At 34.4% G+C, this 71,067-nt stretch overlaps 8 protein-coding genes and 1 pseudogene across 10 annotated transcripts; 5 read left to right on the forward strand and 4 right to left on the reverse strand.

Annotated features, from left to right (window-relative positions):
• The first annotated feature begins 3,737 nt into the window (after positions 1 to 3,737).
• On the forward strand, positions 3,738 to 7,036 carry LOC110668745 (phosphatidylinositol/phosphatidylcholine transfer protein SFH14-like; annotated as a pseudogene).
• A 2,245-nt stretch (positions 7,037 to 9,281) lies between these two features.
• On the forward strand, positions 9,282 to 13,834 carry LOC110668744 (vesicle-associated protein 1-2). Its single transcript, XM_058137802.1, has 8 exons — positions 9,282 to 9,617; positions 9,709 to 9,779; positions 10,055 to 10,136; positions 10,228 to 10,343; positions 10,434 to 10,598; positions 10,699 to 10,749; positions 11,706 to 11,783; positions 13,381 to 13,834. Exons 1-8 carry the CDS (start codon positions 9,566 to 9,568, stop codon positions 13,489 to 13,491), a joined length of 726 nt encoding a protein of 241 aa, XP_057993785.1. The 5' UTR covers positions 9,282 to 9,565; the 3' UTR covers positions 13,492 to 13,834.
• A 468-nt stretch (positions 13,835 to 14,302) lies between these two features.
• Positions 14,303 to 36,668, forward strand: LOC110668706 (uncharacterized). The gene is made up of 2 exons (XM_021830025.2): positions 14,303 to 14,368; positions 35,976 to 36,668. Exons 1-2 carry the CDS (start codon positions 14,303 to 14,305, stop codon positions 36,666 to 36,668), a joined length of 759 nt encoding a protein of 252 aa, XP_021685717.2.
• A 2,048-nt stretch (positions 36,669 to 38,716) lies between these two features.
• On the forward strand, positions 38,717 to 39,723 carry LOC110668705 (24.1 kDa heat shock protein, mitochondrial-like). Its single transcript, XM_021830024.2, has 2 exons — positions 38,717 to 38,965; positions 39,077 to 39,723. The coding sequence occupies exons 1-2, from the start codon at positions 38,854 to 38,856 to the stop codon at positions 39,454 to 39,456; spliced, it is 492 nt and encodes a 163-aa protein (XP_021685716.2). The 5' UTR covers positions 38,717 to 38,853; the 3' UTR covers positions 39,457 to 39,723.
• A 907-nt stretch (positions 39,724 to 40,630) lies between these two features.
• LOC131174456 (uncharacterized) lies at positions 40,631 to 42,134 on the reverse strand. Its single transcript, XM_058137841.1, has 4 exons — positions 41,897 to 42,134; positions 41,662 to 41,743; positions 41,146 to 41,330; positions 40,631 to 41,043 (listed from the first exon to the last, which is right to left on the reverse strand). The coding sequence occupies exons 1-3, from the start codon at positions 41,951 to 41,953 to the stop codon at positions 41,146 to 41,148; spliced, it is 324 nt and encodes a 107-aa protein (XP_057993824.1). The 5' UTR covers positions 41,954 to 42,134; the 3' UTR covers positions 40,631 to 41,043.
• Positions 42,135 to 44,088: 1,954 nt separating this feature from the next.
• Positions 44,089 to 49,617, reverse strand: LOC110668749 (uncharacterized). Of its 3 annotated transcripts, XR_009144757.1 has the most exons (16): positions 49,392 to 49,617; positions 49,043 to 49,235; positions 48,865 to 48,916; positions 48,724 to 48,763; positions 48,313 to 48,360; positions 47,933 to 48,045; positions 47,780 to 47,845; positions 47,550 to 47,692; positions 47,108 to 47,168; positions 46,960 to 47,018; positions 46,613 to 46,717; positions 45,936 to 46,011; positions 45,178 to 45,290; positions 44,877 to 44,936; positions 44,621 to 44,787; positions 44,089 to 44,427 (listed from the first exon to the last, which is right to left on the reverse strand). XR_009144757.1 is itself a non-coding variant. In XM_058137840.1 (15 exons), exons 1-15 carry the CDS (start codon positions 49,477 to 49,479, stop codon positions 44,682 to 44,684), a joined length of 1,323 nt encoding a protein of 440 aa, XP_057993823.1. In that variant the 5' UTR covers positions 49,480 to 49,617; the 3' UTR covers positions 44,457 to 44,681. The 3 variants fall into 3 exon arrangements, 1 of the variants encoding a protein (XP_057993823.1); XR_009144758.1 differs by lacking the exon at positions 48,313 to 48,360; XM_058137840.1 differs by lacking the exon at positions 44,089 to 44,427 and having other exon boundaries at positions 44,457 to 44,787.
• A 2,104-nt stretch (positions 49,618 to 51,721) lies between these two features.
• Positions 51,722 to 53,971, forward strand: LOC110668704 (uncharacterized). The gene is made up of 3 exons (XM_058138478.1): positions 51,722 to 52,994; positions 53,060 to 53,483; positions 53,581 to 53,971. Exons 1-3 carry the CDS (start codon positions 51,722 to 51,724, stop codon positions 53,969 to 53,971), a joined length of 2,088 nt encoding a protein of 695 aa, XP_057994461.1.
• A 1,021-nt stretch (positions 53,972 to 54,992) lies between these two features.
• Positions 54,993 to 55,512, reverse strand: LOC110668748 (uncharacterized). Its single transcript, XM_021830117.2, has one exon. The coding sequence runs from the start codon at positions 55,338 to 55,340 to the stop codon at positions 55,167 to 55,169; it is 174 nt and encodes a 57-aa protein (XP_021685809.1). The 5' UTR covers positions 55,341 to 55,512; the 3' UTR covers positions 54,993 to 55,166.
• An 11,233-nt stretch (positions 55,513 to 66,745) lies between these two features.
• On the reverse strand, positions 66,746 to 70,050 carry LOC110668742 (scarecrow-like protein 27). Its single transcript, XM_021830103.2, has one exon. The coding sequence runs from the start codon at positions 69,422 to 69,424 to the stop codon at positions 67,082 to 67,084; it is 2,343 nt and encodes a 780-aa protein (XP_021685795.2). The 5' UTR covers positions 69,425 to 70,050; the 3' UTR covers positions 66,746 to 67,081.
• Positions 70,051 to 71,067: the final 1,017 nt, after the last annotated feature.

Consider the following 71,067-nt stretch of genomic DNA (forward strand, 5'->3'; position numbering starts at 1 on the left):
TTCATAAAATTTTAAAAAAATTTATATTATATTTTTAAATTAAAAAATCATATGGTTATAATTATATAAATTAATTAAAATTTATTTTTTTTATTTATAAATAAATTCATAGATATTTTTCCTTAAATAGTAGTCATAAATTAAATAGGCTGGGTGGCCATAGATTTTTTGGAATAGGGTAATTTTTATGATCAGTGAGATTTTTTTTTCTCTTTCCCATTGTCAAAAGGGTAACGATATTTATTTCTATTTAAAAATTGACGAATGAATTGGTCAGATTCATTAAATTGAGAATAAAAAATATTTTAATTTATTTTATCTCAAATAATAAAAAAAATTAAATTTTTTATTTTTATTTTTCAATATCAAATTTATTTATTTATTTAAAGTATTAAATTTAAATTTTAATTAAAGTTAATTATATATGAATAATTACTTTTTAAGGAAACTCAATTCAACTTATTTGTTTGGTTATTTAAAAAAAAATAAAAATAAAAATATCCTCGTGTCAAAATCCAGCTGAGCTGGCTGTGGATAAACTCGGAGATATAGCTGTCCACCACCAGCACTGAAATGTGAAGCGTGCTTTCTCGGTTTGCTCCCCTCCTAAACTCTACAATATTACTCTCCAAGTATTTTTTTTTTTTTTAATCATCATAAATTAAATAGAAACAAAACATTTTGCAAGCAGTCATCGACAATACAAATTAAGCTAAATATTTTAATTTTGCAGGAGACTCCTTATTAATAAAAAAAAGAAAGAGGAATTTGCTGCCGGACAATAAATAATATTAACTCCGTTGGCCGTAGAGGTGGAGGTGGAGGTGTTCTTTGAATCATGGACTTGGGGCTAAGTATTCTGGTCGACTAGCTCAGCATCATCATCGTGTGGGACCCCGATGTACACGCATCGAAATACGACAAAACGCCGCCAATAGCCTTTTTTTTTTTGTTTTGGTTTTTGTTTTGTTCAATTCCTGATAATGACGTAAGATGTATTCTCGAATTCCTAAGTGGTGAGAGGTAAAGAGGTGGGTGTCGCTGCGAGTCTGGACACAGCTGGCTCCCCCTGTCTCTATTCTGTGGACTTAAATCATTGATTATCCTTTTAGTTGTGATTAAATTGGAGTGGGAGATGGGTCGCCTTCAAAATGATTAATATGCCTAATTAACCATATGAAAGGATGAAGGATACATTTGAATTAAATTTAATAATTATTAAATTAAATAATCATATAAAAATGGATGGACGGCTTTTTTTTTTTTTAATAAGGCAGAAACTTGAATTACCAAAAAAAAAAAAAAAACTAGTTTTGTCGTCTTTGTTTTATGGCAACTTGGCAACTCATCAGAAAAGACTTGTTTTCAGAGTTGGAGGAAGTTCAAATATTTGACCACGTTTTGCCCAAATACAGACAAATGGGTCACCTCCTTTTTCGCTTAATTTTTAGCCACATTTTGATTTTTATAAAAAAAAAAAAAAATCTATGATGAACTCAAAGCCTAAATTTTTATATGTATTTTGCATTGTTGCTTTCAAAAACTATTAATTTCTTTAAAAAAAAAATACAATTTTTATTTATATATAATTAAACAATTTTTATAGTAATTTTTATTTTTTAAATTTAAAATATTAAAATAAAAATATTTTCTTATATCACTAACAAATATAATTTGAAGTTAACATTGCAATTATGGCATTGTTATTATGATAAAAAGATTTTGAATGATTTCTTTATCATATTCAAAAAGGTTGAAATACTGCATTGCGTTCATTGAAATCATGGTATGAGGCTTCACTAACCAGATTGGAATTAATTGATGTACATCATAGTTGCTTCTGTTGCGCTCCATAAACCATTTTCATCATTAAATTCCAGTCATCTTTAATTTATAGCCACCATTGATCGATCTTTCTTGAATTGGCATAATTGAAAAATCACTATTTTCACAATCCTGTCTACCAAATGTAAGCAAAATTGATATGAAAGTGGAGTTGACAACTAACCATGTTGCCACAAACTTGCATAATGAAATCTTGTACAAGTAAAGATTTTGTAGCACCATTACTAAATTTGCATCCCCTGTATGCATTAATAACAGTTATAAATGACAGATTGATGAGTGAAATTTACCCATTAATAAGTGTTTCATTTATAGTAATAATTATCATTCTTTCCAAAAGATTAAAGTGATGAATTAGCAAAAAATTTGTGTAAAATTGCAGTGAATACTCCCTGATTATAATTAAAAGAGATTAAAAAAAGGGTCATCTATTTTAAATCCTTTTATGGGCCGTAGCGTTTGCATAATCTGACCCGCTTAATTTTTAGACTTTTCAAATAATTTTTAAAAAAAAAAAATATTATTCTTGCTTTTAAAATACTTTTCTCTAACCAATTGATTTTTTTTTATTCAAAATTCATAAAACAAAACTAATTAAATGGAACATTGAAAATTTTGATAAATTATTAGATATATAATGAAATGTATGTATGCGTACTTTCATTTGTAAAATAGTGGGGTTTCATTTTCTTATTTTTAAGATATAACTGCTTTTAGATAAATATGCAATGCATTATTTTTTAATAGACTTAATATAATTTATAATTTAATTTAAAAAATAAATGCAGATTAATTATTCAGAATTTAAACAGTATATTTAAATTTATTATAAAATTATTTAAATTATATTTTATTAAAAAAATTACAAAAATGGAATCAAAGTTGCAAACGGATGATGAAGAAATTGATTATGCGTAACTATTTAACAGTTTATCCTTTCACTTTTGATTAATTATTATGCGGTCACTAATTTTATGAGTGTTTTCATAAAATTTATTAAATTTTAAATTTTTTTATAAAATTTATTGAATTTTAATTTAATTTTATAAAAGTTGTAGTGACCAGAAATAAAAAATTTTTGAATCAATCTTTTGATTTGTCAATTAGTTTATAAATAATATTATCTAATTAGTGGTTACTTATGGAGAAGAAATGGAAAAAGAAATGGAAAAGGAGGAGAGATTTGACGGCAAGAAAGATAATTTAATGTATTTTATATATCTTATTTTTTCTTTTTTTTTTCTTAAAAAATAATAAAAAATAATTTTATTTGTAAAATAATTGATAATTCAGTAAATTAATTTGAAAAATTTTAATTTTCTATTATAGTAATTTTTATAAAATTAAATTAAAAATTATTAAATTTTATAAAAGAAATTAAAATTTAGTGATTTTTATGAAAACATAAGATTGAGGGGCAATGTATAATATTTACCTTCACTTTTTGAAAACCTAACGGTTTAACTGGAGAATGGGATTGGGCACCATATCCCATCATCTTCCTCCATGGTCCATTGATTCGTGAAAAATGCGTGCGTTTGGTCACCTTGGGAGTTTCCTTAGCAAACAATATATTCCAAAGGAAAACCTTGGAATTCCCATTTCCGGACGACAAAGCATTACATTCGATTCCTTCTTATTCTCCATCTTTTCATTCATATACATATTCTTGCTAAATCTCTATACGTGTTTCCTTTCAGTTTTCCACGCAATTTGGATTCATCTCAGATTAATTTCCTGTCTCTTTATGCTCTAAGAAATTTCTCTTTTCTCATATGGGGTTCCATTCACCCGCACTTTTACTTATTCTATTGCGTATTTTCTGCTCCATAATGATCTAAATTCAATCGGGTTAAATTCCTTCGCTGTTTTCTTGACTTTTGTCCGGCTGCTGACATCAAAATACTCATGAATAATTTTGTAGAATTTGCGAGCGAGCGTAATATATATATTCTCAAATCTACTTTTTTTTTTCTTCTTTCTTCCATTGGTTGATTTGATGATTTATACCAAATGAATTTGATTGAATAATTAACTTGAAGAAAACCATGAAATTTGGATCACTTTGCTTTTCATAAGCTATAAAACTGAGTAGGATCAGATTCCTGAAAGCTGAAAAGGGGTTTTGTCAGGATATTATTGAGTTGAGCTGAGTGCGTATGTTTAAATCGAAGGACACTTACCGGGAGATTGTGATATCAAGAGGAGGTGGAGAAGGTGAGGAATCTTCCATCTCGAAGATATCTCAGTCCGCTACTAGAAGGACCAAGTCCATCCTTCCACTCATTGAATCCTATTGGTTTCTTCACTCTGCAGGAGAAGACAAGCCTTCTTCATCTTCTAATTCAGTCATCAAATCAATGTTAACTTGTCCACTTAAGATTCGGGACTTGCTGAAGAAACGTAGCCAAAGCTTGCAGATAGTCCTGGAAGGAGCTCGTGATCCGAAAGATGAACAGGTGGTTGAGTCTTTTCGTGAACTTCTGTTTCTCGAGGGCCTCTTACTAGGGAAGCACAATGATTATCACACTCTTTTAAGGAAAGTTTAAATTGGTGCATCGAGTTTAGACTTTGTTCCACAAAACCTTCCCGGTTAGGTTGCTTTATCAGGACAAAATGGTGTTTAATTTTCTGTAATGTTAGATTTCTGCGAATGAGGAACTTCGATCTTTCAAAAGCTAAAGACATGTTTGTAAATTATCTCAAGTGGTGAGAGGATTATAGGGTTGGTGCAATTCCAAAGGTGAATTCCAAACTATTTCTTTCCAAAACTTCAACTGCTTTAATATTGAATTTGTCCATAACGTCTGCAAGGAATAAAGTCCGCAAGGAATTTCATTTGTCTGAAATATGCACGAATTTAAGTTTGAGGAGTATGCAGAAGTCAAGAAATGTTATCCTCATGGATATCATGGGGTTGATAGATATGGCAGGCCAATATAAATTAAAATGATTGGGATGGTAGACCTTAATACATTACTCCAAGTAACTACCATTGAAAAATTTGTCGAGTATCATGTATCCGAACCAGAGAAGACATTGAAATTGAGAATCCCTGCATGTTCAATTGCAGCTAGGAGGCATATTGCATCCGCAATAAGTATTTTGGATGTGAAGGGAGTGGTGAGCATCATGCCCTAGCTTGTGTAGTCTACTTGACTTGAGCCAGTTAAAATTGTCTGTTTGGCGCATGAATCTTGAAGATTCTTTTTTTCTTTTTTTTTAGTCTAAATACAGGACTGCTTGTGATCCTGTATGGATGCAACTCTCTACTTGTTTTTGTAGCTAATTTGCACTAGTCTATGCTCTTTTATCAAACTTATGTTGGGGGAAATGAATTAATTACTCGCTGCTTATATGGTATTCTTAGCCTTTCTGTTGTAGATTCTGAAATAGTTTGCATATTGATTTTCTTAGGGAATGTCCAATTTCTCAAAGCCTGCCAGATATCTCTTTATGGAAATTCAGAAGATTGACAGCAATTACTATCCGGAGGTACAAGAATATTACTTTTACAATAGAAAAAACTGGTGCTATTTTCTGTAGGTGTAGAGCTCAGTGCATTCAACGCAATCAAATATCATTGGAAGGTTTGGCAATTGAAATTTTCAGAGACTAAAATCAGCTCTTTACAGTCAATACATATAGTCGATCCCAAATTTTTTGGATAAAAACTTAATTGAGTTGAGTTGAGTATAGTCAATGCTGGATCTGAGTTCAGGATGCTGTGGAAAGCACTCAGGGCTTTTCTCGATGCACGCACATCAGCAAAGATTCATGTAAGAATTTCTCTCCTCGGCACATATGCAATAGCTTTAATTGATGCATTTGTTCAATTTCAACCTTATTAGTGTTGTCTTAAAAGTCTGCATTTTCATTTTCAGGTGCTGCGATACAACTAGCAAAATAACCTGCTTGAAGCTATAGATGCAAGGTGGCCTGCCTATGCATATTCTATGTGCATATGTATTATCAAATTACTTTGGCAAGCATGTTTGTGCTTCTGATAATGCAAGGATTTTTAAAGCTCATATATATGTTGCCAGTTGCCACCAATAAGTTCTGCTATTTAATTTCACAGTAATTTGCCAAGTTTTCTGGGAGGGAACTGTACATGTTCTGAATACGGAGGTTGCTTATTTAGTGATAAAGGACCCTGGAACAACCCAGAAATTATAGAAATTCTTCAGGTAAATTCGTATATGCCAAAGACTTCTTTGATTGTTTTTCAGTGACCCTTTTTTTTTTTTTAAGTTTTAAATTTTCCTTCGCATGCATCTGAAAGACAGATAATATCATTTGTTTCTTATAGGCAGCATCCGCGACTAAAGAAGTATACAATAATGGGGAAAACAGTGGTCTGGATTCAGATGAGGCACAGGTAAGCAATATTATGTTTTACCTCGTTTCCTACACATTGTTGATAGATTGATTATCACAGGAATTGTTGAATATTTTCCTCATCATCAAGGCTTGCTAATTTATAATAGCATTGGCTTTCTACCTGAGAAAATTTGCGCACAATATGTTGCCTCAAGGACTACAAGTCCTAAAACAGATACCTTGTAGACCTTATCTGACACCTGAACAAGGATTGATTGAAAAATTGCTGTTACTGCAGAAAATTCACTAATTTTATGCTTCGCTAAAGTTTCTTGCCTATTAGGCATTGCAGGACAATGGCCAAAATAAAGGGGCCAATGCCACCTCCGCAACAGAAGAAGATTTAGAGTACAAGGAAACGACATTCGTTGAGAAGCGTCAGGCTCAGAAAATCCAGGCACTGGAAGCAGCACTTGCAAACGCCAGCCTTGTAAGAAAAGTTCACACGTCATATGTTTTAAATCCCCTGCAAAATTCTGATGCTTGATGATCTTCGCATACCAGAAACTCAAATCATTGGAAACAGTTCTTGAGGACACCAAGAAGGCGAGTCTAAAATCGTTTCTGGATTGTGTTGCTGGCAATTAAAATCAAACCAAACCAACTTTTGTTAGTTAGCCTGGTAAGTGATGCCATTATCTTTCTTATACAGGTATTGAAAGAACTTGAGCAACACATAGAAGCACTGAGAATTTAACATAACAAGAGAAGTTACCATACCAGCTGGAACAATGAGGCGCGTTGATCCTAAGTATGTTTGTTCAGGTGTACCCTGTGAAAACTGATCAGAGGCAGAGCTATGTTGGGACCAGAGCGAATCCATGTCCGAATCCATGTGAAAACTGTTTGTTCAGGTGTACCCTGTGAAAACTGATCCTAAGCGAATCCATGTCCGAATGGTTCTCTCAAATGGTTTTGCTTTTTATTCTTTTTTTAAGAATTTTTTTTATTTATAAATGAATACTCAACTCAACTCAACTAAACCTTTACTCAAAAAATTTGGGGTCGGGTATATGGATTCGCTTTCTACACTCTAAATGATTTTGAGTTAAATCATCAGAAATGTGTAATGCTTATATTGTGAATATTTATTCAAATTATTAATAATATTAATTAGTTCTGCAGGTTTTCTCAATAAAATAAATAAATAAATAATTATATCTATAAAAAAAATAAAAATTGACTTCCATTCATTATTTTTATATTTTAAATTTTTTTCTTATTAATTGATGATTATATATATATATTTTTAATTCTGATGAATTAAATGTAAAATTATAAATATATTGCATTTTGTAATTTTTAATTTAAATCCCTTAAAATTTGATGCTTAGACCTAGGAGAATACATGAGTTGATTTATCGAATTCAACGCATTTATTCAAATCAAATCGATTTGGAAAGTATTGAAATAGAAATCAACAAAATAAATTATAAAATTAATATTTTTAATTTTTATAATAAAATAAGTCAAGTTTGAGTTAAGTTTAGTTTGATAATTTAAGTTATGTTTTTTTTTTTAATTTCTTTAAATTCATGCAACACTTTTCAAGATCTTTGTAACTTAACCTTTACTCATGCATAAATTAAATTAAATAATTAAAATTATTGTCATTTATAATTAAAAAAAATTAATGCATTCAATTTTAATTTAGACTTATTAGGAGAAAGGAGACTAGTTGAAGCTGCTGATTCCAAGTTTGTACTTAAATGAATTTTCTTACCAGTGAATTGTATTTTTGATGCTAAAGTCAATTAACTTGTGCTAGTAAAGGAATGGCACCAGAAAATGAAAAAAATACAAATTATTGTGAATTTAACAAAAGATCCTAATAATAGCACAAGGATTTTTAAATGTTTTGCTGTTCATGCATTGAAAGCATTTACTATGCAATGATTCATCTTCTACGTGAATGTAGTGCTTGTAAATGTGATGTGATTCTCCTCACTATCATTTCACTGGGAAGACATTGCCTCCCCACATTGGACAGGATATGGCTTTTAGCATAAGGCAATTATGTGATTCTACTGTGTCAATGAATTGGGTATTATCATGATCATTATATTGGTAACACTACTCTCTATTCTTTATTTTTGGACCCATTGAATTGTTTAGTTACTTGAGATTAAATTTTATATATAATTAATATTATAATTTATTTAAATTAAAAAATATATTATTACTTAAGCAAGAAGCAAGCTCATTAGACAGGTAGTCAAAGTTTCATTCCACCTGTAATGTCTCATGAGCTTTATTACTGGACGAACAATTTTTTTTTCATTAATTAATATTTTAATTAAATCGTATTATTTTATATAATCAACTTTTAATATTTTTAAAGCTACTCATTATTAATGCGTGGCATTAAAATACTATAATTTTTAAAAAAATCAAGACCTAATTGAAAATTAAAATTTGTATTAAAATTATTAAATAAATAATCATATTATTTTCCTATGACATTGTCAGTTTTATGTATAATTTATAAATAAAAATTATAAAAAATTTATATGAAAAAGAAGATATATATGCATCAATTTTTTAATAAAAGAGTCATTTAAAACCTCATTAAACGGGACAGATTTAACAATTTGATCACAAATTCTGTTTATTGTATGGAAAATATTTTTTAAAAAATATATATTTTTTTATTTTTTTAGTGATACTCTAAAAAATAAATATATGAATAATATTTTCATAATAAAAAATTTATTATTTTTTTAAAAAATAAATTTTTATCTCTCAAAAAGTAAATTATTTTTTTATTTTTAAAATTTTAATAATCTTATTAAATTATGTGAATATTTATATATCCATTAGATAAATATAAATCACTAATTTAATATTATAAAAAAATATTTTTATAAAAAATATATTTCATATATATATATATAAAAGTTATTTTTTTAAAATAAATGAAGTGTAAAGGTGCTTTAATTATATTTAATGATTTTTTTAAAAAATTTTAAAATAAAAAAAAATCCCATAAAGGATATCTCGAAGGGCTTTTCCATTTGTTTACAAGAGAAGTGATTTTATTAAGTGGAAAAGAAATTAAAAAAAAAAAGAAGTTGGTTTTGGGAGAGAGAGAGCTTCTGTTGCTATTATAAACAAGGAGAGAAAATCCAAAGTGAAAACGAAAAAAGACGCCATAATAAATTCCGCAAACGCTCTCTCTCTCGATCTGTCCGCCTCTCTATCGTTTTCTGTTCTCTGAAAACACTTTTCAAAAACAGATTCCACATATATTTCCGGATCTTCTTCAAATCTCCTTTCGAAAAATAACTTTTAATTTTTTTTTGTTTTCTTTTTTTTGGAATTCCCCATTTCTTTCGAGATGAACACGGGAGAGCTTCTCAGCATAGAACCTCTAGAGCTCAAATTTCCATGTAAGTTTTTAATGGATCTGTTTTCTTTTCTACGATTTTCTTTCATTTCTAACTCTTCTCTTTTTTTTTTTTTTTGTTTCATTCTGATTAGTTGAATTGAAGAAGCAGATCTCTTGTTCTCTTCAATTGTCCAATAAAACTGATAGTTATGTTGCTTTCAAGGTATTTCCTTTCGATTTCTCTCTGAATGTATTGTTTTTCTTCTCTTCCTATGGATCCAAGTATTCTTTTCTTGGCATGAGGTTATTTTCCGTTTGGTTGTTGGGATAGGGCCAGAGAAAAGGGGAATAAGTATTCTCACCCTAAAAATTTTCAGTTTTAGAGAACAGAGAAACTGAGATAAATAATAAATACTAAACAAAAATCTGGTGTTGCTGTTAAAATGAGAGTGCAGATTTGGATTTTGCTTGCATGCTCTAATAATGGTTGTTGTTTAGGTCAAGACTACGAATCCAAAGAAGTATTGTGTTCGACCGAATGCTGGGATCGTGTTGCCTCGGTCCGCATGCGATGTTATAGGTGCCCATGTGGTGGATTTTTGTGGTTTTACTTCGTAGTTATGATCCGCGATGTAAATGTAATGAATTTTTAAACTTTGTCATTCACTCAGTTACAATGCAAGCACAAAAGGAGTCTCCTCCTGAGATGCAATGCAAGGACAAGTTTTTACTTCAGAGTGTCAAAACACATGACGGTGTAACTGCAAAGGATATCAATGCTGAAATGGTAATTTCATTCAATGACTTTATTTTTTCATGTGAATTTTGAAGGTGATAGTTTTGGAGGTTATTGCTTATGAGTATTTGGGTTGTCTAGTTCAATAAGGAGGCGGGGCATCATGTTGAAGAGTGCAAATTGAGAGTGCTGTATGTTTCTCCGCCTGAGCCCCCTTCTCCTGTTCCGGAAGGATCTGAGGAAGGGTCTTCCCCAAGAGGTTCTGTATCGGATAATGGAAATGCAAACGGTACTGACTTTTCTAATGTAAGTACTTGAAGTGACCTTTCTGTTAATACTATCTTCAAATGTATTAACTTTTTAGGCCTCAAGTTATTGGTGACGTTCCTTTTGTTGGTGAATACAGGCTTCGAGAGCATTTGTTGAGCAGTTTGAACCTCAAGACAAATCTTCAGAGGTAAAATTCATTTAGATTTGTTTGTGTGGTCAATTTGCATGCTATGGTGGAAAGCTTTCATTCCCATTACATTTTATTGGGTTTTTACAATTTTGACCATTCATGTCTCCACCTTAATTATACTTTTCCTCTGCTTTCTCAATGACAAGCAATGGCCCTATATAGTTCCATGGACAAGATTAAGCATTGGGCAACTTTCTTAAGCTATAGACTAGACAGTAGACGGTAGACAGTATCTAATATACACCTCACCTACAAGATCATTTGGTTTAACTTTGCTATGATTGTCCTATGGTAGATGGCCTGTGCAATTTGAAATGTTCTTTTCAAATTTATAGCCTTAAATAAGGTGGTGCCCTAGCATGATTTTGTTATCCATAGATGGTAATGAATTTGCTTACCAACTGTGAATGGAAACTTTAGTGTTGTCTTCAAAGTTTATGTATTTTCTTTTATGAGTCATTTATTTTGTGTATTATAATTATTTGCATGCTAAGACTTTCTACGGCTGTATTAAGATTGTATTTTTTTTTTTCACTTACTTTTTTTTACAAGGAAAAGTTCATCACTTTGTATGGTGGAATCATCATCCAGCATTAGCTTCACTCTACTTGTTTGCACATTCTGATAGTTTCTCTTTTGAGTTTTAGATGTTTGTTTCCTTTTCACTGATGTAATGCTACTTAGGTGATATGAATTCTTTTTCTCTCCTCCTTCTGTAGATAAGAATCATTTGGAATGTCTCTTGAAATCAAATATTGAATGTCTGCAGTGGAAGACTCAGCATACACCATTGTAAAAATATATGTAGCCCACTTTTTATTATTCTTCATTCTCTGTCTTCCCATCTCTTCACTTCTCAGCCACACTTGTTATTTGTGCTATAGTTGCATTTTCATTGTGTCTTGATCATGTATATGATCTAATTACTGTTAATAAATCTTGGTAAATTTTAGGCAAAAGCTCTTATTTCAAAGCTGACTGAGGAAAAAAATAGTGCAATTCAACAAAATACCAAGCTTCGTCAAGAATTGGTAAGCCCGTTAATCCATGACTTCATTTGTGTGGAATGTTAATCATCTATTCTCTTACAGGATCCAATTTTCCGAATTTTCAATTTGCTTTACATGAATTTTGACCTGTGACACCAGTCGTTGAGAACAAAAGAGGTGAAATTTCTGAGTCCAGCCCATTGAAAGGAATAACTAATCAGATTTGAGGCCTGCGGCCTCAGTTATGTAAATATTAGTGGCTGTGTTGTGGCTGAATTCAGCAAATACTTTCTTGGATTTTTGGCCTGAATGTGGAGGAAAGAACAGGGGGAAACAATAGGTAGCATCAAATGTTGGATTCCTTAGAAATTTCACTTAGTAAAAGTAGGCAATCATGTTTTCAGAAGAGCTCAGAGGCTACAGAATGTTTGGCTTGCTACTACAGCCCATTCCAGATCTGTTAACTCCAAAATATCTATAAACTAATGATAAAAAAGGACCAGTAGGAATATAAACCAAAAGAAACTTTAAATAAGTGCTGTTTGTGCCAGAAGTCATCATCTAAGTTCCCATATCTTTGCTAGATATTTTAGAAGCTCCAAATCAAAGCTCTAGCCCTAGAACCAGCTTGTCCCCACCTTTATAATTTTGGGCAGCCAGTTCCCACACATAGCACACCAATATCTGCATTGCTACTTTTTATTATATATCTGATTTATTTATTATATCACAAGTCACAAGCAGAATTAAGGGACACACTGTCAGATACGAGAGGAAACTAATGTGTGGTGTTCAAAAGTTTCTTGGTTTTTCAATTCACTTGTTAAATAATTTACATTTTCTGTAGATACATAAAAGTTATGCCTTGTTTGAGTATGCATTGGCAGACTCATAAACAAGAGAATCTATGATCTGTGCTCACTGACCTGTAGTTTTGCATTCCACATTGACATTGGAAAAGCCTTTAGTGTGGTCGTAGGATTACTTTTCTTCCATGCTTCTTTATGGTGCTTGTTTTAAAATAACCTGTATTTGAAACTTTCTTGATGTATTCTCTTTTGGAAAACTTTAATGCATTGAATAACTATTTTCTTACCTGGTTTCGGCTATTGCGTCAAGGTTAAATTATAACAGTGCAGAGTGTATGATTGTGTTGCTTTTTCATATCCAGTAGTGAATAAAAAAAGAAAAGAAACTTAAAGGTGGGTTACATGGTATTTGTTGGGCACATGGCTTTACTTTGCATTCTGGCCCTGTTTCCACAACAGTTGTTTTTGTATTCATTTGTTTCTCTCTAGCTCATCTTCCTGAATTCTTTCTGTCCATCATATTGTTATTTTGTTCATGTTGAATTTAAAGCAGCCTTTACCCCTTTGGGCAGTTCTTTCCTGATTTCCCTAGTTTCAAGTTTGTCCAAAAGTATTGCTTATTTAGCAGAGGGTTGATTAATATGTTTACTTTGGAACTGTGTCTTATTTGGTTCTCAAGGCGTCTGAATTAGAAAATGCATGTTTACTGTGAAATTTCAAGCTGGTGTTCTATGTGTGAAAAATAATCATATGGTTTGACATGCCTGTTTTCCATTCGTATGATCTTTGATTAATGGGAATAGCTCATTTTATGAGATTACTACATGCAGGAACTCCTGAAACGTCAAGGCAACAAAAACCGCGCTGGTGTCTCATTTATGTTTGTCATCTTTGTTGGCATGCTTGGCATAATTTTGGGGTATCTCATGAAGAAGTCGTAGACAACCATCAATCATTGATCCTTGGCTATAATTTTTCTCTCATTTCCTTTCTGTTACCAATCAAAGAATGATGACAAAAGGGAAAGAAGCTAATGAGAGAAGCATGTTGCATTTTTAGTTAGCTTTATGGAATTAGTGGACTTGTTTAGATCAGGTCATGTGTTTGTAGTGGAGGAGCATTCCAATGACTCCTTTTATTGAAAATTTGACATGCATTCATTTTGTAACTTAATATCTTCTCGCTCTCTGTTTCTCATTTTTTTTTCTTCACCTTGACTTTGGTATTGGTGATACCAAAGACTTAATAATCTACTCGACTCCACTATGCTGGAAATTAGTTTGACGCAAAGTTTTTTGGTTGTATGATTTTTCTTTGGATGGAAAGTCCTTGTCTTTTCTCTTGCACGTCTTTGAACGAGTAGTTTATGGCTTTTGGGAGAAACTGTGCGTGTTCTACGCGAACTCTTTAACTTTCGTTGGCTTATTAAATTTCGAAGGAGTGTCAAGTTTAAAAAGTTATAATAAAAGTTGATATTAATTTCAATAAAATTGACAATATAAATCTTTTTCTTTTTTTAAAAAACTAAAGGATAGGGAGAACCGTAATTATAGACCATAATTATCGTTTATGAAGGGTTGTCACTTCCAAATTCTAGAACCGAACTCACAGCTCTGGGACTTTCTGTCCCCTTCTCCGCACCTATCTACTTATGGATCTGTGCCTTCTATAAAACATCCAAAACTTCGCCTCCTTAAACGCAACAGGGTGTGCGACATCCCAACAATTAAGTCACACTGGATGACCGAAAAGATGGCGTTACCGACTGCTTTAAGGAGAGCCACTGCTTCTGGTTTCTTCTCCAAGCTGATCAAGCCTGTCCGCTCTGCCTGTGGCTCCTTCTGTTTCTCGCTCCTTCAGCACTGAAAGAGGTGATGATCGCCGTACTACTAGTTTTTTCCAAGTATTTGCTATTTAACAGGAGTCTCATGTCGGTTGTTATATTATCAAAGTCACATTAAAAACTCAAAATGAAGGTTAATTATCAAAAAAATCATGAAGTTTACTATTTTTTGCAGTTATACCCTATTTGCATAATTACTAGTATTGATTAATATTTTAAATTAATATAATTGTCAATAAATTATTAATATATTTTAATAAATAAGAAATTAAAAATAAAATTTTGTTATATTTTTGTCTTTATCAACACTTTAACTTTACTCTGCAAATCATTAATTAGTGTCACGACCCAAATTATGGGTCAGACCGACACTAAGACTTGAGTCGGTATAAGGCCCCCAAAGTCCGTAGTAAGCCTAGCTAAACTCTAACCCATCAGTAAGCCCATATTGAGCCCAATTTCAAGAAATCAACCGGATAAAATTCAGCCATAAAATGGACAATCCAACGGGGAATTATTAACTCACCCGACCTATAATCTCAATAAAAATACATTTGGAGAGCGCAGCTCACCCATCAATCATCTATAATCCAAAATAAAATCAATGGGAGCTCAGCTACCTCATCCATCATAAATATCCAACCACACAATTACATATACCTAAAGTTTATAGATTATAATCCCAAATTGATAAATATTACAGTCCTAAACTAAATGATATGTTTCTACACATGCGGAGATCTAAAATTTTTATATTTGACAGTACAAAACATAAAAATAATAGCAAGTAGATCTGCGAAGAATGAAAGCAGGTTAATCACAACGAAAAAGCTCTCATGTAACCTGAAAAAATAGTAAACAGGAGTGAGTATTTGACTCAAAGAGTAAATATTTATTTTACATATAATTTTTATAACTATTTAGTTCTAATGCATCCTTAGAAATGAAATGCATCATCTTCATACAAGTCATATAAATCATATTAAGTCACATTAAAGATAATCTGGAGCACTCAATCACTTGTGTCAAATCCATACTCACACACATATATATGGGGAGTTGAATCCCCTACTCAGCTCTCTTAATCTAAGGCCTGCCAGCAAGATTAACTCGAGTTAGACTTTCGCTTAATAATCCATATGCGGGGGTCAGCAAGATCAACTCAAAGCCGTACTCACCCCGACTTCCTTAAAAAGGACTGGGCCCCAAGTGAGACTAGTTCAAGCCGATTTACTCATCCTACCCATATCCATCACACCACACCACACGCACGCTGACACACACATACACACACAGAGCTCCAGATTATCAAAACACAGCAACTAAAGCAGTATTCATCAAATACAAATGCAATAAAGGGCATACCTAATATTTAACTACATATATATATATATATATATATATATATATATATATATATATATATATATATATATATATATATATAAGTGATGCATGAGCATGCCAGAAGTATAATAATATTGAAATTATAAATAAAATAAATATCTACTCACAGAGAGGATGACCCGACTACAGCTAGTCCGACTGGATAAAAGAAGATTGGCCAGCATTGTTCACCTATACATATACATTAACCTCTATCAATTAACTGACAGAATTAACTAATTAATTTAATATATAAAAGCAAGAATAAATCCTAAAGTATTGCCGAAATTTCAATAGAGTTTTCCTCATAAGTAGACCTAATCCCCTACATGAAAATTCAACAAAACGCAACACACAAGGCCTCGGGTCCATAATAGCTTCTTTTCTTCTTGGGCCTAGAATAAATAATAGACTACTACAAAAATAAATAATTTATTAAAACATGCGTTACATTCTTTTCTTTCTTTTTCTAAAAAAATCGTCCTCGAATTTTGTACAAGATAAAATAATAATAAAAAAACTACATATTAAATAAATAAGGGTACTTATTGTGCATACCCCGCTCTGACTCCCAAGTGCATTTCTCTATAGATTGACTCTTCCACAGAACTTTAACTATGAGGATCTATTTTGATCGAGAATTCCTCAGCTGATAGTCCACTATAGCTACTAGCTGCTCCTTAAAAGTCAAATTTTCATCTAACTCCACTGTGTCTAGTTGTAGCACATGAGAAGGGTCGGGAACATATTTCTTAAGCATGGAAATATGGAATACTGGGTAAACATGAGAAAGGCTTGATGGCAACTCTAACCGATAAGCAATTGCTCCCACTTTGTCCGTGATCTCAAAAGGTCCTATGTAACGGGGTGCCAACTTGCCTTTCTTTTCAAATCTCATAATCTCTTTCATAGGAAGGACCTTTAAGAACACATAATCACCCACTACAAATTCTACATCTTTCCTCCTTGGATCTGCATAACTCTTTTATCTATTAAAAGCTATCTTTAAACGTTCCCTGATCAAAAGAACTATTTCTGAAGTGTATTGCACCTGATCTAAGTCATGTACTCTTGCCTCTCTAACTTCTATCCAACACAGAGGGGACCTACACTTCCTGTCATATAGTGCCTCATAAGGTGCTATTCCAAAATTGGAATGATAATTTTATTGTACGCAAACTCCACTAATGGCAACTGATCATCCCACTAACCTCCAAAATCTAGGACACACATGCAAAGTATGTCTTCCATTGTCTAAATGGTTCTTTCAGACTACCTGTCTGTCTGAGAGTGGAAGGTTATACTAAAATTTAACTGTGTGCTAAGTGCCTTCTATAGCTTCTTCTAGAACCGAGAAGTGAACTCGGGCCCCTTGTCAGATATTATGAATGCAGAATCTCCATGTAATCTGACTATTTCACGAATATAGAGCCCAGTGTATTAGGCAATAGAATTGGTGATCCACACAGGTAAGAAGTGAGCCAACTTAGTTAGACGATCCACAATTACCCATATAGAATCATGTTCTCGTGTGGTACAAGGCAACCCAATCTCGAAGTCCACAGTAATCATTTCCCACTTTCACTCAGAAATGGGAATTTCCAGCAACTTCTCTGATGGCCTCTGATATTCAAACTTCACCTCCTGACAAGTCAAACACTTGGAGATAAAATCTATTATGTCTCTCTTAATGTCATTCTACCAGTACCTTTTTTTCACATCATGATACATCTTGGTGGATCCTGAGTGAACACTGTAGGGTATGTAGTGTGCCTCTTGTATGATCTCATTCCTAAGGTTGTCCACATCTGGCACACATATCTTGAAGCCTTGTATAAGGGCATCATCTACATCAAATCCAAATTCACAATTTTTCCTTGCTGTACTCTTTCTATAATCCACATCAATTGTGGGTCTCTGGGCTGAGAAACCCTGATCTTGTCTTGTAGATTCGGCCTTACTCTAAAATGTGCCAAAAGTGCACCCGAATCTATTATGGCCAAGATCAAACCCTGATCCATAAACTCATGCAACTCTCAAATCAACGATCTCCTTGCCGCTAATATATGTGTCTAACTGTCAGAAAATTTCCTTCTCAAGGCATCTGCCACTACAGTCACCTTATTGGGGTGGTACTGAATGATACAGTCATAATCTTTCAGAAGCTCCATCCATCTCCTCTACCTTAAATTTAAGTCTCTCAATTAGAAAATGTTGTTTAAGCTTTTATGGCCGGTGAATATCTCGCACACCTCACCATACAGATAGTGTCTCTAGATCTTTAATACAAAAACTACAACTGCTATTTCCAAATCATGAGTAGGGTAGTTTTGCTTATGCCTCTTTAATTGCCTTGAAGCAGCCACTACTTTACTGTGCTATATTAAAACACACCCCAACCCAACTCCAGAAGTATCATAATACATTGTATACCCTTTTCCACTTACCATAAGGTCAACACTGGAGTTGTAGTTAAACATTCCTTAAACTTTTGAAAGTTCTCCTCACATTCGTCTGACCAGACTAATGGGACATGCTTTCGAGTCAACAAGGTCAGAGGAGCTACTATTCTGGAAAAATTTTGCACAAAACGCCTATAGTAGCCTATTATGCTTAGAAAACTCTGTACCTTAGTGATTGTGTTAGACCTAAGCCAATCAATTACTGCTTTAATTATCTTGGGATCCACCTGAATATCGTAACTAGAGGCCATATGTCCCAAGAATGAAATACTCTCTAGCCAGAACTCACACTTTAAAAACTTAGCATACAGCTAATGCTCTGTCAAATTCTGCATAGAGGATTGATAACACTTTACTTGTATCTGCCCTTGCTGTAGCACACTAAATACCATCCAATTGTCAAACATTCTTTACACCATCTATAGACATTAGAAAGTGAACTGGGTCTGTCTCTTGACTTGACAAAAGTTTAAGTATTCTCAAGCCACCCAGTCAACACCACTTATCGTATCCTACTCCTTTCCTGAAAAAGGAGTTTCTTGAATTCTGCTTAAAACTTCTTACTATCTGACTTACTTTCTGACACACTGGCACTTGAATCAAGTTTCCACCGCTTCATCAACCTGCCAATTTACCATAACTCATTCTAAATGTCCCTTAGTGTTCCTCTCATACCATTCCTTGTGTCTTTCCTCACCTTATGCCTTTTCCTTTGAAGATATTCATCCCATCAATGTTAACTTTAACCTTTTTATTGATTCTTAATTCTAGCTTGATTTGTTAATTCCATTACTTCTAAAATTCTAATCTTACGATTGACTTTTACCAGCACATCCTTCACATTATGTATCACTCATAATTGACCATAGAAAATTCTCCTTATATTTCCTTTTCCAACTTGACCATCAGAACATTATCATTCCCTACTATCCTTCATAGGAATTGCTCATCAAAGTTAGATAGCAGCCCTAGAAACTATGAGTTTCATCTGAACTAACATGGCTATAGAAAATATGTGCTATGCCTTAATTCTAAACAAGATACTTTACATGTTCATTCTCCTTAATATAAACACATATACTGCCATAACTCTTATCCTTGTATTTCTCAGTAACTTGTGACTACCACTCATACGTATCTCTTCCTGCTCTTATCTCCTACCATCGTTTTGTCACTTATTTTCATTTATGTTTCCTTACAAAGTGATCCTAGTGGTTATACTGAAAATGCTTACCTAACCCTTGATCACAGATCCCATGACTGCTATTCTGCCATCTCTACTTATAACCTAAGCCTATATGCCATTTTCCGCTATCCCTTTTTGATGTGAACCCTCAAGTAATTGGTAACTTGAAAACCCACACTCAAGAATTAAAGGAATAATATGGAAAGCACCAAATCAAGATGTATAAATTTAATTCTTTGAACCAGCACAATCAGATTGCTGTGTAATTCAAAGAAAATATCAAAAATGGGATTCTTGACCTAGTTCATATAGAGAATGAATAAACCAAGAATATTATGCATATTAAAATTTGCAAGATAGAAATCTCGGTAAGTTAATGAGCTTCACAATAACAAAAGTAACAGTCAATTTACTCACTAATGAAGCAGAAACAATCTTTCATTAATATTCAAAGTGTGTCCTCCACCTCTCTCATTACACTTGTATTTATAGCCTCTTGGCCCCAAAGCTAAAGAAAAAAATATCCCTACTTTAGTAACAGCTGCAAAGAGTTTTAAGTCCAAATAAAAATTAATCAACAAAAAGACTAAAAAGTCCCAAAAAAAAGCAAACTTAATACAGCAGCAATAAGGGCATTTAAGTCCAAAAGAGTGGTAGTTATAATAACAAGAAATATTCCTTCAAAAAGGTGCCAGCAGCATGTTTCACTCTTCATGTGCGTGGAACAGATGCATGTACATGGGTTGGATCTAGTGCATGCATGTCCACAGGTTATTCTATGTAACCTAATGCTCCACATGACACCTGATCACTTCGAAGCTTAATTTTCACCAAATTTAATCCTTTACAATTTTCTTCATGCCATTCCAGCTTATAATCCTTGCTCCATAATACTTTACAAATTAAATTCTGAAGTGATTTAGCTCTAGCTCTAGTAATTGGACCTTGGATGAAATTCTTTGGCGTGGATGTAGCTTGATTCTCATCATTCCCCTCCTCTTCAAAAGGATTCGTCCTCGAATCTGTTCTTGCATCAACACAAGGAGATAAATCAGTAACATTAAAGGTGGCACTAACATTATACTCACTGGGCAAGTTTATTTTGTAGGCGTTATCATTAATTTTGGTCAGCACTTAGAAAGGTCCATCACATCTTGGTTGTAATTTTGATTTTCTTCGAGAGAGAAACCTCTCTTTGTGCAAGTGAAGTCATACCCAATCTCCAGGTTGAAATGTAACTTTCTTCCTTCCTTTGTTGGCTTGACTAGCATATTTTCATTTTTCTTTTCAATTTGAAGCTTGGCTTGTTCATGGATTTTCTTCACCAATTTTTCTTTTCTTTTTCCATCTAAACTAGCAAGCCCGTTCACAGGCAAAGGTAAAAGATCCAAAGGAGTTAAAGGATTGAAACCATACACAGTTTCAAATAGAGAATAACTAGTAGAAGAATAACCAGTAGAAGAATGCACATTTCTATTGTATGCAAATTCAACAAGTGGAATGCAATCTTCCCATGACTTCAAATTTTGCTTAACCACAGTACGCAAAAGAGTAGTTAGTGTTCTATTTATTACTTCAGTTTGACCCTCAGTTTGTGGGTGATTAGTGGTGAAAAATAACAATTTAGTGCCCAATTTTCCCCTCAAAACCTTCCAAAAATGACTAAGGAATTTAACATCCCTATCACTAACTAAACTCTTAGGTATGCCATGCAACCTAACAATATCTCTAAAGAATAAATTTGCAACATTTATAGCATCATCAGTTTTATGGCATGGAATAAAATGTGCCATTTTTGAAAACCTGTCAACAATAACAAAAATTGAATCATGGCCTTATTTAGACCTAGGTAATCCTAACACAAAATCCATAGACAAATGAACCCAAAGATCAATAGGGGTAGGTAAAGGTGTATACAAACCTTGTGGTAAAACTCTAGATTTAGCCTTAGCACACACAACACACCTAACACATACTCTTTCAATATCTCTTTTCATATTCAGCCAATAAAAATGTTCTTTTAACACATCTAAAGTTTTGGCAGCACCAAAATGACCCATTAATCCATCAGCATGAGACTCATTCACAAATAATTCATGCATGGAACTCTTAGGCACACACAATCTATTTTCTCTAAACAAATATCCATCATGCCTATAAAACTTTTCAAAAGCATTCTTTTCACAAGTAGCATACACTCTAGCAAAGTCATCATCTTCAACATATAATTCTTTCACATATTCGAATCCCAATAACTTTGCATCAAGAAGGGCAAGAAGGTTATACCTTCAAGATAAGGCATCAACAACCACATTTTCTGTAACGATCGGGCTCCAACCACTAGAGGAATTGTCCGCTTTGGCCATAAGCCTCACGGTTTTGTCCCATAGGTAGAATGGAGAACTTCCCAGGAGGTCACCCATCCTAGGATTTCTTTCAAGCGAGCACGCTTAACCCTAGAGTTCTTCCAACTCTCTAGGCCATTCCACCAAAAGACGTCTCTAGTGATTAGTTCCCCCATCTTATATATCATTACTTTTTGAATCCAAGACCATCTCCGTGCTTTGTCGATGTGGGATTTGCCTAAGGGACCTTTCCCCCCCCCCCCCCCTTTCGGGACTCAGCGTCCTCGCTGAGGTTTGTCCCACCATCGCCCAAGAGGACACACGAGCAGCTCTGATACTCAGGTACATCCGATAAAATTGGAATTAATTTTGAAAAAGTTTCTAGTGGTTAGAGCCCAATCGTTACATTTTCTTTCCCATGTTTATATTGAATCACATATGGGAAGGTCTCAAGGAATTCAACTCATTTTACATGATGCCTACTTAACTTACTCTGCCCCTTGATATGCTTCAATGACTCATGATCTGTGTGGATAATAAATTGCTTTGGCCAAAGGTAATGTTGCCACGTTTCTAAGGCACGTACTAATGCATACAACTCTTTGTTATATGTAGAATAGTTCAAAGCTACTCCATTAAGCTTCTCACTAAAGTATGCTATTGGTCTCTTATCTTGCATTAAAACAACTCCAATACTTATTCCTGATGCATCACACTAAAGTCATCAAAGACCATCACTCACCATGAGTACCAAAAATTCACTCCCCTCATAACTCACCAATTTCTTTTAGTTTCTTAACAATTTCACTTCATTTTAACCTTACTCAAGGATTAATAAAGGAAGAAGGAAGATTAGGCACTAACCTCTTGTGACCCAACTTCAAACTTCAACTTTTCTTCTTCTTATGGGTATCTAAAGCTTCCTTATGGAGTGGCCTAAATTTTTAATGAAGAGAGGTTAAGGTTTTGGTGAGGAGAACATCCATGGCAGCCAACTCCAAGGAGAGAGAGAAGAGGGAGGAAGAAGATGGTTGGTGGCTCTTGTCATCTTGTGTCTATATATATATTTTTTTATTTTATATCATAAGTCTTTTTCATTTTCTTTTCTTTTCTTTTCTTTTCTCATTTTCCAATTCATTTCATAAATTTTTAATTTATGTTAATTATTTTATTCTCTCAATTTTTAATTTGACATTCAGGTCAAAATTCACCTCTGGGGGGTGAAATGACCAAAATGCCCTTCTGGGTACATATTAGGTTATTTTTATTATTTTTTTGTATCAATTAATAAATTCTCTAAATTTTATTTTATTTTCTCTAAATTTTCTTTAACCTTTTTAATGTCATTTTTACCTAAATAAACCTTAAAATTAGGGCCCAAAATTATTTCCTATATTTATTAAATTTTCTTTATATTTATTTCATTAATTTAGGTCTCTTCACTATAGTTTAAGTGTAGTTTCAAACATTCTAACTATCCGAACAGACATTAGTCGTCGGAACAGTAAAATGTACGGACTACCTACAGTGAGGGCATTACAATTCTTCCCCTCTAAATAGAAATTTCGTCCTCGAAATTTACCTGATGTGAAGAGCTGAGGGAACTGTTGTCTCATCGTCTCCTCACTCTCCCATGTTGCTTCTTTTGTGTTATGGTGTGTCCACAAGACTTTCACTAATGGGATTCTCTTGTTTCTAAGTTCTTTCAATTCCCGTGCCAAGATTCTGATTGGTTCTTCTTCATATGTCAAATCAGATTGTATAATTATCTCCTCTACTAAAATGACATGTGAAGGATCTGATCTATATCTCTTGAGCATCAACACATGGAATGCATTGTGAATCTTGTCCAGCTCAGGTAGTAAAACTATCCTGTAGGCTACTGGACCCACACGTTCAATGACATCGTATGGACCAACAAACCTAGGGCTTAACTTACCATTCTTACCAAATCTTAGCACTTTCTTCTAAGGTGATACCTTGAGAAACACCTTATCGCCAATCTCATACTCTATATCCTTTCTTTTTAGATCGGCATATGACTTCTGTCTGTTTGAGGCAGTTTTCAAATTCTCTCTTATGAGTTTCACTTTTTCTTCTGTCTATCTCACCAGGTCTGGTCCCACTATTTTCTCTTCTCCCATTTCTGTCCAACATAAGGGAGTCCTGCATCTCCTCCCATACAATACTTCGTATGGAGCCATTTTTATGCTGGTTTGGTAGCTATTGTTGTAAGCAAACTCTACCAAAGGCAGATATTTCTCCCAATTCCCTTCACAATCGATGACACATCTTCTTAACATTTTTTCCAATACCTATCATATAATTCATGTCATATCATTTCTATCATGTCTTTAACATCTATAACAATTTAATAAGTTCTAAGGGTTACCTATATCACCATTTTGGATTGTCCATCTATCTGGAGATGAAAAGCCGTACTGAAGTGTAGTTGAGTGCCCAATGATCCCTATAACTTCTGTCGAAGTAAATCTCAGGTCTCGGTTAGTTATGAGCAATATTGACACTCCATTTAGCCGTACTATCTCAGCTATGTAGATCTCTACTAATCCTTAGTCTGTCTTACTAAATCTAGCTCTATAATCTTATCCCTGTCTCTATTTACTATCGGAAATACATAGCTCTACACAATAGTCCCAAGTTGATACTTTAATCTGCAGCTTACAGCATAAACATGAAGAGCATTGCATAGTTACCACGGTATATCCCAATAGACTAACTCTTTTTTTTTTACCCTCAACCAGTTCTGTACTCATCTTCTTTCATCTCATATACAGCCTCCTTCTCATTTTCATCTATTATCTTTGATACGATCCTTTTCGGTTGGTAATCTACCATAATCTTATGGTTCAAAGCATTGGTGAGAAGCATGTCATCTTCTAACCCATCTCTCTGTATCCTCTTTTAATAGGAGGTACAATGTATATATAGGGGTGAACATAATTAGGGTCTATTAATACATATTTAAAGGCATTATAATTAGAAAATGTACCTTTGACAATGTCTACCAGGTCTGGCTCCTCTTGAGCCATAGTGTACATGCGGGGTGCTACTTCAACCTCGGGTTGTTCTATAGTCTCAGAAGCTCTCTGTGATGTACTAGCTATCTTTGGTCTCATCGGTCTTCTACCCCTCTGTACTATCGAGGCAGACCTATGAGTCTATGGTGGAGCTGTGGGAGCACTCCTTCTTGGCCAATCTCTCAAAAAATGCTTTATGGACTCACATTTGAAACATTCACTCGCTAGCAATCTACACTTTCCTCTGTGGTTCTTCCCACAATGTGTACAAACTGGCATCAGGGTTGATCTCCGTGCTATAGGACCCGTAGAATTGCCAACTGATACACCCGTCTGACCTCCTCTCCTCGGGGCAAATCGGAACCTCTACCTCTGTTCTCTGCTCTGAATCTGACCCTGAGACCCCCTAGGTCTCTTCCTCCCTGTAGCAGCTGAACTGGACTGGCCAGGTGCAGACCCTCTCTTGCACTGCCTGTCCCTCCTGAACTGCTCATCATTTCTAGCTCTTTTTACTGGGGTCCTATATATTGGTTGGGGAGGTGGTGGCATAGCTCCGGTGACCTGACGGAGCAATTGAGTCATTTACTCTAGGAAGGCTTGATGTGTCCTTACTAAAGTACCCAATGATGGTTCTGTTCTACTACTACTGCGCCCCTGACTAGACACAGGTGCAGGTGCATGACTCTTTACCTCTTTCTCTATCGGTTTTGGAGACCAGTGCTCTGACGGATCGGACACCATCGATCCTATAAAACAGATAAAAAAAAATAGATCTGCATTAGTGTCACCTTGATTCTATCTAAAGGCCCATGCATGTGATGCAACTATTTCTTTCTATCTATCTAGGTCTAGGACCGCCTAAACCTCTGCTCTGATACCACTAAATGTGACGCCCCTCACCCGTCTACAGTGTAGCCGAGTGAGGAGTGCAATATTCGGTGCCGGAGCACCCTATCTTGTTTTATCATATCTATTATAAAATTTTAATGTCATTTAAAACATGTATTCTATGTGTATAATTTTTTTTTTTATATCTTATTTATGTGGAGACCTGGATAGAGCCTCCTCTGTTTTATTAGCATCTAGTGGGTTTCCACTAATCACCTGTTAATACGTCCATATCATATTCTCTTTTATCATATTATTCATAACTATTTATGAGATCTCAAAATGAAGTATCATCTATTGCATTCATATGAAAATTCAAAGAGAACTCTGTCCGAACACTATTATGGTGTTTGTTGCTGTGGCGGTTGCTGATTTTCAGTACCTACGCGATGAAAAACCAACGTGCTAAGCATAATGCTTAGTGGTGCATAATTTATAATAACAATAATTAAACAATTGAATTTATATGTAAATCATAATTTCTAGGTCTTTTACATTTTTATTGCTCTTTGGAAACAATTAATATTATCGGGATCTTTTATGATTACTTATTGTATTTTAAGTCTTAATTAATTTTTATCAGTGCCCAAGAAACCTATAACAAATTATAAAAGCTGGATGCATGGGTGTATACTGGTTAGACAGCCATATGTCTGTCCAATATACATCTATCAGGCACAAGGCCAGCTGTCGAGCACAAGACCCGCTCTCAGGCTTGTAAAGCCAGAAATAAAGTTAGGCACAATAGCTAATAAGTAGGCATATAGCCTGTAGAACAATCATATTAGACATATATTGTCAGTTCATGCTTACTCTGTAAGTAGTGCTGCTATTTGTGGTCCCTAATTGGTATACCAATCGATCCAACTATATACATATAAGCCTAGGCATACTTTGGGCAAATTAGTACTATTAAGCACTTATAGTTTTATTATTTCATGCTATGTACTATTAAGGGTTCATAACATATTTTTATTTCACTTCATGTACTACCCATGCTTTATACCATTTCCATGTTATTGTAATGGGAACATAGGTCCCAAGCACTTATTCGTATAACTTATGTATTTATCACTCTCATTATTTTATGTCATGTGCTATACATATTTATAGTATTATTATTTCATGTATGATGGAAACATAGTTTCCAAGTATATTTTCCTATGACTTATGTATTTAGCAAACCATTTAGGTAAATTTATATTTTATGTATCAACTAATTTCACGTCACCTTGTAGTGGGAAAGTAGGTCCCACATACCTATTTAATGTAATTTAGCATGTAGAGACTTAGTAGGGATAAGTCCTTACTAAAAACAATTTAATTCAAGAACTTTTCTTTAGGTTCAGTTTCACTATTTTGACTTTACATATCACGTTGAGCAATTACACATTATTACTTATTTCTTTGAAATGTATATATCCCTTTATAGTGGGAAAATAGGTCCCACATACCCTTTTATGTGGTTTAGTGTTTAATGGCTTGTTAGGATTAAATTCCTACCATAAGATAATTTATCTCATGGACCTTTCTTTGGTTTCAGTTTTTGTGTCTTACTTTTACCTATCCATATGATCAATTTGTAGCCACTGTTTGGCCACAATTCTTCATGGAAGTTGTTCCTCTATGTCTTATCTTTATTTTCCCTTTTGAATCATGTCAACTTGATTTTTAGAACTCAAGTTATGGTCGAATGACCATAACTGACTCATTCCTAGATTCTAGTTCCTTAACTAGGTAGCTTTTGGACTTAAATTTTACCTAATTAATGGAATAGTTTGCAGTCACTTTTAGGCATGGTGATCTTCATAAAAATTATTTCCCTATGTCTTATGATCATTGAAAAATTTTTATCACAAATTTTCAAATTTTGTAGAATTATTTATGGCCAATTAACTAACCTGGGTTCATGTACCCAGTGCCAACAGGGGCTCAGTTCAAGACAGTGACTGCAAATCACTTTTTGAGATTCTTAAATTCATAATTTGAGGAAGGTTCCTGAAACAAAATTGTAGCCCTATTTCTTAGGTTTCTAGAAAGGTATGGCTCATCTCAATTGGATTTTTCTAGTGGGAGTTATGACTAAAAGGCTGTTCTGGGGTCAAGTGAAGTTTGGTCAGATTCCAGGTTTTGATGCAGTAACTTGTTCTAACTATTTGACCTAGTTCTCTTGATTTCTGGGTTTTGGTCAAAGTAACAATTTTGTAGGTATGTGTCTTGTGGACATTTTGCCACTGGTTTCACTACATTTGAGTTCTTGTAGACCAAGTTATGGCTATTTTTCCAAAAATGGTCGGGTAAGTTCATGTCCAGAAATTTCTGGGCAACACAGGTCTGGACAGTTTTGTAACCCAACTTAGGCCAGCAATTTGGCTTGGTTCTTGGAATTTCTAGATTCTATGGTCTTCATGAAAATTGTAACCCTATATCTAAGCTTTCCAATGGTATCAAATTCAGGTCATTTGGACTAGTATAGAAAGAGTTATGACTAAATGAATATGTATTATTCATTTGGTCAATTTCTGGGTTTTGTGCAGGGTCATCCGGATCTGGGCAGTGTTTAGGTTAAGTTTTGGACAGAATTTCGACATGGTTTCTTCATGGAAAATGGGCTATTTTGGGTCTAGTTTCACCTCCAATTGGCCTCATATCAATTGGAGCAACACACAATCAGTTATGGTTCATCAAACACACTGGATTCATTGAGTCCCAAACTTGCAGAAAATGGCACTCCCAATATTCAATCTCCTCCAACTTCCTTACTTCAATTTGACATTCAAGGCACTTCTAAATATCATATACACATCTCAACAATCCCAATTGCAAGGTATAATACAAAAGTACCCAAGTTAGGTTAAACCCTAACTCACAATTTCAACCTCATGAAACTTTAATATAAATTAACTTCTAATACTTATATATGGATCAATCAACATCACTTAATCACTTTATATACGCTAAAGTCATCAAAGACCATCACTCACCATGGGTACCAAAAATTCACTCCCCTCATAACTCACCAATTTCTTTTAGTTTCTTACCAATTTCACTTCATTTTAACCTTAACTCAAGGATTAATAAAGGAAGAAAGGAAGATTAGGCACTAACCTCTTGTGACCCAACTTCAAATTTCAACTTTTCTTCTTCTTATAGGTATCTAAAGCTTCCTTATGGAGTGGGCTAAATTTTTAATGAAGAGAGGTTGAGGAGAAAAAGAAAAAAAAAAGCTTAAAGGAAAAAAAAAAAGGGAAGGAACATCCATATAGACCAACTCCAAGGTGGTAAGGGAGAGGAGGAAGAAAAAAAAAAAGCTTTAAGGAAAACAAAAAAGGTGGAAGGGAACATCCATAGCAGCCAACTCCAAGGAGAGAGAGAAGAGGGAGGAAGAAGATGGTTGGTGGCTCTTGTCATCTTGTGTCTATATATATTGTACTTTATTTTTATTTCATATCATAAGTCTTTTTCATTTTCTTTTCTTTTCTTTTCTTTTCTTCTTTTCTTTCCTCATTTTCCAATTCATTTCATAAATTTTTAATTTATGTTAATTATTTTATTCTCTCAATTTTTAATTTGACATTTAGGTCAAAATTCACCTCTGGGGGGTGAAATGACCAAAATACCCTTCTGGGTGCATATTGGGTTATTTTTATTATTTTTATACCAATTAATAAATTCTTTAAATTTTCTTTAACATTTTTAATGTCATTTTTACCTAAATAAATCTTAAAATTGGGTCCCAAAATTATTTCCCATATTTATTAAATTTTCTTTACATTTATTTCATTAATTTAGGTCTCTTCATTATAGTTTAAGTGTAGTTTCAAATATTCTGACTTTCCGAACAAACATTCATCGTCGGAACAGTAAAATGTTCGGACTACCTACAGTGAGGGCGTTACAAAACCTCACTCACTCCCTTACGTGTTTACACTCAACAGGGGACACTCCACTCGTGTTTAACTCAACAAGGTTTTTTCCATCATATGAACTCACCACTCTGTGCCTTTTACCTCTCTTGGCTATGTCCATAAGTTCTTATCAAACTCAAGTAACTCAAACCAAGACAACAACTCACAAAAATTTAACACACAATAAAATTTTTGCACATTACGTATCAAAACGAGTAATCAATAAAGCAATAATGTGACTCAAGAAGTCAAGAAAAGAAAAGCTCAAGTATGGAAATGTAATGCAATAAGGCATCAAGAAAGAAGACACCAAAATAAAAGAGTAGTAAGCTGGAAAAAAGACAACCTAAATAAGTGATATTAAGCTTAAATATCCAAACTTACCACCAATTTATCACAACTACCAGTAGTTCACACAATACACTAAGAATTGCATCAATTTAGGATCACCAAGCAAACGAGTGTATTTTGATCTGAAATTGAATAGCCAAATGAAACCCAATACTGACTAATTGCTGTTAGAATTTCAGGCTTTTCTTAGCAGGTTTACTATATAAACTAAATTTAATCGGGTCTATCGCAAAATTTTGGTTGCCCATACAAACGGTTAAATTTTGAGCTGAGATTTAATTTAAGAATAGCTCAAATGTGGCACAAACACCCTATAAATTTTCAAGATTTTCTGGGTTGATTTTCTATGTGAATTTAATTTGATTGGGTCTGCTGTAAAATTTTGGTTCCCCACACAAACGATTGAATTTTAAGCTGAAATTTAATTTGGGAACTATTGAAATGGGTTATAAACACTTTGTAAATTTTTAGGAATTTCTGGGTCTATTTGCTATGTGAACATAATTTGATCGAGTTTGTTACAAAATTTTGGTTCCCCATACAAACGGTTGAATTTTAAGCTGAGATTTAATTTGGAAACTAATAAAATGGGGTATAAACATTTTGTAAATTGTTAGGAATTTCTGGATCTATTTGCTATGTGAACTTAATTTGATCGGGTTTGCCATAAAATTTTGGTTCAGCAAGCAAACAATATCAAACAACCCCCAAAATTGACACTCAACATCTTAAACACACTCAAATAATGCTGGTAGAGTTTCAGGCCAAATGGGTAAGTCAAACTTAATGACCCAAACAATCTCTCATGCTTGATATCAAAATGAAGGAAGCAAAAGACATAGCTAGAATAATAGCTTTAGCTTGATTAATCCCAAACCCTAAGACAAACTCAACAAAACAAATTTTTTAAACAAACAGATCATACTAAACCCCAGGAGCCAATTTTGATCAAGCATACAATGAACAAAATGTGAATAACAGAAACACAATAAGAAGCAAAATAAGGTTTAGCAAGAAAGAACCAGGTGCAAGATAAAGAAGAAGAAGCAAATATGGAACTAGAGCCAAACAGCAAATATGAAAAAGGTAACAAACACAAAGTAAGCACAAAGAAGAAGAAGCACATAGAGAATTTACCTTGTTTGGACGTCCCTTTGCTCTGATACCAAAAACTTATGTGAACCCTCAAGTAATTGGTAACTTGAAAACCCACATTCAAGAATTAAAGGAATAATATGGAGAGCACCAAATCAAGATGTATGAACATGATTCTTTGAACCAGCACAATCAGATTGCTGTGTAATTCAAAGAAAATATTAGAAATGGGATTCTTGACCTAATTCATATGGAGAATGAATAAACCAAGAATATTATACACATTAAACTTTGCAAGATAGAAATCTCAGTAAGTTAATGAGCTTCAAAAGAATAAAGGCAACAACCAATTTACTCACTAATGGAGCAGAAATAATTTTTCATTAATATTCAAAGTGTGTCCTCCACCTCTCTCATTACACTTATATTTATAGCCTCTTGGCCCCAAAGTTAAAGACAAAAATATCCCTACTTTAATAACAGCTGCAAGGAGTTTTCAGTCCAAATAAAAATTAATCTACCAAAAGACTAAAAAGTCTCGACAAAAAGCAAACTTAATAAAGCAGCAATAAGGGCATTTAAGTCCAAAAGAGAGGTAGTTATAACAGCAAGGAATATTCCTTCAAAAAGGTGCCAGCAGCATATTTCACTCTTCATGTGCGTGGAATAGATGCATGTACATGGATTGGATCTGGTGCATGCATGTCCACAGGTTTTTCCATGTAACCTAATGCTCCACATAACACCTGGTCACTTTCAAGCTTAATTTTTACCAAATTTAATCCTTTATAATTTTCTTCATGCCATTCCAACTTATAATCCTTCCTCCTTAAGACTTCAAAAATTAAATTCTGAAGTGCTTTAGCTCTAGCTCTAGTAATTGGACCTTGGATGAAATCCTTTAGCATGGATTTAGCTTAATTCTCATCACTTTTGTTCGTCATGCCTATTTGAACCATTAGGTTTAACTTTATTTAACTTATTACTTATTAATTCACTACTTTGCCTAATAAGACAGTTTAAGACGCTGTTGCACATCCTATAACTTTTACTTGCTCTGGTTGTATTCCTCAACTAACTTTCTTTACACTGTTAGAAGTTTAAATGGATCTCATTCTAATGCCACCAACTCCATCTTAGGAACAAGAATGGATGGAGTTTGATCCATATCCCGCAACTCTAAACTCCATGTTTTGGCCCCTAACATTGCCCGAACTATGACCTGCTCCAAGTCCTACACCTCTGGATCCCATATCTTGATAATTATCCGCACTCATGTAATCTAGTTCTGGGATTTCTAATATTGCTTTTTAGTTCATCCTATTTATCTTGCAGTCATTGTGCTTTCCTCTGCTTAGCTACAAACTACTCTCTAATACCTCAAGGAGGGAATCTACAGGATCCCCTTTTTCCCTTACTATTCCAAAGCTCTACATCCATCATGATCTGATCTCTTATGATCCTTACAACGAAAATTGTACTCTCCCTAAAGGGGGTTACCTGAGGCACTATTTTTTTATTAACTACAATCCCATTTAGGACATCATTTCATAGATCATTATATTAGTGGTAGTCTTCTGTCTCTCTTAAGAAGACATTATCATACTCTGTAGCATAACTAACTGCAAGAAAGGTATTACCTCTACCGCATTACCATAACTATACAAGGATATCTGCTCTCTTATTATAATGTAAACTTTTCTAGAATGTCACTTCGCATGCTACAAATATTATTCATAATCTCCAGCCTCCTTTAGGGAGTAGAGCCGTACTTATGCTCCATTGTCACACAAAGAAGGTGCTATCTTCATTAAACTTTAGGCAATATGTCCACCGCAACACCAATACTGCCAACGAACTCATATCGGAGACCAGATGATCCCACTAAATAGGTGTCATCATTACACTGTAACTATACTAAAAACCTCTAGTCTCGTGCCACTTATGCTATAACTCTACGCTCAAGCTAAGATAACTGAGTCATTGACTCTAGTTATCACTTAAATGCGACATTTGATATTCTATCTCTAGGGTCTTAAACTGCTAACTAGAAGTCCCAAACTCTTTTGTAGAAATAGAATTCTGTTTTGGCATAACTATACCAAAACAAAAGCTGTCTGCAAACACCCTCATCATGGTGCACCACAGGGAAGCACGCAGCTCTATATAATAATCCCATGTCAATACTATAATTTGCAACTTATAGTGCAAACATCGAGAACATAGTATAGTTACTGCGGTACATTCCCAACAGATAAGTTTTCTCAATCTTTTATCTCTCTAGTCAACTGATATCATATACTTACTCTGACTGGGCTATCCACTGATAACTGCTAGCAGTGGTACCCTCACTCCCATCTAGGGCAGCTATACTATCATAACTCACCTTTAAATACTAGTACCTTGCACTAGATAGGCATATCGTTAACCCTATACTGACAAAAACACAACAGCCTTTGGAGTACATACTCCCATGGGAGACCTCAATATGTTTGCTAACTCTATTTCATATCTCTATGTACTCAACAAAAAATCAAGATACTAACTGAAACACTCTTATATTACCCAGAGTATAACACAAAAGCTAGAAACAAGGAGTTACAGAAGAAGATGAAATAGAATCCTATACTCCACATGTGACCTCCTAATAATACCCTACACTCCCAATTATACTCTTTCCCATGAATCTGGAGCCTAAGCTCTGATACCATTATTGTTATGACCCAAATTATGGGCTGGACCGACACTAGGAATTGGGTCAGCATAAGGCCCCCAAAGCCCATAGTAAGCCTAGCTAAACTCTAACCCATCAGTAAGCCCATATTGAGCCCAATTTCAAGAAATCAACCAGATAGAATCCGACCATAAAATGGACTATTCAACGGAAAATAATTAACTCACTCAATCTGTAATCTCAATAAAAATACATTTGGAGAGCTCAGCTCACCCATTAATTATCCATAATCCAAAATACAATCAATGGCAGCTCAGCTCCCTAATCCATCATAAGTATCCAATCACATAATTACACATACCTAAAGTTTATAGATTATAATCCCAAATTGATAAATATTACAGTATCAAACTAAATGATACGTTTTTACACATATGGAGATCTAGAATTTTTATATTTGACAGTACAAAACATAAAAATAATAGCAAGTAGACTTGCGACAAATAAAAGCAGGTTAATCACAAGGAAAAAGCTATCTTGTAACTTGGAAAAATAGTGAACAGAAGTGAGCGTTCGACTCAGAGAGTAGATATTTATTTTACATACAATTTCTATAACTATCTAGTTCTAATGCATCCTTAGAAATAAAATGCATCATCTTCATACAAGTCATACAAATCATATTAAGTCACATAAAAGATAATCTGGAGCAGTCAATCTCCCATGTCAAATCCATACTCACACATACATATATGGGGAGCTAATTCCCCTACTCAGCTCTCTTAATCCAAGGCCTACCAACGAGATTAACTCGAGTCGGATTTTCGCTTAATAATCCATATGCAGGGGTCAGCGAGATCAACTCAAAGCCGTACTTACCCTGACTTTCTCAAAAAGGATAGGGCCCCAAGTGAGACTAGCTCAAGTCGATTTGTCCGTCCTACCCATATCCATCACACCACACCACACGCACGCTAACACACACACACACAGAGCTCCAGATTATCAAAACATAGCAACTAAAGCAGTATTCATCAAATACAAATGCAATACGAGGCATACATAATATTTAACTACATATATATATCTATAAGTGATGCATGAGCATGCCAGAAGTATAATAATATTGAAATTGTAAATAAAATAAATATCTACTCACAAAGAGGATGACCCAACTACAGCTAGTCTGACTGGATAGAAGAAGATTGGTCGACATTATTCACCTATACATATACATTGACTTCTATCAATTAATTGATAGAATTAACTAATTAATTTAATCTATAAACACAAGAGTAAATCCTAAAGTACTGTTGAAATTTCGATAGAGTTTCCCTCGTAAGTAGACCTAACCCCCTACATGAAAATTTAACAAAACGCAGCACACAGGGCCTCAGGCCCATAATAGCAATATCATACAACCCCTCCTGGGCTCACTAAACCAGACAATACTCAATTAACTACACAAAATAATTATTTAAACATTCAGGGTGTTACAATTAGTATATCATTTTAATCACATTATTTACAAAATTGCGTCTATTTTTTAGTTATTGTTGTTAATTTCCTTTAATTATGTAACTTTCTCCTTAAGATCATTTTTTGCTGAAGCAAATATATTAATAGCTCCTTTTCTAGGCAATTGTAAGGTGGATTGGAAGAAAGAATAGTCAAAACCACTGGAAGAAATTCCTTAATCAATTATTCATTAATATTAGTTATCAATAAATTTACAAAGTGTAGCTCACAATAAAAAAGTTAAAATAAAAGCCATTATAATTACCTCCCAAGCACCACATGCTAACGGTTTATTTACAGTCTGGTCAATTTGAGACATCAATTAAAAATAATAGTTTAATTAGTAATTATGCAAATTTTAAGGTTTAATTGTAAAAATTAACAAATTTCATAATTATTTTGACAATTAACTCTAATTTAAGATTTCTTATATGATTTTTAGAGTGATGATATGACAATTTATGTAGAACTTTCATTAAGTATACTAATGATTTATTGATGGTCGAGTTAATTTAAAACATTAATTAAACGTAAAAATTTAATTAGCAATTATATAAATTTCATAATTTATTATAAAAATTATTAAATTTCAGAGTTTTTTTAATTAACCGTAATGTTAATAATTTTTCATGTCGTTTAAAAGGACTCTAGGTCGTATAAATAAAACAACTCATCTGTACATTAGATTGAGCCCTATTTGGATAGAAATTTCCTCCTACTTACTGCAGCATGATCAAGGTTTGGAATTGCTTACAGGATTCACTTTTCTCCTCTGGCACATATGGAAGAATAGGAACCTTCTTTCCTTTCAACACCAAAGCTGCCCCTTTAGTGAGGTTATCTCCAAAGCGTTGAATCACCATGATGATTTCTATGAGTCTCAACAACAACAATCAGCTTCCCAAAGGATAGTGGTTCCAGTAGCAACTCACATTCTTCCTCTCCCCAGTGAGTACATCAAAATAAATTTTGACGCTGCTGTTAATGGACAAGGGAATTATGGAGCTGTGGCAGCCTTAGCTCGAGACCATCGAAATCAACCTTGTAGATGGGTTTGTAGAAGATACCTTGCTATCACAGACCCCCTCACTCTTGAGTCATTAGCTTTTAGAGAAGCACTCCTTCTGGCAAAGGCAAAGGGCTTTGAGAAAGTTATAATAGAAGGAGATTGTCAAGTGGTTATTCGGTTACTCAATGGAGAGAGTATTCTAACTCCTTTAGAAATACATGACATTCTCAATGATGTTAAAATGCTCTCAGCTGATTGTTTTGAAATTTCCTTTTGTTATGTGAACCAATCATGTAATCAGGCTGCCCATTGTCTAGCTGCTATCACTCTTAGGGATGACACTTTCTTGTATAATCCTTGGCAGCAAATTATTATTGTAACATCTCTTTTGGCCACCTTAGGCCTTCAATGAAATTTTTTTCTTCTTCGGAAAAAAAAGATTGAGCCCTATTTTGAGTGAAGCTCAAATTGCACAGCTAAAGGCCGCATGGTCATGGAGGGCAAAAGTGACATGGTAAAACAATCTGACTGAAAGATTTTCTGCTTTCAAGAAAATAAGAAGAGCAAATTAAAATTTAATTGCATTCAGAATACGAGAAAGGAGCACATGCTCATAAAAAGTTTGCGGACCGACGCTGTTTCATCGCATTGGTCTTCTTGCTACATAAAAAAGTAGGAGTAATTTTTATAGTCGGTATTTGAATTTTGTTTTATGTTTTATTTTTATTTTAAATTTTTATTTATTATTAAAAAATTTTAAATTTTAATATTATTTTACAAAGATCCTTTTAATATACTATGAAGTAGTATCTAAGTTTAAAAAAATATATATATATTAAATTTTTTTCGTCTTAACACTTTAAAAATGGACTATTTTAATTATCATTTAGATTTATCATACAAATATTAATGTCATCACAACAATCAACTTCTTGAAACTGTTTCTTTAGTTTAAAAGAATTTTTTAATTTGAAAATCTATTATTAAATATTAGAAGAATTTTTTTGAAATAAAATTAAAGTTTAAGGATTTTTTTATAATAAATTGAAGTCAAATAATAAAAGTGAAATAAAGGGCAATATTTAAAGATGAGTTATAAAAATTACCTAAAAGTAGGAATAACAATTATTTTTGAACCCACACTAATATTGATAATTTTTTTTTTTTGACCTCGTTTAGATTTCGATATTGTGTGAGATAAGTACAAAGAGGCGTATTACATGCTCCAAATCTTTCTTACACAATAATGTATTATTATTTTTTATTAAAAAATAATTTATTTATATATATTTATGTATTTAACATTATAATTTTAGAAAAAATATAAATATATTATTAAAAGTATAATGAAAATTTATATTTTTAATTTATAAATTATTTTTAATAAATAAATTTATATTATGCAATAAAAAATTTTTAAAAAAAAAAAGTATTCGCTGAGAAGCCCACCACGCCCCTCAATGGAAAAGGATCCACTCCAATCTCAAACTTTTGTGCGCCAGAAATGGAAGAAGTGTTCTCTGTTCTGTTGCCATTCTTGATAAAAAGAAGCACAAGTTCAGGATAATCTACACCGCTGGACAAACTATAAAACATTTATTAGTGTCATGAAGAAGTAAGTAAAAAGTTCATAAAGAGAAATATAATTGAGAAGCCAAGTAAAAAGTTCATCAAGAGAGTGATCCACGGCATGGTTATCGATGGATTAGGAATGCCAATGGTGCAGAGACTCCGTCTCCAATTTATAGAAGATTGGAGTCGAGATAGAGGGAGTTTTCCAATGGAAGATTATTATTATTTTTTTTTTATCATTATGCATTATAAATTTATTTACTAAAAAAATAAATTAAAAGTTTAAAATATAAATTTAAAATATGATTTTAATAATATACATATATTTTTTAATAAAATTATAATATTAAATATATAAATATAACAAAATAATTTATTTTTTAATAACATATATAATATATTATTATGTGAGAATTATGGGTTTCACCTTCTTTGCACAATATCAAAATCAAAATAGAATTGAAAAAAATGATTGAATTCAAAAACAATTGCCAAAGGATGGCAAAGTTGTAGCATAATTCATAACTAGAATTTCAAAATGAACCAAACAACAGAATTTCCCTTAATCAATTGCTTGAAATGGAGGATACATCAATCGTGCCCAAAGAGACCATTTTTTAAACGCCAATGGAGACGATGCATCAAGGATGGACAAGCATACTCCTGGTTACCTTTAATTTATGATCAAAATCAGAGTGACATGTGTGCGACCTCTGTTTCTTATCCGCTAATCATCAGCCCTCCACCATTGGATAGCCGTGAGAAAATATGAAAGAAATCAGATAGATGGCAGAGATAGCATAGGTAGGACATACTCACCAGAGAAACGGAGACGCGTGACGAAAATTATTAAAAAATGTATAAAAGCGACAAAGTGACGCGTGTTACCGCATCCGCGTCCTTTTTCAACTCTGGCCTTGCCCTGTACAATCACCTTCGTATTCACTGCTCCGTTTTCACATTCACAGAGAGAGTACGGTCTCTAAAACCCTAGCAAAAACCCTAGAACCGGATCTTTCTTTGCAATGGCTTCTGCAGTGCCTCTCACCAAGCCCTTCTCCTATCGAACCAAGCGCATTTCCACTCACGACCCAGATATGGGTCCGCAGCTTCCAATCCCCATACCCGTCGCCACCGGTAACCCATTTCTCTAGTATTGATATATTCGTTAAATATTGGTGTAGATTTGAGATATTTGGCTCTGTTTATTTCTTGTTTTGGTAACTTTATATTGTTGCTTTGTACTAGGTACTTATAAGCTGGTCTACCTGGACTCTCTTCTGGGTGGTGGACTGAAATTCCTCCCTGACGTGAAAGAGGATGAAGATGCTCTGTACATGAAGATGAACATGCCAGGCGTCGGGAAGGAAGGAGTGAAGCTGTGGATGGACATGGAGTGTCTGCACATCAAGGGAGAAGAGAGCAAGGAGGATGCTGAAGATGAGTATGATTTCAAGGAAGAGAAGAAACCCAAGAAGTACTTTTACGAATGCCAAATGGCTCCTGAGCTTTACCAGACTGACAAGATCAAGGCTCTTATGAAGAATGGCGTGCTCAAGATTGTGGTTCCTAAAGTCAATACCCAGGAAGAAGAGAAGGAAGGTGTGACTCGGATTAAGGTTAATTGAAAGCTTGAGAGAATGACGCGGTTCTGTTGGTCTTTGATATGCTGATTTTGTTTTTGTTTTCTTGCCACGAATAAGAGCTGAATGCATATATGGGTTTTTGGTATATGAGCACAAGAACTTTGTTCAGTGCTTTTACTTCTGCGTTTCAAGTTTTAAAGGGAAACTTTTGGTTGTTTGATGCTTTTCTTAAGACTGTATATGTTCTTGTTGCTTGTTTGATTATCCTCTGTGAATGGGTATCCAAGTTCTAGTATGTTGTTCGATTAATTTCTTTCATTTTGAGTTTCAAGGGGTTAAACAATGGAGAAAACGGTCACCTCACCTCACATGCAAAAGTGGCCGCTTGGCTTTCGCTGTGAAAGGCGGGCTGCCGAAATTGTCACTACCGCATTAGCTATTTGTTCTTCTGTTTGCATATCTATTTGGCAGGCTTATAAACAAAAATTTAATAGCATATGCCTATTGAGTTCTTCCTTGGGCTAATTTCTTTTGTTTCCCCTTTCACCCTCAATGACTTTTTCTGATAGTTTATCTCTACTAAAAATTGAGAAAGAAAAAAGAAAAACTCACACGACCTTTGGTACTTTACATCTATGTAATTCCTCTCTTTAAAAAAAAAAAAAAAAAAGAAATCCTCTCCAAACAGCTTCGATGTATGGCGCTTTGTAGCATTTGGGACTATGGTCTCCAAATCCTAGCCTGAGGAGTGAGGAGGGTGATGAGGCAGGTTGGGTTTTCGGGTGCAAATAAAGGATTGGTGTTTGTTAGTTCCTTTTTCTTTATATAATTAGTGAATGAATTTTACTATGGATTTGATGGAGAATCTTGTGTTAAAGACTTAAGAACAGGGAATGAAATTAATATTTCATAACCATTTTTGTTTTATTTTTGAATTTTGGTCCATCATTTCTCTCATTGCCGTTTTTGTTTAATCCAAGTCAATCCAGTACAATTGCTAATGCAAATTGTAATGGGTTATGAAGTAGACGAAGACACCACATATTTTTGGTCTTTTGTTTTCTCTTTAAAGCCATTAATTTGCTCGTGTTTATCCAAATTGAAGAACATTAATCTCCATCGCGGTGATATCATCATATCACTGCATTACATGGTATGATAAATTAATATAATAGAAATAATTATAATTACTTTTTTTAAAAAAATTTAATAGATATACTCTATAATTTTTCGTCTATATAAAAAAAAATAATTTTACTTAAACACCATAATTATGATTGTTTATCATATGTTGGGACCTATTCACTCCTACATATATAAATATAATGAGTTTGTCCTTTTATATATGCTATATCCTATATGAAACTACAGAAATAATATATAATTTTTCCTATGGAGAGCAAGAAAATCTACGACTTTTTCCCCCAGTCCAGTACTGGGTTAAAGGCAAATGCACTATTTCAGCCCATAGCTTACAACATGAAGCAAAGCCTTGGGGCCCATTTCCAAGCAACCCACTTTAAACCCGTTCCTGTCAAGGGTCAACCTTTTTCCAGTTCTGATGCTCACCCTCAGGCCTCAACAATTCCTCAGCCTTTATGGGATTTATCTCATTTTCACTTGCTTTGACTTTCATTAAAAAAAAAAAAAAAAAAGATCACACATAATAAAGTCTGATGTTTCATTTTTTCATGACAAGTGAATAGGTAACAGGAAAGAGAGAAGTCATACTTAATCAGCAATTTGTTTCCTGAAGCAAGATGCTACAAATGATCCCAAGAGCAATTTTAGTGGACAACAACGCTCTTTGTTCATTTCGCATTTAAAATAATCATCTTCCTCCTTCTGTTGATTTCTGCAATTCCCTTTTACAATAACTTGTTTCTCTTTCACATCCACTGTATACTCTCTTAATCCTGCAAATTTATGCATTTCAATTAAAAACCAGAGCTTGTCTGGCAACGACTCTTCAAATACTCCTCCTTCTTACTTGCAATATCTTACGCAAATTATACCGTTAAAAATTTTAAAAATTCATGTATGAATTGACTCCATGACCAACAGATTTGTTGTAATTTTCAAAGTAATGATATGAATTATCATAATGTCATTAGAAATTTCTTTTATCACTTGTGAATTTTGTGAAGTCCATTTTGATTATGAGTTAAAATGACTTCAAAAGGAAAAAAAATCAATACAGTTCTATGTCAATGGCAGTTAAAACAATGATGGGATTGAACTCCGAACCAGTCATCTTTGACATAACTCGGGTAACTCTTTGTTGACATCGTGCACATCCCATGCTTCCAGACATCACAATAACCTGAAACTAGAAAAGGAACAAACATCGCAGACAGGAAGATGGTAAGTCCTCAAATTCAATTCTGATATAATTGCAATTAAATATCAACAATATTGATCTCTACATCATTATGAACCAGAAACTGACAACCATGGAAAGCTTAAGATGTAATTAACATACTGTGGGCAGCGTCAGATCCTCAAAATACATGAGAGATTTATTAGATAATGTTACCATTGCAGCATCCCAACTGAGCTCTCTTGCCCTGTGATGATTACCAGCTCTAGTCTGGTCTTCTCCGACTCCCTTTCTGTACTGAGATTACCTCGTTTATATCCACGACCAAACCTCCATTATGTTTCAGCTTATTATAATCACCTCTACCTTACCCAAATGTGACAGACAATGACAGATATCTAAGCAACAATAAAACTAATAATTTAAGAATTTAAAAAATCTGAATTCAACTTAATGCTCGTCAGCGACTTTGTTTTGAATAATATTAATTTTAATTCTTCTTTTGCAAGTTAACTACTAATAATTGCAACTTGTACTTCCAAATCTTTGGCTTGATAGGGTTTCTTTGCCAAATTTTGCACGTTAATGCCCTTGCTTTTAACGATTGTGGGTTCCATGTTCTAATCTACCCTTACCTGTAGAAGATAAGATGGGGAAGTGGGAACAATAATTAGAAAATTTTGTTGGTCTAACGGCCAGTGGAATAAGCATGGACAAATTGATACATTAGGAGATGAGACAGTGCTTTGTTGGAGGATTTGTCGTTTGTTTGCCTACTAATCAAATGGAACCTCCATTATTTAAGCATTGAACAAATCTTTTTTGTAGTAAAACCTGGTAAAAGGGGGCCAGCTGACCAGTTCAGATCACCAATTCACCTAGTTTAGGGTATCCAACTGAACCTTTTCAAAAGCATACGTTCATTGTATTTATGGAAATACTTGCAAGCTACATACATCAAAAGTCAGAATATTAACCAAGTCTTAACGTGAGCAATGCAGGTATGATATAAATTGAACTAGTATCCCAATTCCGTAACTCACTTGGAGCCATCCAGTTATAGCTGTTTTATTTATTTATTAAAAAATAAAATGAGGAAAAATCGGAAGCACTTTTGGCTCAATGGGTAACAATAATTTAAGAATCCGCTTATTTGGTCCATTTTGCAGCGACACAGAGCACCTTGCCATGGCCAATTTGCACTATGGAATTCTCAACGCCTCGGGAGTTTCTCTCAAAAACCCATGTCAAGAAATTCTTCACTGTAACACCACCCAATTACAATCTGTGCACTACTAGTACTACAAACATACAGATCTGTCTACAACAGAGACAAAATGCTTCACTTACCATTCATATAAAAGCTAGCAACAAAATTCTCCAGAATGAAGTGGACAGAAAATGCGGCTGTTCTCTTATGTGGTTCTGGTTTGCACTGATACATATTAAAATGGAATCACCTGGATTTCTGATCCAAAGGCTTGATGATCAACAGCAGAGTTATGCACTCATATGATACTTCCAATTAAATTATGGCAGATTTCAAATATCAGAATAGAATCGTAAAGCACAGATTTATCAGATGAGTTAACAGAATCCTCAAACAAGTAGGCTACGCATCGCCATGGATTAATTATTCATATGACACAGCTGAAAGCTCCATATTTTGATTCTTTCAGTTTTCTTGTGGTATTCAAAACACAAAAAATAAGTCCTCAAATTCAGCATGTACAAGAGAACAAAGCACCAGATTTTCCAGACAATGAAGCCAGCTAAGAGGCTCTTAATCAAGCCATATAAGATAAAAATTCAACTCAACTCAACTAAGTCTTTATCTCAAAAATTTAAAATCAGCTATATGAATTCACTTTCTCCACTTTAAACGATTTTAAGTTAAATCCTCAGATCATGTTGTACTACTCTCCTCCAAATCAATTTAGGTCTACCCATTTTTTTCTTTCTATCCTCTAACCTAATTAACCTAATTAAGATAGCACAACAAATATTATTGCAGGATTAACAAACAAATTAATATGCTTACCAAGAGGCCAAATTTCATGCTTATTAAAACTCTTAATTTGAAAACACATCAATAAATTCTCAAACAATTCAGCTCAGAAGAGTCCGGATCCCTGCAATTCCAGAAAAGTAACTGGGAGATTTCTACCTTCTTTAAAAGGCACTTGACACCTAGACCGTTTGCAAGGTGAACGGGGCCGATTGGCCATTCCCTTTTATTTTCTAACATTTTTGAAATCTTAGTTATATAAGGACTTCAAAAACTCAAAAGGATGACTATAATAAAAAGGATCATTGGGTTACAGTTAATTTGATTTTAATCAAAAGCAGGCAAATAAATCGAAACAGTTTTAAGTAATAAAATTCAATCAAAATTCACATTACTTTTTAATAATTCTTCCCAAACGGAAACTTGAATCAACATCGCTTTGCTGCCAATGGGAACCCACAAAAGTATATATAAACAAAATCTATGGAGTTTCTAAATAAGCTTAGCATGGAGCACTGCTACTCTGTGATTGATGTGAAGTAGAAGAAACACACACACACAATGCATCTTCTACAGCTATATCTGAATTTGTCCAGATAACAGCCGATTTTGCTGTTGGAATTATCAATATGGGAAGAAAGCAAACATTCAGCTGCAATCCTCAATAGCTGGGGCATACTGATGCCTGTCATCAAAGAAAATAATAAGAAACCCTTGGAAGTTGGAACTTTCAGATACCTTCCTATTTTAACAGTGATAATGGGCAAACAATATTACTGAAAGCATGATCCAATTCATGCTACACTACTGAATGTGATATATTTCGGACTTTCTTATATTTAGCAAATCCATCACACAGCTCAGTATCAGTGTAGCACCTGGCATAAATAGGGAGGCTATTGTAATTTGTAAGGTAATAGTTTGCCCTCGAGCACCCTATCAGAAAATGAAGTCATTAAGCTGAATATGTTTGTTATTCTCTGCATTCTTATTAACGATATATGCTCCATCCTCTATGTCAACATTCAAGCAATTCATCCTATGCCTGCAGCAACCAACAGCCACAAGCAAAGTAGTGGTGAGTAGGACAACACAAGAATAAGAAAATATGGCAGCTTATGTCACTAGACGCACCATTCAAAGTGATCTTCACAGCAAACAGAACCCCAGATCATTGATAATCCAGCTCCTTTCCTGCAATCAGTGAAGTAGCAAACACAAGGATGCTTTTAATCAGTAAAAAGACATAACAAGAATCAATGATTTTCTCCTAGAGATGTTCTATGAAAAAAAGCGTGGCCTCAAAAACAGCTGGTGACACAAAAGGTTAAGAAACCTTGATTCAGCTTTATCAAAACAGTAATGGGAAGCCATAAGTTCCCCGATGTTGGTCATAAAAATGTGAATAATGGTTGTGGAAAGATCCATAACATACCAAGTTGCAGTATGCATATCATAGAACTTGTCAAAAGCTTTATCAAAACAGTAATGGCAAGCCATAAGTTCCCTGATGTTGGTCACCCTGCATGTTGATTTGCAGCATTTCACCTGCAGGGGTTATATGTGACATTATTAACTACAATGTGTTTTTGTATGTTTGTTTCTTATTCATTTTTAATGAATCATTGACACACTGTGTCCAAGTGAAATGCAACTAATAATGCACCCCTTTACACAACAAGGGCTCACCTAACTTGGGAAATGTTATCAAAATTGAAAAGATCATCAGTTGTATAATACGCAAGGCAGTATCTACATGCTATACATATTTCTGCATTATGCTTTATTTGGACCTTCGACCATGGAGCAGGGGCAGAAAATATAACTTCTCATGTTATAAAGACATGAGGTAAAACTCAAATGAGTATAGCAATGCAGCACTTGAATGTTACAAGCAGAAATTAGATTTTATACTAATCACAAGTACATATTAGAATCTTCAGCTTAGCTAAATATATCTCATCAAAGTAATGGATCTTTGAGAGAATAAAACAAGCCCTTAGTCAGGGTACTATTCAAAATCAATATTAGGTTTCTATATTGCTGACCTCAAAAACTTTAAAATTATCAAAACCAGCCCAGATCGTCTTGTGTCTAATGATTATATACACAATGCAAATCAAGTCACTAGCAAAGAATTACAAGTAATATGAACCTAAATATAGAGTGAACGGTAGTTAAAGATATATTTACCAAACGTTTAAGTTTATGAGAGTAATATTGCTGATGGCTTGGATGTGTCCTTATATGCTCATCCAAATGACCAGCACTGAAATGGAAGCCAATATAAGCCCAGTCTATAAATAACATCAAACCATATTAATTTTGCTAGGCAAAGCAAAGAATCAACTGCTTATCATATAACATAACAATCATGTTGCCTTCTATCAAGCTCAAGCAGTATAACATCCATCCTTTCCCTGGAATATATATATACATGCTTTCACTGCGCTTTCATAGCTCAAACAAACAAGAAAACATATTGATCAACTGCTTTACATCAAATACTGTAAACACCCATCACCTTTCCCATTCATTAACAGCTAAGGCACACAACTAATATAATGGCAAATATCCTACAGTTCCACTAACTGAAAATGCGTTCTTAATTGACTTATGGAATTAACTACCAGCCATCAATCACTCAGAAGAATCTGATACTATATTGTGCAAATTACTTGACATCCAAATTATACAAATAACGTAGAGCAACTAGAGAGAGAGAAAATAAAAGAAGAAGGGGTTGGCGGAGGGGGGGCCGTGGTGCCTGTTGAGACCATGAAAAGCAGAAATGATAGGAGAACAACAGAATATAATCCCAAATTAAGAAATCTAACAATAGCTGATAATGAGATACAAGTTGTGCTTACTTGTCACAAAGGACTGCACTACAATGAAGGCATGTTGCCAAACTTAAAGAACTGCGGCATACATTGCAGTTTGCTGCTGACAAATTTTTACCTATCTGATGACATCTGCAAAGACATAGAGAACCAAGAAAATAATGCTGAGTTATCCATGAATTTCTCAAAGGATTAAACATAAAGCAGATAAATATAAATAAACTTTTCCTGCTTAGTCATTTATTCAGCAAGTGCTTTCCAAATTATATTCATGGTTTGGTGGAAAGCAGTAATCAAGAGCAATCAGGCAGAATTTGACTCATAGTCATAATAAGAGTGTAGCAAGAAAATGTCGAATAATGTAATGTACAGACCTTCTGTAAAGTCCAAGAAGATCTTTGCATATTGGATTCTTGTTCTGCCCTTCTGACACCTACATGCAGAGGTAAAATGAGTAAGCTAAACTAAAACATATTTCATAATATAGGTGACATTAATATTAAGTAAAATACAGTAACAAACCTGGTTACATGTTGTCACCAAACAATCTTCTGCAAGGTGACCAGGCCTCTGGCATTTCCAACTACAATGGCACAATCACAACCGAAACAAATAACTGTTCTGAACATATTATTGCATGTATTCACAGCAATAAGAGTTTTCTGGTCCTACCAAACCCACAACTACGAAGCGCCCCACCCCCCCCCCCCCCCCCCTTCTCTCCCTAAAAAAAAAAAAGGAAGAAGAAAATTCCCTTCTTTCAAGGAAGATTGCAAAACCCATTTGGTTTTGCTGTGCAGCAGTTGGGATTCATGCCCCAGAATCCACAAGTGCAAAATTAAAAAGACTAAATAAGGAGGCATTTGCACATTCTTTTCCCTCATAGCATCAACTCTTACATAATGCATTTTTGAATCTTGAAAAAAATTTATCTATAAATATTATCAATCACCGTCAAACATACCACTTGTAAGTACAAAGATTAGATCTCTTCTTGGACCAGCAATTGTGGTTATAATCCCAAGTGTCCTCCCCAAGCTCAGGCATTGATGACGTACATTTAGGTCCAGAAGAAGGATGATCTAGCTTTTGGTTGCTTAACTCACGCTGAAACATAAAATTGAAAGAAGTTAGGATATCAGCAATCGCAAGGACAAGCTCAACATCACAAAAAAGTTCACAATGCAAAAGCACCTTAGCAGGTTTAAGCCTTTGTAAAAGTTCAGCTTTGCATTCTAGACTGCAGATATCATCATCAGTCTATTAAGAAAGATAGACATATATAGGTCAGCAAGTAGATGAAAGAGAAGGAATGTTTTAAAAAGTAAAGTATTAGGTTCCCCATACCTCATTGCATATATATTCTCCATATTTTCCACATACCACACAAACAGGTTCTGCTGGGGCAGGAAACCGTTGCTCACTTCTAGTCTTGATCTCTTCAACTTCATTTGTGAGGCCTAAAGAGGAACAAATGAATAAATCATCATAATCAATGACAAGTATATAATCATGAGTCACAACTGCCTAGCACCTGGCAGGACAGTATTATGAATGCAACTACAACCAGTTTGTCACTTATTATTCAGAATTTTTCACTGTTTAGGAAAGATTAGGGAAATCTACCAGAGCCATTTAGTACACACGACAAATTTCAATGAGTGATTATAGACAAATCTGTCAAGACAATGATTAAACAAATTGTAAACAGATATCCGGAAACAAACCAGAATGTTGGGTGCCCTCCTCATCAGATTCTGAAGCACTTTCATCGCCTGAGTTTTTATGGACAAAATATGTCAATAATAGATATGCTCAACACTCTCTCCCTACAAAATCAGACCAAGATGAATAACGCACTTAATTCCTATTTCTTTCTACCCTTCGTCACTCCCTAGTACAATTCCTCCCATTCACACAAAAAGTAAGAGAGGGAGAGAGAGAGAGAGAGAGAGAGAGAGAGAGGGGTGGGAAATAAGGATAGAAGGAAAAACGGGAGGAAGAGAGAGAGAGAGAGCAATTCATTTAATTGTGAGTCAATTCCAGCTGCCAACAGGAGTATAATGTATGCCAAAATGGATTTCAATCATCGAAATACAAATCACATGTTAACTGTATGTAATCAGAAAGGTACCTACTTCCATAGTTTAACAAATTTAAAACCGAACTAGAAGTTCCCTGCAACAACAAATAGTAAGCTTCAGTACTGGTGAGGGAAAAAAAATCTTTTAAAAATTCAAAGCTTACATAAATTTCAATTGCAACAATTATTGAATTACCAAAACATCAGCAGTTAATGGTTCGTAAGGATGAGATGACCTCACTTCCTTCCTGTTCATGCCACAAACACAGAGATCATTTGAACTCTTTATCATCTCGAGAAATTAAAAGAGGGGGGAAAAAGTTCGAAAATGTCAAATTAAATTAAAATAGATAAAATAGAGTTTTAAGTTTTACCTTCTCTTATCTATGTAATCCTGGTGAGTCATCGGTCCATCATGCTCTTCGACTTCACCACGCTTATAAGACCGTGGATTTTCCGTCGAGCAGCGTTTCTGACCAGCCTTTTTGCAGCCGCGTCTATCATTCCCTTCATCACGGTATTGTTGCTCTTGGGTCACAAGGGCACTCCCAGTTGCGACGTTATAAGCTGAAAATTGGGCAAATTATTGATTGGCAATCATGAAGCTTCATTAAGATCATATATTACTCAGTTTTCTTTCGGCTTCCCGGGGTTTTCTTAGAATCCTAAAAGAAATCAGATTTAGAAAAATGAAAAAAATGGGAATTGAAGTGCAATTGATACCTTGGAGATTTTGAAGAACAGAAGAGAGACTGAAGTCCTTTTTGTAAGAGATTGAAGGATTCTTGTAGAAATTCGTCCTCGTCCCCATTCTATCTCTTCTATTTTGGTGCGAATGCTATTACGATTTCACGGTTCAGAGAGAGTGCCTTTGGAAAGAAAAGAGAAAACGGTGCGTTTGGTAAAGGGCGAGGGAGAGAACCACAAACGCCTTCGTACTTCGACTCATTAATTTTAAAAGAGCTATTATCTCATATAAATAATTTTTGAGAAATTCTTGTATATTATTGTTTTACTAAATTAAATTTCGACCCAAAAAAATTATAATTGTTTAAAAAATATAAATTTTATTTTTAAAAGTTAAAAATAAAATTTTAACTAATTATTTATTTTTAATTTAAAATTATAATATATGTCATTTTTATATAAGTGATATACGATTTAACATGATCAACACAACTTAATACATAAATATTAAATTATTTCTATCAATGACTTCTTTTTATTTAATTAAATTTTTATATATTAACTAAGAAATATATTGCTTTAATGATACAATTATATGTCTTATTACCAATTTTATCCTCAAATTTTAGAATTAATTTTATTTTTGATAATCTTATATTGCTAGTAAATCTCAAGGAGTCTTGTTTGACATAACATGATGAAATGAATAAATTAATATAATTTTACTTTGCAAGTAAAATGCTTGATGAAAAAAAATTTTAAGTTTTTATAATTTTTTTTCAAATTTTGATAAGAAATGTTAATGTTTGATAATTTTAGCTTTATTTAAGAAATTAATAACAATTTTAGTAGTTAGTAAAAATACATTTTAGTAATAATACTTCACTATTAATTGAATAATTTTTTTTTATTTTTTTCCTGTATTTTATTAGTAAAAATGAAAAATTATACTGAAAACATTTCTTTACAACTCGTTTAGGTTCCTTTACTATCATCAGCTTATTTGGAAAATATGAAAAAATTGAACCACAGTAGACTGGGTTTATTTGGTCTCACTAGTCGGCTTCGTTTATTTGCAGCCCCTGAGATTTCTTCTTCTTCTTCTTCTTTTTTTTTTTTTTTTTTTTTTACAAAGAAATTCATTCAAGAAGCCATTAAACAGGCATAGATAATGTTACAAAATGAACTTGAGAAAGGATTGATCGTGATGAAAGGCTTTCTTGGCTAAGCTATTAGCAACATGCCTAAAAACAAAATGTTCTAAAGGCTCAGAAACGTGCATGATGTATAGAAAAATGCCCTGGATTGGGAGGGGGATTTCAGAACCTTGAAGAGCCTTAATAACTATTAGAGAATCCCCTTCAAGATTACTTTGTGCTAGAATTAATGCTTCTCTGCATGCCAGTCCTTCCAAAATTAACGGGTTAAAAATACCTTGGAAGTGGCGACAATTCCAGCCCAGAGGAGAGGAAAGCCCCTCCGGTCTCTAGCAATTGCAGAAGAAATGCCTGATTTCAGCTGATTACTCACTACACCATCAAAGTTGATTTTTATGCAATTTTTAGGTGGAGGAGACCAGCTTGACGGTTCTGCCTGGTGAGCAGAATGCTGATTCTTCAATGCTCCTTGGGATGATATTAACTCCTCATAGGCACTGGTAGCAGCAAAAATAACTTTTTTGCATTGCATGGTCCGCATATTACTTCAAACATCGACATTGCGGCTAGCGCATGATACCTTATAGTTTATATCGAATGTTCAAAAAAATTTCAATGTTTGGGTAAATGCGCTCACTAAGCTTAATAACATATCTAATGGCACCATCAAGATAATTCATCCAAATTGGCATTATAGTTTAAGTACAACTGCTCCATTATATAATTCATTAGAATAAAATCAATTTCGCTTATCAACGACTACACTTATTGCTTAGTGGCAGTCGCATGATAACACGGCTTACCAAAAACAAACAACCAACTTGTGCCAGTGGGACTTTAAAGCTAAAGTTGAAAGAACCTATCAGCAGGCCCCCAATAAATTGACAGGTTATCCAACAAATCAACTTGGTTTTCTAATATCAATCAGCCACCACCACTCAAAAATACACTGACCCAATGACCTATCCATAATTCCAAATAGTGGCTATAATGTTCTGCTTGACTTTATTACAAATGGCAAGATTTTCACCTGCCCTTAAGAATGAAGCCAGAATCATTCAGTAGTCATCGGTTTTTTTTTTTTTTTTTGTTAAATAGAAATAAATTCAGCCGTGGACAAAACTTATTCGCAACAAGTGCAAATTCAAAGCAACTTCACCGACCTTTTTAGCAATCAAGAGGGGATTAGAAGTAAAAGAAAACATAGAGATGGGTAAGATCGGTTGCAGTGTTGACGGAAACCTGAATGAAGCAAAGTTCAGTGAGCCTCTTCCATGGATTGGCATCTATATAGCAGTAGCAACTCTCGCCTGTGCAATTATGATGGCTGCAGATCTCATCCATGGCATCCACTGTAGAAAATTGTGGTTTCCTAGCAAGTACTCCTGCCTTAATGCCACTTCATTGACCATAATAGCTGTGGCGATCAAACTGTCAGTGGATCTAAACACCCCAATGCCTCGCCACATTGATCAGCTTGCAAAACTTAGCAGCAGTGCCTTGATCTGTACACTGATGGGTAATTCTATGCCTTCTCTTGGAATCATGGAAAACAAAGAAATCTTGATGAATATTATGGCTCTGGGAATACTTGTTATTACTGTTATTGTTAATACCTGCATCCAATTAGGCACTGGTGTGGTCTATCTTTACTGGAAAGAGCATGCATTAATCATGTTTCTCATGCTTGTTTTGCTTGTAATCTTGAGCTTTTCAGCTTTAACAGTGCCAACTACAAAGAAATATTTAGAACTTAAGTACAAGAAGAAATACAAAATGGCTGCGAAAGAATGCTCAAATGAGTGTGACAGTGCAGTGCATAAGAAACTAAGACAAGATCTAATGAAGTACTGGATGATGGCTCATACCTGCAGCCCCCAGTTTGTGCTGGGGCGTTCAGTTACATGCACTGCAGCAGGTGCACTGTGTCTCCTGAGTGCCATGACTTTAGCTGAGGCCATGCTGGGATCATACTTGATGCCCGGGTCATTTAAATTTTGCAATGGGGAGTCTGACTATAAATGGTCGACCATCTTGGTTCTCATCATACAGACCATCGCAATAGTAGTTGGTACCATTGCTCCTGCAATTAGATGGTTTACTGCTATAAATTTCAGGTGCCCATCAACAGGGAAGAAAAGCAGGAAAGAATTCAGAGTAGAAAAGAACTGGACCCAGTTCTTAGTAGAGATGAAAGAGTGCCCTTTTACCATAAGAATCCAGAGCAGGCAGTGTCGGAAACTTGCCCATGGTGCAAAAGATCGAATTTTGGATTTGTGTATCGCAATGCAAATCGGAATCGTGTTGGCAAGCAAAGTTATTAGATTCATTTCGATATACTTTATAAGCAGGATTTTGTTATTCTGCATGTGCTGCAAAAAGTTGATCTGGTGCAAATCCAACAACACATCAATTGACTCAGGATCAGACTCGCAGCCCAGCTCAAAACCAGATCTTAGCCGTTTTGTTTTGCATCTCGAAGGTGAGAATGAACTAGTTGAAATGATGATGAAGAACAACTGTGATGCTACTGATCACTGGATACAGAAGGGGGGGAAAAACAGCCCAAGCATCTCCTAGAATTGTTGGACAAATCATCATCAGGACTCCATGGAGTGAAAGAATTTGATAGTGACCTTGTTCTCTCTCTAGATAATGAAGAACCTCCACACTGTTGGGCTCTTCCTGTAGTGACTCTAACAGCCATTGCAATTGCAATTCCGAACACCAGCAGTTGTTTACGTAAGCAATTGATGCGCAGTGTACATGAAGGCCTTGTGTATGTCAAAATCATAGAAGAAAACCTCCATGCACAAAGAGACATGACTAACATCAGGAAGGCAGCATATACTGTGTGGCTAGGAGTTGATCTCTATCATAAATGGCTAGATGTGGATCTTAATAGAATGTATTTCCAAGCAGGAAGTACAAAGGAAATACTCGAAGGGCTTGCTGATGCAGCAAAGAATAAGTATGTGGAATTTAAGAAGACATGTGAATCAATGTCTACTAAAGGAAAGCCATTCAAAGTGGCCCATAATGGTACTGGCTGCTAATTCCATGTATAGAATAAGCCAAACTATTCTGCAAAATTATGAAAGAAACAGCATTCAGAGCAGTGAGAAATTATTTGAAGCACTAACTGTCATGATCTCAGATATATTAGGTGCTTGTCTCACCAACTTACAACATATCATATCCCTCAAGTGTTTTAGCAGCTCAGTCGAATTACGGGAAGAAAGTGTGCGGTATGCAGTTTTCCTTCTTGGTAAAACGGAAAAGATCCTGGAACTTGTAAACCAGAAAACACTTCCTAGTTTGGGTCCTGAAGAAATGGCATGCATTAATAAGTGGCGTGCATTGCACAAGCCAAAGAATCAGTTGCACTTCCCTGCATCTTCAACAGAAAGTGACACTGCTTCTTCCAGTTTGATGGACTTGCACTTAACCATTGAATAAAAAATATAAACCAGGAGGTTGCAATAAAAGCAGCTTATTATTATGTTTTTTTTTTTTTTTTGCCAAAGCCTATTATTATGCAGAACTTCCAGCTTTTGTTTTCTGTATACATTTTAAGTAAACAATTGTAACCACTTTTTGAGACATAACATATTTTATTCAGTTGTAGCAGACCTTCGTCTCTACATCTACAACTTTCAACATATTCGGCTATGTTAGAACGTTCCAAAGCAAGAGCTAAGCAACCACAGCAAAATTCAGCACCACCACCACCATCGGATCAATGAAATAAAAATGAAACAAGCAAATAAATGTCCATCGGATCAGGATTCCAGATGTTAATTTCTTTTTTGTTTTTTCAAATGATAATAGCAGTTAATAAATCTTGTATTAAACAAACGTGCAAAGTATAACTCAAGCCAATTACCAATAGAATCTTTGAGAATTTAGTGAACCATAATCATAAATCAGCATCAATAAGCTCCACCATGCATATCACTATAGAAGCTAATGTTGGTTGAAATGGTTAATATGCACACCAGAAATGCAAGGGAAAAGCAGAACAAGAAATGCACAGGATAAGCAGAATGAGTAAAAGGGTTGTGTGGAATTCCACTGGAAACCAAGTTGAAGATTTCGGATGAGACCATTTTAGTGCAGCCAAATCCAACTGAAATCAATCCATAAAGCATATGCAAAAGGGGTAATTGAAACTTTTATTAGCTGGCAGTCACCTTCGTGTTGAATCTTTCGACAAACATGTAATCTTGCAACCTGTTACTGTTAATAATGTGAAGTATACGAGGCGTTTAAAAATTCTACGTTGTCCACTAAAACACAAAACTCGTAACATCGGAGTTATGCTGGCAATTCAACGCTTCCAGTTCTGATGAAGAAATTACGGATCTACTACACTCCGGGAAAGATTAAAGGGTCATTTTTCTTAATTTTCCAATCGCTCAGAGACAAAACCAAAAGTCTAAAATGAATTTGCACATAAATTAAACATTGAGACAAGAGAGGCAATTATAATTTCTGCTTTCTTGAACCATATTGAATTTCCCAGGCACAAATACAGAGATCAAAATGAAAGCCAATAAGTGCCCAACAAAGGTTAGAAACTTGAGCCTACAAGAACCCCCAAAATCCCTCAAAACAGTAATGTAAGAACCTGGAATCTAAAGCCAAAATCAAATCAATCATCCTCGTCTCGCTTCTTGGGCTTCCTGTAAGTTTCCTCGATGTGCTTGGCTATTAAGAGGCCGGTGTTTGTCAGCTTTCTAATGTTTGGAACGTCGTAATTTTGAGCAAGGTAGATGCCAAACACCGTCCCTGCAATGAAGGAGAAACCGCTTCTGATAATTCCCATCTCTGAGGCTTCAAACCTTCTAATAATAAAAGATTTTAGATATCGCCCAAAGATCCAAGGGTTTAGATCTGGGTATAGGGTTTTAGAGAGTATATATTGATAGTGGCTCGTGTTGTCCAAGATTTCGCTGACCCCTTGCCCAAGCTCCGGCGAAAAGCTGCCTAAGCCTAATGCCTATTGGTCAATAGTCAACTGACACTCGGGCTTCATGGGTCCCTTCTTTGGCTGACTAAACGATTTTTCTTTATAACGACGTCGTATTATCGCAAACGAAACAGCGCCATCCGTCGGTCTATTTTGGCGTTGTAAAATTACTAGCCGTAGCAGACACCAGAAGAGAGAGTCGCGGGGGAAAGTATGCTACTTCCTTTGCAAATTGCAATTCTTCCATTAACGCGAAGTCAACCAATTTCTCAGGTTCGCCTTCCCCTGCCTCTCTTTATGTTCCGATGCATAGTTTCAATTGATAGCTTTTTTTTTTCTTTTTTTTGCTAATATTGATCTCGTTAACTACATTGCAGTTTCATAATTCATCTTTCGGTGTTTTCCTTTTTAATTTATAAAGTATCAGTTATCGTAGTTCTAAGAGTTGATTGGCTGTTGAATGTTTTTGGATCTGATTCTGTACTAATGAGTGCGGCTCAAATGCATTTTTTTTCCAGATTACAACTGGGAAAATCATGAATTTTGTGCTATGCCTATGCATGACAAGTGGAGAGTATAAATATTTGGTGCTTTGAAGAATCAGCCTTGGCTAATGATTTACCTTATTCCATAAACGCCTTGTGTAAAAAAAAAAAAAAAAAGGATGAGTTTTGAGTGACTGAGAAGTTGTATAGTCTAATTGGGAGCCTCGGAAGAGTATGGCTACTAACTGTTCTTGCTGCTGCTATCGCCATCATCATAAAAATTTGGTATTGCATGGTTAACATAAACTCGGATTCCATGGTTAATTTAAATATAGAATTTCGTTAACCAAGCATTGTCAACATAACGCTAGACATCATTTACCAAATATATTAGGGCAAAATACAAAAAATTATATTGTGGTTTAGTGCATTTTCAATTTTGAGCTTATGAATTTGTTTCTTGGCAAATAAGTATTGTGTTTTGCTCCATTAGCAAGACGAGGATAAATCCCTTAACACCATCTAATTTGAGCTGATGTGTTAATAGTTTGAATAACTAGTTGAGCTGACGGTGTTAGAGATTTTTCCCTTTCTTATTAATGGAGCAACACACAAGGTACCTGTTTGTCAAGAAACAAATTTCACAGGTCAAATTTGAAAATGTGCTAAACCATGTGGTACATTTTACTACTTACCCCTTTAACTGGTGAGATTCGTTGTGATCTAATTGGAAAAGGCAAATAGAAAGTCGCTTATTGCTCTATTAAAATTTTAATATCAGGCATTGGTGGAAGTTGATTGAAAGAGCGCGTACACATCAAGAAGTTAATAAAGGTTTATGGCTCAATAAATAGCTAGGAGCATTCACAGGATGGAATCTAATGATTTACAACCTGCAGTTTAAGGATGCACGAACTGGCACGAGCTTTCTGATGATTTTGGCTACGGATAAGGCAAATTGGAGGATTTAAGCAATGCAATCTATGTGATTTTATTTTTGAGTTGAGTCTAGGATCTGAACGTTGCGTGCTTCTTTCAAGGTTTTTTTTTTTTTTTTTTTTTTACTTCTGTCCTTTCTAAGTTCCTAGTAAGCACTGAACTGTTGGCAGTTTGTTGTTCACTAAGCTCCAAAGACGTAGAAATGGCAGCAAGGACAACAGTTTTTTTGTTTTTTGGGGGGAGAGGGGCTGGGCGGCTGCGGGGGGTGGTTCTTTAAAATGTAGTTTGACCTCTGAACAGCCTTTAACTACAGACACTGCCTAGAAAGTAAGTAGTGAAATTAACTCATTTTAAATTATGAGAGCAATTAGAGTTAAGAATATTAAATGATGCTATTACAATGAATTGCTAAGATATTCAATAATGATAGAATTCTAACTTCTTCTGCTCTAAATGTGTTGATAGTATTCATGGTCCACAGTCAGCATGGTTTTGTGGTTACTGTTTTTTTCCCTTCTTTTTTTCTTCCTTCCCCTTTATGAATAGGATCCAAAAATCTAGATTTTGTCTTGGGAATGAGCCATGATTGGTCTTTTGATGAAGTTAATGTTACTAAAATATACTGGAAACTCAGAATTTAATCTTCTTGTCTGCATTATATCTTCATTTTCTGAAGTAATTCTGTCTGCCATTGGAAATTTAACATTCTGAAAGCATAGATTTGGTGATCTAGAATTATTTTGATCTAATTGTTATCAAACTCTATTAGCAGTAGAGAACAAGGCATGGTTTTCTTTTGTCACCGTTCTATTGCACATGCTAATTGTAGCTCCTTTTGTTGGTGTTTTCTCTTTAGGTCCATTCCAATCCTAGTGACTTGTCAATTTCCTTGAGATGTAAGAGGCTGGAGAACCAAAACCCACTAGTCATTGTGCATGCATGTGCTATATTTGAAAAACCTCTTATAAGTGTCATTAATTGAGTGAGACAAATTCAAATTGCTAGTTTAGTTTTATTAAAAAATAGTTAGCACTATAATTTAATGTCTCTAGGTAAAGCCATTTTGATGCCAAAGCAGCTTAATGTTCATAAGCTTCTGATAATGTCAAGGGACGAAGTATGACATTGTGCAGGTTGTTCTTGTTGAAGAAGGATTAGGGAAAATTAAATGTAGAAGACATAGCTGCACTTCTTTTTCCTGCAATCAGAATAACATGTTCTGACATGGATTTGATCTGGAAATTTGTGCTTAGATTTAATTTAGATCATCTTACAGAATAAGACATTTTTCCCTTCACTAACTTTCTTACCAATCCAAACACAATAGCACTTGTAATATATACTACTAGGAAGTCAGAATTAGTTAGTTATTTCCACTTACCAGAATAGACAGAGCTAGATGGTTGAACAATTGAAAGTTGAAATTAATCTGGGATAGGTAGGGGTGACTTTGCTAACAAATTGGGAATCATAAACTATAAATTCAGTTTTTTCATGGGAATCACGTACCAAATGTTGGTTCGGATTATAGTTATTTTGCACCGGTTAACTTTCCATTTTTTGCATATTGTCCAGTCAGCTGGGCTGCAAATCCCTTCATTGTGGGCTCGAAATAGATTGCCTTGTGCCTTGGATTTATAAGGAAAGCTATTCATATTCAACAACCCATTTGACAAGTCTATCTTATGTGTCCCATTAAAAGAACAGGTTTGACTATTAATATCCTCCATGTATTAAAAAAATTAACTGATGCAAAATGGAGTTATTTAATTGATGTAAATAGAGAAGCTACTAAATTATCAACAATCAAATTTAAATAATTTTGCCTTTCAATTATTCAAGCTTGAAGAGAGATACTTCATCTCTATTAGTTATGGTTCTAGTAAGGCATATGATTAAGAAACAGATTGATGTTTGTTTTGGATTCTAAATTACTAATGCTATTGGTGATTGCTTAGTTTAGACGGGGTGCATTTCAATGCTGATTTTTTTATCTTTTTATGGGGTTGATGTGTAATCAGGATATTGAAACACACTTAATGAAATCATATGGTTCCTTTTCTCCATTAATTACCTATATGATCGTTGCAAATTCTAGTATTCCAGTAAAAGTTCTTCCAGTATTTATCTTTTTTGTTCTACTTTTTCTAAGTGAGTTTTATATTGTTAATTTGAAAATCCAGTTTCAAATTGTACATGTTCAATTGGTTACAGTCATTATCATTTATGATTACCTGAGCTTGCGTGACTGGTCGTTTTGGTAGTGCTGCTGTTTATTTCTGGTGGTGGTGCATTTTTAATCTTATAGTGGCTATAATAGTCGACAAGGATGTGTAAAAGTTCATTGGAAGCATGTTAAAGCCATCCAGTTAGAAAGAGTGAGTTAGAGATGTCCTTAAATGGTTGATCATCAGCCGAAAGTAGGTCTATTCGTATGATGACACAAAGCCTGTCATATTTTACTTGGCAGTGGCACTTGAGGCCAGAAGAAAAAGGGGTGCTCTTATCCCCAAATCCAAGACCGAAAGAGATAGTGATATAGAAGTCTCTCGCATTTTTCTGCAACAGGACCATAAGATCATACACGTGCCCACACTTGTGGACTATATGCATTGATACTTCATGTGATACAATTGAATTTAGATAATGGAATGCTTGATTAACTATTTCATTATGACTTTAAACCTTGTTGGTCATAAAAGCTGAACATAATTTAGGATTATCCAAAGTTACTTATTTTATTTCTAATTATCTTCATAAGCATCCATATAATGAGTATGGATTTACAAATTTTGGATATTGAAGCGGACTCACTGTCTAGCAGAGCTGAAGAGATAAAAAAATAATTCACATAGCTGACCCAACTAATTTAGGATTAAGGCTTAGTTGTTATTGTTGTTGTATCTTCATAAGCATCTAGGACTGGATTTTACACAAGTTATATATTTGCCTATGCTTTGCTTGCGACATCTTGTGTAACATTTGGTAACGAATTTGAGTTCGAAGCACTTGCTTTCTTTGCCCTGCAAGATCATTGAACTTAACAAAATGATATATAAATTTCGAAACTGAGTCTTTTATTTATAATTAATTTAAGATGAATTTGTGTGAACTAGTTTTACATTAATGCCATGATTTGGATATATAGAATCAATACAAATGAGTGGTTGGATTGATTTTAGTTTTAAGTATTATGAAAAAGAAAAATACAGATGATTTGAAGATGATGTGATTACCACATGGATATATTCTCTTCGAAATTTTTTTTGTAATTCTGAAAACATTGGAATTTCTTTTGAGACTAATCGATAAAATGATAGAATTAATTAACCCCTAAATTAGCACAATTAAACAAGTTATAAATGTGGTTGAAGTTGACTTGAAATGGATTTAAAATAACGCATTTTTATAGGCATTTAAATCCACATCCAAATAAAACGATGAACCTAGCCTAAGTTTAATCAATTAAAGAAAATTAATATTTTGTAAAATTCAAATCACATAAGTTCAAATCTTCCATCTAGAAGCAACCTTTTAAATTAATTTGCATGCAATTGGTAGGGTTGACTAGAGGAGTAATAATAGAGGGACAAACTGGTCTTAGCTAGTTTGGTGTCTTGGAAAAACAGAGGATACCATGAAAGGGACCTTTGTTTTAAGTGCTTGGTTGACCTTAAATAAGATTGCATACAAGTGCAAAGACAGGATAAGGAAACAAAAGAAGAGAACTAGGGATAACCCCCAGATTTGGAAAGCCATTGAAGTTGTTCAAGTAAGTGCTGTGGAACCAAAGCTCCACTGAATTTTGTGGCCCAAATAAAAAGAAAAAGGGACCAGCTTGGCTCGGAAATGATACATCCAACTGAAACAGAGAGATCAGGATGTTGTTTTTTGGGCCAACCTTTCAATGCCCTTTGAGAAGCATTATTAGTTTACTGCTTACTTTTGGGTTTTCATGTAATAATAATAATAAAGTAGGCGTTTTTTCCACGCATACTAAGAAAGGGGATGAAAACTTGAGAAGATTGGATGGGAGATGATGTAGTGGCAAAGCATCTATAAAAGACACAAGCAAAATGTTGTGTGACGACATCCTTAACTTTTCTTGCACACGCTCTCTCAAACCAATCCACATGTTTTTTCTTTCCCTTTATGAACTTAAGCCATTTGCTTCATATTTTTTCCACTTTATCTTGATTAATTGTCAGTTATTGAACTACTGATGTAGTGTGTCATTTCCATTTTCATATTAGTGTTATTTATTGAAATAAAGGCTGGATAGCAATGCTTATTAAATATATGTAAGATAGAGAAACCTTTTACACCAGACAGACAGCCATGGTGGTTCTGGAAAATAATCAAGATATGTAACCCAAAAGCAAAAGTGAAGGGATGGCATGTCTAGAGATTAATTGATATTATAAGCCTTATGGCTTCGTTGGCGGAGAAAAGCGAGGAGATGTTGGGCAAATACGGCATGCATGATTAGTGGTGTCCCACTTTCCACTGCCTTGTCCAACATGATCAAAGGAGGGAGAGCCAATAGGTGGGTTTATTATTCTATGTCTCTCGTGAGTCATGGGTGCATCTATTTTGTCCAGCCAAATCCTCACTCTTAGGAGAGTCTTCTTGATGACAAAAGCAGTAGAGCACTTTCTTCCCACTTTAAAAATGAAAAGCTATCCATGATTGCACTTTGCATTGGCTTGAGGGAAGATGTGTTTTTTTCATAACTTGAGGAAACAGTTGGAGGCTTTAAGTGCTTGTTCTGCGCTATATGTGTGATAGAATTTTTTTTTATCTCCAAGTCACTCTCGAGGGAAGGTTCATCTATGATTAAATTGATTTTGTGTTTGGACAAGTGCTTCACAGGTGGATATTTATGGCTTGTCGGTAATTAAATACTAGCTGTCTAGCTGATATTGATTTCTCATGGTCATGTGGTATAATTTAAAGCATTATTTGGTTTAAATTTTTTATTTTTTAAAAATTTACTTCTTAGAAAATAATTACTCTCATATAAATAAGTAAATTATTTCCTAAAAGGTAAAAGAAAATTACTTCATTGACATATTAAAAAGTTAAGATAAAATGTCAATTAAATATAATAGATTTTTATAATTTTAGAAAACTTTAAATTATCTAATTAAATTACCTCAAATCAAATAAAGGCTAGAATATTTTTTTCAATGACAATTTTAATAATAATATCAAATAAATTTTAATTTAATTAACACATAAATTTTCTCTAAGTATTGAATTTAATTTAACCTTGCAGTTACCCAGCCACCTAGCTTGCAATTGTTGGGGCTCTCTTCTTATACTCCGCAAGGACGTGTATGGGTTAGAAAATTTTCGTTCCCTTCGTTTGAATAAACGGAGATACCTTTCTTTCCCTATAATACCTTTCTTTCCCTATAACGATTCTCCATCCTTTTAATAATTTCTCTCATAATTTGCCCTTGAAAAGAAAAGAACAAACAGTACTTTAATGCCACCACCAACTGATTTTTTATGAGTTTTAATTTTTGGACACACTCAGGCTAAGGGATGTCTGAGATTTGATGTTAGCTAAATATATACTAAATGAAATAAAATAAAATAAAATTTATATATTTGTTAAATATGTTTCCAATAAAATTAAAATTTAGAAATATTATAAGGAAAAAAGTATAAAATCATATCTATAATTTATTAATTATTGTTAAATATTATTAGTGTGATAAATAGATAGTGCTACTATAATAAATGTGGTATTTTATAAAATTTAATGGTTTGAATTATATGTATTAATAAAAAATATAAAATATTAAATTAAAAAAATTAAATTATAATATCTCATTTATTAAAATCACATTATATTTTCTTTTATTTTTTTCATATATATAATCTGATAAAAAAGAGGTTGAGCGTGGCCTTCCCTCTTTTACCTTTTTTTTTTTAATATGTTTTATAAATATTTTTTTTTTGTGCAGAGGGTCCCACAAATCTCTAGTCAATATCAATACTTGACAGCAGGTAATCAATTACAGAGCAGTCATAATCACCTGAGTCCATTTGTAAAACGTGAAAGGGCATGATTGTAATTTTAACAAAAGTTAAGGTCATATCAGGATTTTAATAAATGAAAAAAATAGATTAAAACATTTTAAATTAGGTTAAGTTAATTTAACCAGCTTTTAGATCCTTATTCACTAAGTAGAGCCTAGATTTGGTAGTTAATCATCATTAAAATCTAATAACAAAACTCATTTATATAATCATAATTATGTGCTCAAAGCCTCTCGGGCCCACTTTACTATTTAATAGAATTATTATTCCATGCAAAATCAAAACAAATAAATACCAAAAATAAAATTAAAGAAATCCCTGGCCGCTCATCTTGTTGACCCCTCTGTGCCTATTAAACTTATCCAAGGATGATGAGAGCGAGTAGCACGAATATGCATATATTGATATTCTCTCACAGAGAAGTGAAAAGCGTGGAGTGGAGGGACCATCCAGCACCGTGGGCCAGTCTAGTCTTTTCAGCCTTGTACGGCTGGCCTAAAAAGCTGACAAATTATTGGAGAAAAAAATTATTATTATTATTATATATTTAAAAAATCACAAAGAATATAATAATGATTATAATAAGAATATATTTTTCAGTTGAAATATAAAATGTATATTTGATTTTCTTCGGAGTGGGGAAAAAGAAAAGTAAAAAGACCAAAATGGGACAATACGGTCTCCAATAGTTGGGCTGGACAACTTTCTCACACAAAGCATATTCAATGGCTGACATGTATTGGGCTTAAAATCCAGGGCTTAGACACTCTAATATATAATTTTATAATGTTAAATTAAAATTCATTGATTATATTCTTTTAAAATAAATTTTTCATTTTTTACAATTGATTTTTCAGTTTAAAATTTTGAAAATCATAATTTCAAAATTTCCGAGAGAAGGAACCACACTTATTTATATAGGATACTTACTTAAGCGTGTATTATTATGGGTAGCTAGGATTGAATTATTAAAATCATGATTAGTGCAGTTGGCTAAATGTAACATCTTTACCAAGAAAGCGATTGGAGCTGAGGACAGCGCATGGAGGCAGCCTTTTTAATTGAAAACGAGCCCCCTTTGTGTCTGATTAAAGTTTTGCTTATCTTAATTAAACAACCAATAAAATCTGATCTTACCCATTAAAATAATCCCTTTCACCATCTTCTGTGTCATTTTATTTGAACCCAATAACTCCCCTTCTATTATTTTACACAAATAATTGTCCTTTGATTTTAATCAAGTTTTACTTTGAGTCTCCCAGCCATTGTGGAGGTTGCTTGGAGGGATTTTTATAGGAGTTCGTTTTCAACGAAACCGACGTTTTGTGTCATTATTGTTATTATTATTATTATTATTATATTCAATGGGTGAAAAATTGGGAAACCATATAAGCTGTGATTAATCTTTGTCGGTGTCCATGCTAGGCATGTTCTCCACAATATTATAATTTTCAAGGGTTTTATTTTATTTCCCTAAACTTAATTTTAAAATCCCAAATTTTATTTAAACAAAAAAGAAATAGAATGGAGCAGCTACAATCAAACATGACCCATGTGGGTTGATTAGTATATGTCCCAAAACTAGCATTAAAAATGGAGAATTCATTGTACAATTTGCTCCAGCATTTTGTAACCCTATAGTACTTGCGAAATTCAATAATAATATAATGCAGAAGATTTTATTATATATAGAGGAAAATTGAGAATAACGCGTTACGTGTTGGGTGTAATACATAAATAAATTGAGAGAAGCAAAAAATACAGACAAAGCATGACAATCTCAACACAGCCATGTTATTGTAGCTGGTATGATTGTTAACAAACTTGCAAGATAATGCTAATCTTAGGTGTCTTTTGTAGTTATTGTCTTCCTAGGCCATCCCGATTGCCATAAACTTGCCCTCCTCTCTCTCTCTCTCTCTCTCTCTCTCTCTCTCTCCTTCCACAAAGTCAGCTAATCGTAGACCATTTTTATATGCAAAGAAGAAACATATTTTTCTCAACCATCAAGGCAATGAGGGGATCCTCCTATGTTAGACAAGATAATTTTCTGTAACAATAAGGCCACCAGATCTTTTACTGTAAAAAAAATGCTAATAAACAGGGTGAAAACAAAGGATCTCAAAATTAACAACATTATCCCATCATAATCAATGATCAAAATGTATACAACGGTTGCACTGAATTAATTCTCATTATTGTACTCTACATTACATTTTAACAATGAGGAAAGAAAAATGTAAGTGCAAGTAAGGAATTTTCTTTACCCACCAATCCTATAATCCTTTGTTTCCTTGTGAATCATCTAATTAAAGCTTTGAATGACCCACTTTTTACAAATAAAAAAGGTGGACTTGGAAGTTTTAACTTCATGAGTCCTAAAAAAGCAAAGGGGAAAGTGAAAGTTTTAACTTCATGTCAGTAAAAAAGCAAAGGGGGTAAAAAAACTTAAAGAACCCAGCATTTAACTTGTAATCAAGAGGAGAGACTAAAACAATAAGATTAATTCTCACAGTTGTTAAAAATTTAAAATCCATCCCTCAGCCTCAGGTTGACATAAGCCTGAACTATGCATCCCCATTTTGAATATACTCAAACATGGTAGGTTCCAAATAAGGTGCTAATACAAAAAGATTGAATTCAAACGGCAAGAATCAAGAGAGATGCAATCCTAATAGATTCTAACTTCTAAAACTACCATCACATAATTGGAAAAAAGTTATATCTCTATCCTCTACAGTTTAAGGAAGTTCAATACAAGCAATCTAGGCACTAGAGTCCAAAGCTAAGATGGCCTCATATTTCATATATGCAATTTTAGGAGTAAAGCATCACATTTAGCATCAAATCACTAATTCAAGATGCAGAAACAAGTTCCACGTTCTCAAGTGTGCGCAGGCATATTTAACGGTAAATTTGCAACAACCTACATGATATCTAACTCCTTGCACCAGAAGCAGGCCCTTAACTTCAGATTCATATCAAGACAACAATCAAAAGACAAACTGCATTCCACGTTGCTTGAACTAGACACAGAAGCTTTGCAGAACTACACGACACTTCAGATGCTAGATACAGGACTACAAGACTACAGATTGTGTTGTTTAACTAAACAGATCGATAAACGACAATTGACGTACGTCCTGTTACGCAAGTTGTCACTTCTACCACTTAACAGAATACTTGACTCAAATTCAACATGTGACAACAACAGTCAAAAGTTCAAGAAGAATATAAGTCAAGCATATAATATATGCACCTTGATATATATGAAATCAGCCCCAAATACTCCAAATTAGGCAAGTTGAGTTTACATCCCTAAATCCCCCAACCTTAAGGATAAAATCAACAAATATCTACACAGGAATTAACAAATCGGAGTCATAGCGGCTCGCCTTTACAAACAATGATTGCAAGCATCTTAATATCAGAATCTCCTGCACCTAAAATGTCCAATTGAGACACTCATTGAAGGTGATGCAAAAAAGAAAGAACCGGACAAAAGAGGGCTTTCGAACAATCACTACATCCCCACCCAAAACATGCTTATTTTGAATGCCCGTAAAACTGCTAAACCAGTATACTCTTATCATGGTTAAAAGCCAACAGCCATCCATCTTGGATGAATATTTCTCTAATCCTGGTTTAGTATATATAAAATCACAACAACAAAGGAAAAAGAGTTGAAGACTCTATATATAAAATCAACATGCACTGGAAAATTTACTCACAGTGCATATAGCAAGAGATTAAAACTCAGTATGTTCACTTTTCCACTAGGGGTGATTCACTGTTAAGTATACAACAGATTATCATTTCCTTAACCAGCAGAACGAGCATATTGTCATCAGAAACAACATCAAAATACCATACCAGCAATATCCATTTTCAAAACAAATAATTCCCTACTAGACTTTCCAGTTATATATTTTGTTCTACTTGGACTAGATAGCCAACAAGCAGAGGAGACTCACAAGTTAGACAATTCATATTAAGTCCCAAACGAGGCATCGCCGACAATATTCAAAATTTTATTAATACCACATTAGATTAAGTTGAAACCTCTGATAAACTGTGAGTCGATCAAAAACCAACCTCCCCTGCTAGTCAAATTGCCACTCTTCAGCACCTCCAAGCTGAAGCTGAGATCAGCTCTCGACGCTGCCAACAGAGCACAAGCAAGGCTTGGCGCTTCTCCACATGAAATCCCCTCACTGGAGTCCTCTTTACCACACATTCCGCTTGAGTTTCAGTGAAGTTGCTGAAAGTTACAGGTGAAAAACCAGCAGAAGCAAAGATTGTCTTCCAATTGGGCATTTTCTCTGGTGCACGAAGACGCCCCAAAACAGCACTTTCAATCCTTGGCTGAAGTAAAAACTTCTCAATCTTGTTCACAGCATCAGAAGCCACATTAACAGCATCCAACGACTCCAATAGGTGTATATAGGATTGAAGAGCATGGAGGATGTATTGTGGGAATGGAAGGTCAGTTCTGTCACATCCTTTATCCAACGACACGACAATCTTCGGTGAAAGCTGCTTTATAAAGCGCAACAGAGATGGTAATGCAGGTGGTTGGTTCGAGGAGGACCAGACAGGGAAATTTACTGCAACAGCCTCATTTTCGTTTGGTCGAAAAATGGAAAGAGAATAACAGTTTTGCTCCAACAAATCAAAGTTAACCACATCAAGTTCAAAACCTATACCAATCTCATTAGCAAATTGAGTTAAGTTTTCGCGCATAAGAAGAACCTCAACGGGATGGTGAGTTGAAGGAGAGGCAAAGGCAGTGATTTTCAATGATGGGGCACCTCTATTCCGTGGAAGTTCCTGCATAAAAGAAGCCCATTGAGCACCAAAACCAATATCAAAGTCAATTATATGGATTCTATCAGCATCACTGAGGGCTTCGAGGAGGGCCTGATTGCAAGTAAAGTTAACAAATTGGATAAGCGGAGAAACTTCAGAGAAGACTTTATAAGCACCCATTTTAAAGATGACATCAAATGGAGTGGGGCTCCTAGGCGGCAGAGCGGTGACTGGGTTGTTATTCATGAGAAGGAACAGTTGCAGAGCCTCCTTGAAATAGAAAGCTGCCCTATGGAGAGGCTTTCCTATTGGGGAGAGCTGTTGATTGAGCCGCGCCAATATCCCTTGCGCGTGTGAGAAATTCCCAGTCCCTACCAGCTCAGCTGCCTTGTAGAGCTGGTCCAGCAACGCATGTTGGTGCTGTTGTTGTTCCTGTTGGGCTCCTACTTCTTCCTTCTTTACCAGCAATGGCTTCTGTTGAAGATGCGGATGAAGAAACTGCACTCCTTGTGGAAATCCCAGATGCTGTTGTTGCTGCTGCTGTCTTCTTAGCAGTAACTCATGCCCGGGATCGCCGAATGGAAGCTTGGGGACCATCTGAGACAGTGGGTCTATGCCAACGGAGTTCTGGCGCTTTGGTTGGGGCTGAAGGAGGTGATTTTCTTGCTGAGGAAACGATAATGGCAAGAAAATGTTTGGGTTTTGAGGGTGTGGATTATGAGGCTGTTGCTGGTTCATTAACATCTGTGGATTTAGTATCTGCGGCTTCTCCTCCGGAGCTTCAATTTGGTGTTGCAGATTATGATGATAGAGCATTCCATGAGGAAAAGTAGCCGGAAGAGAAACACTGCTAGCTGGAGAACCGAAAATTGGGCCTTGTATACTGCAGTTACTGTTGTTGTTGCTTCCCAATCCAACACCTCTATAATTAGCCAACCCACCAGAAGAAGAGGGAGGAGTAACTAACCCAGAGCCAACCTTCCCATTCCCATTGTTGTTATTATTTATTGTAGTGAACCCAGAAGCAGGAAAAGCAGATAAATTAGTACCAATGCTTGAAACCCCACCGGCAATTCCACTAACGGCCTCAAAGCCAGGACCCTGATCAACAATCCCCAACCCAATAGCGCCACTGCCATCAAAATCCGGCGGATTGTTTCCACCCTGCAATAGCTGCCTTAGCCCATAAGATTCATCCACATCCCCCGCGATCCACCTCAATAAGGACTGTTCCTGGTTCGGCTCCGATAACATGTTCTCCCAGTCTTCCAGACCAAGTCCACATCTCTCTCCTGTGGAGACAATATCTAGTCCGCTCGGGATTGGCTGCAACTCCGTAGCCCATTCATCCTTTCTCTCGTTGTTCACAGGATTCACTACTTTTTCTGAGGCCGTCGTGGTGGTATTATCGGTGGAGTTCCCCCCGCCACCACCGCCGCCGTTGAAGGAGGAGGAGAGAGTTGAAGCCGATGTAGGTGGGCTCGGACTTCTTCTCATATGAAGAACTGAGGTGGGCTCTGTGCTTGCAAAGCTATTAACTTCGTGCTGTTTTAGCTTCTGTTTCCAAGTTTCTTGTTGAGAACAAATAGAAGCAAAACCAGCAATATCAATATCTAATCCCCCCTTCCCCTGCAAATGAAAGGGCATCCCACTCATGTATACAGAGAAACCGAGAAGGCAAGCGGCGCTTTTTTGACGAGATCAAAGGGAAAAGGCCAAGATTTGTGCAAGTGAAGTGAAGTGAAGAAATGGGTTAGCTCAAGTGGGTTGCTCAGATTTAGAAAAGAAAGGCACTTTCTTGTTCTTTTATCCGAGATTTTAAACCCACCATCGCTCCCTGCATGCCATGAATCCCTCTTCTTATTCTCAAAGAAACAAGGGACCTATTTCAACAAAATAGCTATGCAGACTGTTCTTGACCCTGTTCTTCCTCTTCTTCTTGAGCTCCATGATATCTACTTCCCATCTCTCCACCTCCATTGCAGCTCCATCTCTCTCTCCCTGAGCTTTGCCCCTTTCTTTCTCCTTTTTTTATTTATTTATTTTTCCTCTGTTTGAGGACCTTGTTGTTCTTGTTGGTATGGTTGTTGAGGTTGATCTTTGTTCAGCTCGGCTCTTCTACCCCTGTGTCGCAGCAGTACTCTGTACCGCTGTCTGTTCTGCCATGGATGCGTGCATCATGAAAAAGGTAACAAAGTGCCCCCTCTCTCTCTCTCTCTCTCTCTCACCCCCCTATATCCTCTCTCCACTACAAAATATTTTTCCCATTTTTTATTTTATGGACTTTAATTCTGTATTTTATAGTTTGCACCCATGTCTCTCTCTCCCGCCCACCCCCTTTCCCTATGCTTGTGGGTTCCTGTCACTCTCCACAGTGGTATACCGTCTTGTCTCTCTCTTATTTTAAAAGGCTAAGTAACATATAAAAAATTAATTACCCATTCTTTTTCACGAGGGCTCCTCCTTTACCAATTTTACGCTTCAGTCCCTTCCACAATTTATAAGTTACACACGATTGTAAAAAATTAATATATATAAATTAAAAATACTTAATAATTTTTTTTAAATATATTTTTCTATGAAAATATATTTATTTTTATTTTCACATTATTTAAAAAATATAATTAATATAATTAAAAAAATAAATTTTATTAAATCTTTTTCTAATATAATCTTTACAGATATTACTTCATTAAAAATTAAATTATTTATATTATTAAATTATTTTTGAAATTAATAAATTTTATTTTTTTATTACATAGTAAATGGAGTATTAAGTTAATAAGTATTCTCTCTATATAATTTTATCTTACATTTGAGTTTTAATTAAGAAAATGATTAAATAATTTTATTTTTATAAAAATAAATTATTTTATTTAATTATTTATTATATTTAGTAAAAATAAAAAAAATTGAAAAAAAATTATCTTTTAAATATGATAAATAATTTTAAATAGGAAAAAATATAAATACAACAAATAAAAATTAATAAATGAGCAAACTATTATTTAAAAAAAGGAGATTAGCCTCTAGTTTGGAACATATTAAAAAAATTATTTTTATGGAGTATAAGGACTAGCTATTTAAATTAAGAAGATATTTACTATAAAATTAATAAAGAGTAATAGTTACCTTGTAATTTTTAATTTTCATTATTTTTATTTAAATATTAAAAAAATAATAAAATAATTTTTTATTTCATTAATATTTATGTATCATTGAAAGTTTAAATACCTTATAAAATTTAAGTTAATAATTATCTTTATTAAAAATTAAAACTTTTAAAAATAACATTTAAC

The sequence above is a fragment of the Hevea brasiliensis genome, chromosome 16, assembly GCF_030052815.1.
Source record: "Hevea brasiliensis isolate MT/VB/25A 57/8 chromosome 16, ASM3005281v1, whole genome shotgun sequence".
NCBI lineage: Eukaryota > Viridiplantae > Streptophyta > Magnoliopsida > Malpighiales > Euphorbiaceae > Hevea > Hevea brasiliensis.

Bases quoted from the DNA above. Each gene is read 5' to 3' on its own strand.
- LOC110668749 (XM_058137840.1), bottom strand. From the start codon at position 49,479: ATGGGGACGAGGACGAATTTCTACAAGAATCCTTCAATCTCTTACAAA. The intron at 47,019-47,107 runs GTTTGTTACTGT...CTCTGCATGTAG, and splicing joins TGGTGACAACATGTAACCAG to GTGTCAGAAGGGCAGAACAA. The intron at 46,012-46,612 runs GTAAGCACAACT...CTTCCATTTCAG, and splicing joins AGTGCAGTCCTTTGTGACAA to TGCTGGTCATTTGGATGAGC.
- LOC110668744 (XM_058137802.1), top strand. From the start codon at position 9,566: ATGAACACGGGAGAGCTTCTCAGCATAGAACCTCTAGAGCTCAAATTT. The intron at 10,344-10,433 runs GTAATTTCATTC...TGGGTTGTCTAG, and splicing joins AGGATATCAATGCTGAAATG to TTCAATAAGGAGGCGGGGCA. The intron at 11,784-13,380 runs GTAAGCCCGTTA...TACTACATGCAG, and splicing joins CCAAGCTTCGTCAAGAATTG to GAACTCCTGAAACGTCAAGG.
- LOC131174456 (XM_058137841.1), bottom strand. From the start codon at position 41,953: ATGGTAACATTATCTAATAAATCTCTCATGTATTTTGAGGATCTGACG. The intron at 41,744-41,896 runs GTATGTTAATTA...TTCCTTTTCTAG, and splicing joins AGGATCTGACGCTGCCCACA to TTTCAGGTTATTGTGATGTC. The intron at 41,331-41,661 runs GTTCGGAGTTCA...ATAAATTTGCAG, and splicing joins AGTTATGTCAAAGATGACTG to GATTAAGAGAGTATACAGTG.
- LOC110668748 (XM_021830117.2), bottom strand. From the start codon at position 55,340: ATGGGAATTATCAGAAGCGGTTTCTCCTTCATTGCAGGGACGGTGTTT.
- LOC110668704 (XM_058138478.1), top strand. From the start codon at position 51,722: ATGGGTAAGATCGGTTGCAGTGTTGACGGAAACCTGAATGAAGCAAAG. The intron at 52,995-53,059 runs GTGAGAATGAAC...CACTGGATACAG, and splicing joins TTTTGTTTTGCATCTCGAAG to AAGGGGGGGAAAAACAGCCC. The intron at 53,484-53,580 runs GTATGTGGAATT...TTCCATGTATAG, and splicing joins GCTGATGCAGCAAAGAATAA to AATAAGCCAAACTATTCTGC.
- LOC110668742 (XM_021830103.2), bottom strand. From the start codon at position 69,424: ATGAGTGGGATGCCCTTTCATTTGCAGGGGAAGGGGGGATTAGATATT.
- LOC110668706 (XM_021830025.2), top strand. From the start codon at position 14,303: ATGGCGTTACCGACTGCTTTAAGGAGAGCCACTGCTTCTGGTTTCTTC. The intron at 14,369-35,975 runs GTCCGCTCTGCC...TACTTACTGCAG, and splicing joins TCTCCAAGCTGATCAAGCCT to CATGATCAAGGTTTGGAATT.
- LOC110668705 (XM_021830024.2), top strand. From the start codon at position 38,854: ATGGCTTCTGCAGTGCCTCTCACCAAGCCCTTCTCCTATCGAACCAAG. The intron at 38,966-39,076 runs GTAACCCATTTC...GCTTTGTACTAG, and splicing joins CCCCATACCCGTCGCCACCG to GTACTTATAAGCTGGTCTAC.